The sequence below is a fragment of the Dermochelys coriacea genome, chromosome 3, assembly GCF_009764565.3.
Source record: "Dermochelys coriacea isolate rDerCor1 chromosome 3, rDerCor1.pri.v4, whole genome shotgun sequence".
Classification (NCBI taxonomy): Eukaryota; Metazoa; Chordata; order Testudines; family Dermochelyidae; genus Dermochelys; species Dermochelys coriacea.
In genome coordinates, this window is record NC_050070.1 from 210368830 (window position 1) to 210440530 (window position 71701).

At 45.0% G+C, this 71701-nt stretch overlaps 2 protein-coding genes and 1 long non-coding RNA gene across 5 annotated transcripts in view; 1 reads left to right on the forward strand and 2 right to left on the reverse strand.

The window, feature by feature from the left end:
• Positions 1-2289: 2289 nt before the first annotated feature.
• On the reverse strand, positions 2290-33755 carry LOC122459191. Its single transcript, XR_006279704.1, has 3 exons — positions 33610-33755; positions 32758-32843; positions 2290-2695 (listed from the first exon to the last, which is right to left on the reverse strand). It is a non-coding gene; the product is annotated as an uncharacterized LOC122459191 (long non-coding RNA).
• Positions 33756-40011: 6256 nt separating this feature from the next.
• On the forward strand, positions 40012-48647 carry CST7 (cystatin F). Its single transcript, XM_038396528.2, has 4 exons — positions 40012-40197; positions 45473-45645; positions 46436-46552; positions 47359-48647. The coding sequence occupies exons 1-4, from the start codon at positions 40128-40130 to the stop codon at positions 47434-47436; spliced, it is 438 nt and encodes a 145-aa protein (XP_038252456.1). The 5' UTR covers positions 40012-40127; the 3' UTR covers positions 47437-48647.
• Positions 48648-58476: 9829 nt separating this feature from the next.
• LOC119853471 (adipocyte plasma membrane associated protein) overlaps positions 58477-71701 on the reverse strand; it is a 21844-nt gene continuing 8619 nt past the window's right edge. For all 3 annotated transcript variants that reach the window (XM_038396570.2, XM_038396574.2, XM_043512194.1), the window contains 7 exons: positions 71580-71695; positions 69529-69621; positions 65630-65746; positions 63606-63780; positions 62953-63087; positions 60438-60630; positions 58477-59457 (listed from right to left, as the gene is read on the reverse strand). In XM_038396570.2, coding sequence (XP_038252498.1) covers positions 59248-59457; positions 60438-60630; positions 62953-63087; positions 63606-63780; positions 65630-65746; positions 69529-69621; positions 71580-71695 — 1039 coding nt within the window. In that variant the 3' untranslated portion in view covers positions 58477-59247. The remainder of the gene's footprint in view (positions 59458-60437; positions 60631-62952; positions 63088-63605; positions 63781-65629; positions 65747-69528; positions 69622-71579; positions 71696-71701) is intronic.

A 71701-nucleotide genomic window follows, 5' to 3' on the forward strand; every position in this document is an offset into this window, starting at 1 on the left:
GCTGACTCCTGCATCCCTGCTGCTCCCCTGGCCAGCCTTCTCCCTGATCTGCAGACCTCCCAGCGAAGAGAAAGGGGAACTGCAGCCTCCATCACTGCAACCTCCCCCGGGTGGCATTTCTGTTGCCAGGGGCCTCTGCAAAGGTCTGCACTAGACATTGCCAGCTTCAAAGCCAGGCTGCATTTGGCCTAGTGTCTTTTCCCAAATGCTAAATATTTAAATGGTGTTAGCCATTTGTCGTATATTTGTAGTGGGCCTGATCCTGAAGTCCTGACTCAGGCCATGCACAGTGAAAACTCACTCCTGAAGTCAAGGAGAGATTTGCCTAAGTAAGGATTGAGTAAGGAGAGCATGAGTAAGGCCAGAAACAACCTTAACTCTGCCCCTTTGTGCATGCAATGATAGGTTAATTGCAGTATTCAGCTCAATGCAGGAGCTCTGCCCTCTTACCCCATTTTGCTATAGTACACGTGTTATATAGTGCCTGGATTTGCATTACTCTGCACTTATCCTATCAATGGATTTCCACTCACTCTTTAGTGTTACACACAAACACCTACATGTGTCTCTCTCAGGTTGTGGGAAGAACTGTATTATACTGCTTGAGAAATGGGATGTGACCACCTAATTAAAGACTGTAGTGCAATACCCATGTATTGCCATGATATATGGAATCACCATCCTGTTTAAACAGGAGGCATCTGTTAAAGAAAACAGCTACCACCACACACAAACAAACATACATGTTTCCACACAGCTTGAGTTCCATCTTTGTCTCTCTTGTTTACCAGACACAACATTCAGTAATGGAGCCAGATTTTGTGCAGTGGTAGAGCTAGAGGAGAGCGGGGACATGGGTCATAGGTAATGCCACTGTCAATTATCTCTATTGTCTTGAAAAGTCACCCCCTCACCTCCAATTCCCCATTATCTCTGCCACTGACAACATCATGTCTGGACTTCTCTACAGAAGTCTATCTCTATCTCTGCCCCTGCACCCCCCCTTATCCACCAGCAGGAGGACAGCTGCCTGGACCTTTGGCCAGGGCTTTAAATCCTGGCTGAATTGTGGCTTGTGCATTTGGCCAATGAGTCAAACTGACCTGACCTTCCACCTATGCCTCTCATCCTGTTGACTTCTTGCCAAACATATTGCAAAGGAGACACTTTAGGCCAGACTCTGGAGTTCTTACTGATGCCGAGTAGCCCCTTACTCCTTGAGTGTTCCCACTGATTTCAATGGGAGCACCTAGGTAGTAATGCACTTCTCCCCAGGAGCATGGATGACCCCTTGCAGAACAAAGTACTACTCAATGGGTGACACCCTGGCCCTGTGGGAGTCAATGGGAATTTTGCCATGGACTTCAACAGAGCCAGGATTTCACCCAGTTTAAGGGTATCAGAATCTGGCCCTCTCCATAAAACGACATGTGTCTCCTGTATGGACTATGGCTGTATTTACCTTCCCAAATCTGCATCAGCAGGCATTTCCCTGTCTCCAGCATCATGCCTGCCAGCCAGACTCAAAACAGTTTTGCTGCTAATGGAAGCAATTTTTACTTCCCCAAGCCTCTTACATTCCACCCAGTGCAGTGGCCATGGAGATGTTTCTAGATTAAATCAGTTTCATTACTAGCACTCGCAGAAACACAGCCAGACACTTGGAAGCACCAGCTCACTTGGGTTTTGACCACCTCCTGGCCTGGCTTCCTAGCAAGGTGCAATTAATACAGTGCGGGAACTGGAACAACAAACAGGCGCGCAGGTGTGCTGTGGCACTAGGAATGCCTCTCTCCGTCTCCCTCTGGGTTAGTCTAGCCATCATAACAAACAGCAAAGATTTACGAAATTACACAGTTATTATTGGAGTCATTGGGAGGCTTTCTATTGGTTCAGCATGCGGAGCAGGTGTTAGCAACCCAGTGACATCATCTCCCAGAGAACGGCATATTTCTCATTCCCTCATTGTTGGAATCCTGTCACATCCCTCCATTTCCCACAAAGACAAAGGAATAATTCTTCACTTTTTAACCTTACCCTCTAACAGCAATTTCCATTTGGAACCTGCGCTCACCTTTGGGCCCCAATTCAGCAAGGTGCTTAAGCATATGCCCAATTGTAAAACACACGAGTAACACAGCAACATTTTCCCCAAAAATAGTTTGTTCACCAAAAATATATATATATATGCAATTTGGGGTCGACTGCAACAATTTGTGAATTTGGGTCAAATTCTGCAAATAATTGTAGCCCCAAAAATGATTTTTTTTTAAGTCAAAGCATTTTCAAAATGAAAGACTGAGTTTTGACTTCAAAATGCTAACTTCATTTAAAAAACAAAACAAAAATAAAACAATGAAAAAAGCCATCCAAAAATTCCTTCTGGGTCAAATGATATTCTTTGTTTTTTCATTTTGATGAGAAAAAAATCAAAACAAAACATTTCCATTTCCGATTGGCTCAAGTTTATTTTATTTTTTTCAGAATTTTTGTTTTGGCCACTGAACCAAAACATCACTTATTGGGTCACATCTTCAGGTGAGTATCATCAGTGACTTCAAGGGAACTAGTTATGTGCTTAAAGTTAGGCCCATGCTTAAGTACCTTGCTGTACTGAGTCTTATTTCTCCTCAGCCTTACCTCCATACCAGCCTCACTGGGAAAGCTGAGATGGCAGCAATAGGAACTTTTCAAGCTGTGATGAAGAAAGAGAAACATTATTCGATATTTTTAAAGTGTCTATTGTTGATACACAAAGGTACAGAGTTGTTTAAATACATTATGCCATCCATAGTTTAGTCTTTATACTAAGATGGTCCTTGCTTCAAAAAAAAATCTAGTCATACTGGAAGTCATTTGTGCTCAGAGACGTCTCTCAATCAATAGAGAGCATTTCCCTAGATTAATTCATTCTTAAGGCCAGAAGGGACCATTGTCATCATCTAGACTGACCTCCTGGATAATACAGACCCATTACATTTCACCTCTCTTGAGCCCAATAACTCAAGTTTGATTAAAGCAGGTCTTCCAGAAAGGCATCAGGTCATGATTTGAAGATTTCAAGATCCTTGGTAGTTTGTTTCAAAGGCTGATCACCCTCACTGTTAAAAACATGCACCTAATTTGAATTTGTCTGGCTTTAACTTCCAGTCACTGGTTGTTGTTCTGCCTCTCTCTGCTAGATTAAGGAGCCCTTTAGTAACCAGTATTTTCTCCCCGTGATGACACTTATTCTCTGTAATCACATCACCTCTTGATCTTCTTTTTGATGAGCTAAATAGATGAAGCTCTTTAAGCCTCTGTCTCTTGGTGAGACATGATTTCCAATGCTCCGATCATTTTTGAGGTTCTACTCTGCACCCTCTCCACTTTGTCAACATCCTTTTAAAAATGTGCACACCAGAACTGGACTCTGTATTCCAGTGCCACTTTCACTGAATAGTGTGTGAGCTGCACAGACCTGTATCTGGGGAGGTCTTTGTCAACCAGCACTCTCTCAGGGCTGTATGTGGTGTCACAGCAACTCTGCCTCAGTTTCCCCCACCAACAAGTATTTGACCCTGTGCCAGAAAGCTTCCTCTTAGGATTCCAGTGGGGTCATTTATAGGCTCTCCCCTTCCAGGGCAATAGAATCTAACAGATCAGGAGTCCAATGGCCCTAGCCCTATCTGGGATGGGAACATTTCTTGATCTCAAAAATTTCCATGAGACAGGAAAACTACTTTCTGTCCAACTCTAGCTATGATCTATGGATTCCTTTCACCCAGAAATCTAGTGAGCCTAGAATGAAAGTTTAGTGAATAAAAACAGTAGACTTCTCTCCATAGCACTACTGCAGTTTCACACTGGAGTAACTCCATGGAGTTAGACCAGCACAAAACTGGACAAGCACAGATGTGACTCAGGGCCAATATTTCCATTTAGATTGTGCACTACCAGACAAGAAAAAGACTGAGAAAAATCTTAGCTGCAAATAAACGTGTGCCTTCCCACAGTCCCAAACCGATAGCTAACAACTGACATTTTAAGCAGCCTTATATAACTAGTGAGTAAAAATTACTTCTTTCAAGGCTATTATCATGAAAAACGTGAAGGTATTTTATTGACTGATAATTAAAATCTCATCCCTTTTTGTAGCATATGGAAACTGAGGTAAAGCCATTTTGTTAAAGATACAGGTTCCGAACTGCATGAGCAATCAATATGTTTTATCTCCCTGGGAATGTACAATAAAAGATTCAGATCTTACATGTGAGCTGTACAAAGATACCAACAATCAAAAGTCAACATGGCATCTTATCAAACATCAATTTTAAAGATGCCAGTATTTAAAGGTCTGGTTTGGTCTTTGTTTTTATTCTGCACTGTTTCTCATCTCACAGTTGGATCATTAGATGAGAGAAGTAATTACCTTGTATCTCTCTTGAAGTTTGCTCCGTGGGACTATCAAAGGATGTTTTGTTTTGAATGATTTTGTTGTTTCCCCTCCCCGCAACCGAAGTAGATAAGAAGACTAAGGAGATTTCAAGAGGAATGGAAAAAAAAAATACCACCAATGTCCTTGTATACTGAAGGCAGGCAGCTGCAGTCTTGGTGCAATTCATTAAAGGTCTGATCCAAAACTCAGTGGGAAAGATTCCCATTGCTTCAATTGGCATTGGACTGGACCCTTAGAACTCACGATTTGTAAGAGCACCTGTTTAGTGACTAGATTGAAATAATTATGTTTGACCTGTTATGACCTAAGCGATCCTGTCCAGATCTGCCTGTGATTTTCAGTTAACTACGATCCTGATATATTATTTTCTGACAAAGGGAATTCAGAAATGTGTCTGCTGTGTGTTGCCACCTCATTCCACTTGTCAGCAGATACCCAGCCTGCTCTACCATTTGATCCCTATCCTGGCCTTTCTGGAAAGTGAATTCATTCATGTTTTGCACAGAGACAGGAGCAGTGAAGAGAAGTCATCTGCAGCAGGCTTGTCCAGATTTCCATAACACATCTTTTATTAAGCAGACATTCCCAAGAGTATTGCAGATAAAATTTGGTTCTTGCATTTGTAAAGTTAATACATCAAGCCAATAAAGAAAAATAGACTGCAATTACTAGGGAATTGCATTCTGTAAGAAAATGACTGAATTTATTACATTTCAAATGTGCGTGGTGTAAAACCATGTAATATACTGGTCAAGAGGGCTGAGGTAGAGAAAGAAACTTTTTAAAGTGATGGACATAGGAACAAACCAAGATCAAAAAATAAATGAGGTCTGGTAGCTACTGTGAATAAAGCTCCTAAATTCAATGCATGTATGCCAGTCAATATAGTATTGTACTGCATACAAGTATAGCAGACAATTCAAGTACAGTAGAACCTCAGAGTTACGAACACCTGAGTTATGAACTGACCAGTCAACTATACACTTCATTTGGAACCGGAGTACGCAATCAGGCTGCAGCAGAGACCAAAGAAACAAGGCAAATACAGTACAGTGCTGTGTTAAATGTAAACTACTAAACAAATAAAGGGAAAGTTAAAGATCTGACCAGATAAGGAAACTGTCTCTGTGCTTGTTTCGTTTCAATCAAGATGGTGAAAAGCAGCATTTTTCTTCTGCATAGTGAAGCTTCAAAGCTGTGTTAAGTCAATGTTCAGTTGTAAATGTTTGAAAGACCAACCTTAACCTTTTGTTCAGAGTTACAAACATTTCAGCGTTCCGAACAACCTCCATTCCCGAGGTGTTCCTAACTCTGAGGTTCTGCTGTAGGCTGACCAGACAGCAAGTGTGAAAATCAGAACGGGGCTGGGGGGTAATAGGAGCCTATATAAGAAAAAGACCCAAAAATCGGGACTGTCCCTATAAAATCAGGGCATCTGGTCACCCTATTCTGCTGTATACCAAACACTGAAACACTGTATAGCATACAAATATACCAGACAGTGAAATGCTGTATTACATACCAGACCATACAAGTGTACCATCTCTTTACTGTGCACCAGGCAAGCTTCTTGGGGAAGGGCTCACTTCGTTAAGCACAATCGCTTACAAACAGTGATAGGGCTTTATCCAAATTCCATTGAAGTCAATGGGAGTTTTTCCATGAACTTTGGTTAATAAGCCTTGTCTACATTAATCAGTTTTGCTGCTTTAATTACATTAGTATATTTAGAGCAGTACAACCTCTGGGTGTGGACACAGTTGAACTGTATAAAGTTGCCTTATACCATTATATCTTATTCCGGTTCTGGAACTGAAATAAGATATAGTGGTATAAGACATTTTTGTACTGCTATAACTGTATCTATATTAGGTTTTTTCCCCAGTCTAACTATGTTGGCAAAAAGTCACACCTGTAAGCTAAAACTTTCACGTCTAGACCAACCCAGGCTCACATTCGTCTGTCCCGAGGTGAGATAGCATTTGCTGGTATATTCAACTGATCACTTTAAAACAACATTAGTACAATATTGTAGTGATTTAAAAAAAAAAAAAAGACGTGCCATGAGATTTTGAGTTAAGGCTCCACAAGCTATTCTAGCTTTGAACTTGTGTCCCCGTCCCTAATCCCCATCTAACTAATAGGGAGCCGAGTATTTTACAAGCATTTGGATATGTATTGCAGTAAAATCGGAACTTTTTCAAATCACTGGCTCCATTACCGACCAGAAATAGAAATGCAATTCCTTTTAAAAATACCTTAAAAGAACATAAAGGTTGGAAACGCATGTCCCAAAAGTCAAGAAATGCTAACGTGAAGGTTGCCTGGAGAACACCTTGTGCATATGCACTGATCTTTAATTGCATGCTGTGACTTCCAGGGCACACCTGCCCATTCAGTGCCCAGGTTAAATGCTGAGGGCCTAGTCCAAACACCACTGAAGTCAAGGGAAATCTTTCATCAATTCATAGAGCTTAAGGCCAGAAGGGACCATTGGATCATCTCACCTGACCTCCTGTAGAGCAGAGGCCATTACATTTCACCCAGTTACCCCTGCACTGAGCCCAATAGCACGTGTCTGGCTGAAGCGGATCTTCCAGCAGGCAGTCTCAATTTGAAGATATGAGGAGACGGACAATCCACCCCTTCCTACACTAGGGTTTTCCACTCCACTCTCACTGTCAAACATTTGCGAATTATTTCCCCTTTGAGGCTGTCTGGTGTCAGCTTCCAGGCAGTGGTTCTTGTCATGGCTTGTTCTGCTGGGCTAAAGAGCTCTTCAGGGACTGGTATTTTCTCCCATGAAGGCACTTGCACATTGTAATCAAGTCATTTCAGTCTTCTTTCTGGAAGGCTACACTCTCTTCCCATTGACTCCATTGAACTATAGGGTCAGGCCCATGAATGAGACAGGGGAGCTGTCTGAATTTTTGTCCTTGTTCAATGAGTTAAACAGTCTGTCCAGACTGTTTGAGGGCCCAAAGCCACTCCCAGGTAAACAGGTGCAACTTCTAAGTACTGCCACTGGCTTCAGTGGACTAACCTTGTGGGAACAGCAAGAAGAATTTGTCCCAAAATGAAAAGAGAGATCCACAGGACTCCATTTTCATTCACTTTGCACCCTGCCTCATTCACCGCCTGCTGTCCATCCAGCACAGGGAGTGAGACGGGTTATAGATTTGAAGGCCAGAAAGGACGATTAGGAGCATCCCGTCTGACTTCCTGCATAACCCAAGCCGTCCTGATCGTTAACAATCTGCATCCAGTTTGAACTTTTTTTTAAAAAAAACTTTACCTGCCAGCCAATGGCTCTTGTTACACCTTTGCCGGCTAGATAAAGAGCACCTCTTCACCTGGGCAGGTATTGATCAAGTCCCCTCTTCACCTTCTCTTTCACCCACAAGAGAGATCAAGGTCCCTGTGGCAGTAGTATAGGGTTTGTCACTCTCGTTGTGGGAGGGCTGCAGGGGCTGTGTGAAGTCTGAATTCCCCACACATACACTTCGTATGGAGTCCAAAGCAAATAAGTCAACACAGCAACCAATCAATTCATGGGGGAGGGAGAGACTGGTTGGTGTGAACTACGTTCAGTCCAATCTAATGTACAATCCCCATCATTGCCATGGCAACCCTGATAATGGTTCTTTTCCTCTGTGACATTTCTAAAGGGATCCGTCCATACTCAAGCTAATGCACTGAGCACTGTGGCTGGCAACTCTAGCTCCTGCTGCTTTCTTATTATCCCCTGGCAGGACCAGTTGCCATTAACGAAGTGCGCTGAACAACTCCAGCAAGCAAATCCGACACAAAAGAAGCAATAAGGCCGTGACACTGCAAACAACAGCAGAACTATTAACTGCATGGCCCACCAGTCCTGTCACAGGAAGTGACTGGAGTGAAGAGGAGAGAGGGTGGACGGGAGCCTTTGCGAGGTATTGAACAGCCGGACATCACCTACAGCACAAAGCAGCATACAGCAAACGCTGTGAAAGACAACATAGCCTTAAAACTAATGGCTCTTCGTTGCCCGAGCACATGCAGGCTTCCAGATTCAGAGCGGAAAATGAGGCCCCATTGGAAACATGGCAACTCTCATGCCTGGAAGGCCACCTCTTTGACATGTCTTGCCTTGCACTAATCTCCTGCATCCATTCACTAAGTACACAGGTCTGGGGGCAGGAAAGTCACGGGAGGATTGAGTTGGGTTAGTGGGCTGGCAATCCGTTAAAAAGGCCTTGGTTCTCCACTGCAGAAGTGGCAACTCACAGGGGTCATATTCAGCCACAGACTATTGTCTCTTAGTCCAGAGGCCCTCACTTCCAAGAATTCTCCTGGGGTCCGTTTACCTTTGTAAATCTCCAGCCTGCATCTAATCCAGACAGTAAACGCAGATAGGTGTCCATCGTTCTCCCTGGGGACTGAGACAGAGGCCTCCCTTGCCTCAGGTGACAAGGTTAGTTCAAGAGTTTCGAAACCCAATATCCTACATGGTCCAGAACTCAGAGATTACTTCCCGTACAAACATCTCACAATAGCCAGGGTAATCAGCTCCTGCTTAGCCTTTGGCAGAACCCACGCACTGCCCCCTCCAGTGAAATATCAAGACGACGATGGTCCGACCAGGAGTAATATGTCTGCCTGGGTACACCTGGGCATACCCTCTGACACAGGTCTGGTCTGACACAGGTCTGGTCTGGGTACACCTGGGCATACCCTCTGACACAGGTCTGGTCTGGTCTGACACAGATCAGGTCTGACACATGGCCGATGGAAGTGCCTGCAGCATTTCAGGACATTTTTCATCTCCTCCCTGTTCAGCTAAACAAAGAAAGCAAGAGCAAGATATTGACACGTTTCTTGTCTATTCTGCAGGCAGAATCACCACACTGCAAATAACCAGGAATTATTGACACAGAGCTGGAGCCAGATTCTCTCTGTGGCTGAAGGGGGAATAGCAACATATTCTTCTTGTTTCTTTCTCCATTAGATTCCTGCTGATTCCTGCAAAATTATAGCTGGATCTCCTTGCCAGGAGCTCTCTATCTGACAGCAGGAAAGAGTCAAGGGTTATTTATTCACCAACCAGGAACTATAGTAACATAAGCAATTGCTATACTTCCCATCATACAAACATGGTGCTTCTGTCAGAGACCACTGCAACCGAACCCTCGAGACCAAAGGGAACAGGCGATTCAATGAGTTCAAGGAGATGTATTTCCACATGCAAAAATAACATTCTTGGGTTCCCGAGCTGCCTGGGTTCTAAACCGTTCAGGATCATTTTCCAAGTGTGTCTTATGGTATTTAAGGTTCCAGTTTGACACTTTCCAGATGAGCCGACCCAACCTCATGTTAGCTCGTTGGTGTGGCCATGCCCGAGTGCAGCTTTGACACCGAAAGTAATCACACATTTCATGCCTTCTGCCCTCAGCGATTTCTGCCACAAGAGCTCTAGCTCCCTGCACATGAAGGCTCTGAGAAATTCACATCCCCAGCCTTGGGAGAGTGATCACTTACAGACACGTTACCTGTGGCTTGGAGAGGGGTATGCTCCTAACACCGTCACTTCTAACTTGGCACAGCTCTGGGGCCCACTTCCTGTGCTGTGCGAGGGTACGACACACAGCAGCGTCTCAGCCGCTAACAATCATCACTCGCTCTTCTGCGGTGCCCAGCTTTGGCCACTCCAGCTAACTACATTTGGATCAGCCTTCAAGTTCCACTCCTGACGCAGTGCTAAGGGCATGCTGTGCTGACAGAGGCCCTGGCCCCCGGTGGTTAAAATCCCAGGGAATTTTTGTCCTGCCAGATCCTAGCCCCTTTCCACCTCCAGTCGCTTTGACTGTCTCAGTGCTGCAAAGCAGCCTTCTATAGGGAATCAGTGACACCGAGCCGGTGTTGACTGTATGGCACTTCCCCCGGTACAGAGATCATGTCAGGCTGGTAAGGGAAAAGGGATATGACCAGACCACATGGCGGTGCTATGTACAGCACTGGTGCAAATGAGGGTCCCTCCCCAGGTATTTATGTTCCACCTACTTAAAACCTGAAGTTTCAACTGGAGAAGTTATTCTTCACTTCCTAAAGTCTGCGTTGCTGTGTCCTGGGCAGCACAATGCTGCCACATTCCACTTCAGAGGGGGATGCATTTCTGTGATGAGCCTTTACAAAGTCCCTAGAAAGTACGCTGGGGTTCCTGAGCAAGAAAGGTGTTATGGAAATGTACGTTACTGTGATTCCTCCCTCCTCGTCTCTCTGCTCTGTCGGCCTGTTTCAGCCTCCTTTAGCTTTAAACCTCAGATGAGTACAAACTACACCCACAGAGGGCCAAACGCAGCCTTCTGACCCCGAAGCCCTTCTAGCAGCCATCAGCAACCTAGAAAGTCTCTCTGGACCCTGCAGCTGGGTCGCTCAGAGTGCACAAGGTTAAACACCCTCCTCACTAGTATTCCTGCTCTGTGCGTGCAGCCGCCCTTTCCTGGGGTACGTGAGCGAGCTAGCGGCGCAGGCTGCTGAACGACCGCTGTGCTGGTTGCAATGCCTGCTGCCAATGCATTGCGGTGGAGATTCCAGTTCCTGTGGCAACAGAGAGCACAGCACACTCAGCCACCTCACTGGCTCCAGCGAGCCAATTCGCTAGTTGTTCTGCAATCAGTATTTCTGGGGCAGCAGCATTACTGGTAATGCATGCACAGGGGAAACATTGGGTGGGCAGGGGAGGGAAGGCAGGTGGAGAGATCACTGTACACCAATGCGGGGCATGGCCCATTGGTACATGCCTGGATCCAACGTTCACAACCCTTGCATGGGAGGCATGGCCGCTGCTCCTGTCCAAGAGTTACTGCAGCGCCATATCCTGGCGTTAGGTGTGCCCCTACCACCTGCCTCCAGTCCGAGAGAGGATGGGCTCGCCTGCCAGTCTCACGCCGAGCCCTTTAACTCAGGCCTTGTGCAGGGAGCCTTGGTTAATTAAACCGCCTCCCTGCCCCAACCCTGGGAGAATGAAAAGTGAAGCCCCTGAAGGAGGTGTTACAGGCTGAGTTCCCCAGGCAGAGAACACCTTAAGCACTGAGTGACCACTGAACACCATGAGGGGGAGTCTGAACTACGCCCCCCCAGGGACCCCCCTAACAATTACAAAATTTCAATGTCCTCCAACAATGTAACCTTCCCTGTTGCCTTATCAGAGACATATCTGAAGCTGGGCATGCACAGAGACAAATGGGCAGATCCCCAGCTGGTCTAAATCCACATCGCTCCAGGAGTCAATGGGCCAGACGTTCTGCTGGCATAAATCAGCACGGGTCCATTGAAGTCAGTGGGCCAGAACCTCAAACTCTGTAAATCTGCATAGGTCCACGGAGTCAACGAGCCAGATCCACAGCAGGTGGAAATCGCCACAGCTCTGTTGGAGCTTTGCTGATTTACATCAGCTGAAAAATCTAGTCCAAAAACATATTCACTCCCTTTTCATCTTCATTAGTCCATCCAAAGGAGACAGAGCAAATCTTTCTTTTTACATAACAACAAAGATTAATAGTAAACAAAAAGGGAACGGTCAATAAACACCATAATCTATAAACACAGCCAGAGTGGAGCCTAGAAATTGGTGAGTGAGACCAAGAGTAAGAAAGATTGCCTAGAAATCCTCCTATTTCATTCTTAATGATGACAGAATTAGCCATGCCTCTTGCACAAAGATCATGCCTTTGCATAGAGCCCCAAAGAGAGGGGACACTGCAGCTTAGTCTGCACCAATGGTTCTCAAACGTTTTTTTCCACGGACCACTTGAAAATTGCTGAGGGTCTCAGTGGACCACTTAATGATCTTTCCAAATGTTGTTTGTACCGTTAGCTAACTATTGTAAAGAATATATAAAAAATAAAAAAAACTTAATAATAAACGTTTTTTTGTTTTACAAATAAAAGCACACAACTCATATTTTAATATCAGTAGTTTTACCTTTCTAATGCGATGGATGTGCCCTGTCTCCCCCGCCGTGGCAGCCCCCGAGCTGGGGCTGGGAAGGAGGGGGGTCTCTCCCCGGCAGCCACAGACCTGGAGCTGGGGAAAGTCGCCTCTTTCTCTCGCTACTGCAGCCGGCACATCCCAAATTCCCCCCACCCCCTCCTCTCACCCCACTGCTCCCTCCCAGCTACCCCCCTATTCCCCCCAAGGCCACCTTACATGTGCATCTTCTCTAGGGTCCAGGCACCTCAATAGTGGAGCCTCGTTCCCTCGTGTGCAGCTACCCAGGCCCACACCTTAGAGGGAACTATCTGCGGATCACTTGAATGGAGCTCGCAGACCACAGTTTGAGAACCTCTGGTCTACACTACAAAGTTTTGCCAATGTAGCTATGTCAGCTAGGAGCATGGGTGGGGGAAAAAAAATCACACACATCTCTACCCCACATAGCTATGCCAGCTAAAACCCTGGAGCAGATGCAGCCCTCCTGAAAGTAGAGTACTTTTGTTGGTTTAGCTAAAGTCATGCGAGGAGGTGCAGCTATGCCAGTAGAACTCCTGTCTCCACTAGGGGACTCCACCAGCAGAGCTATACCAGCCCAGGTTCCATAGTATAGACAAGGCCTCAAGGAAACCGAAGGTCAGCAAATTTCAAACTGATGAAAGAAAATGTTTTTCCACACAATGGACAATTAGCTTGTGGAACCCACTGCCACAAGATATAATTGAAGCCAAGCATGTTGTTCTCCTTAAGGCACAGACAGCTTTATCTAGCACTTCCATTACTTTCATTTAAACATTACATGACTCTGACAACAGCAATTAGTGCCTGGTGTTGACTGCAGCTTACAGGTCCCTGCTACTTCGCCCACATCCTTACACAACAGCAGCTACTCCACACACAGAGTTTAGCAGAGTTCCAAAGAGGCTTGGACATTTATATTTGTAACAAGAACATCTGGAGTTACAGCAGTAAGGATAAGTATAAAGCAAAGTTTGGAAGAGCTATAAACCCTAACGCTTCAGGGTTTGGGCCAATCTCTAGTGGAGGTCAGGAAGGAACTTTCCTTGTGGGCAAATTATCCCATCTTTGCATCCTGCAGGCTTTCTGCACCTTCTTCTGAAGCAGCTCATACTCACCACCATCACAGGCAGGATACTGGCCTGCTGCTCGGATCTGATCGGGAGGTGGAGGGGGTGTCTTATTTTTTCCCCCAAAACAAAACTTCATCAGAACTGACACTTCCGTGAAACATCTCTCTTTGACAAGCTGGCACTTCCCGATGGAACATTTTTCCATCGGGAAATTTCTGACCAGCTCCACTCTTTACCTACTCAGCGCTGTTTGGGAAGTGCTACATAAGTGCAGCGCTTAGCCATGGTTAGCCAGAGGTGAGATTAGAATTCAAGACCTCCTCTCCCAAGCTACAAGGCTACATGACAATCAGATTCTTCCTCTTACATTTTTTTCCCCAATTCTTAAGTGCAAATTTTACAACAAAAATGGCCTTTTATATCTTCCCATGACTTTTAATGCAGAATTTCCTAATCTCCCAAAAATTCAGGGTTATGAAATCCTGCAAAATGGACTAGCAAAATATTTGGCAAAAATTGCCATGAACGATTTTTCACTACTTTCACCCAGCTTTGTCTATGACCAGTGCTGGCACAAAGTCATCTGTGCTCTGAGCTTCCTACTCTCCAGTTCTTACTCAGTTTAGTGCACTAGGTTGTGTGTGTAACCCACTGACGAGTGTGTGACAGATCCCCTCTGTGCTGGTCCTCTGAGGACACAAGTTGTTACAGCCCATCGCCAAAGAGCCTAGGCTCTTTCGCTCAAGCTGTAGCTGCTCGTGTTTTTAGCTCTGGAGGTCCCACAAACAATCCCGAGTGTGTTGACCAAGAGGACAGCTCTTACCTGTGCTACTGACAGACACCCTGCTCACTTCAATCAGTGACCGCTTGGTTTTTGAAAGGCGGAGTCAGAAAAGCCCCTGGGATTGTACTGCCCATCTGCTCCCAAGACATCTACATTTCCTGATGGGTGGAAGACTGCCTCCATTATCTAAGTGATCTACTAAACCTGTGAAGCCACTGGCTACAACCTAGGAATAGCTACAGAAAGTAAAGTATCTTTCTCAGCCGGTCATCTTGATAGGAACTGCCAGACTGGACCGGCCAGGGTCCATCTAGCCTAGTGCCCTGTCTCTGGCCGGCACCAGATACTTCAGAAGAAGGTGTAAGAACCCCACAGAGATGGAGATGGGGATGGGATAATTTGCCCCCACATTAGGTTTCTTCCCGGTCTCTAATAGCTACAGACTGGTTTAAGCCTTGAAGCACGAGGTTGAACAACACTTCCAAACCCTGTCATTAATAATATTAATATCCATATAAACAAATATCCAGTCCCTTTTGGAATCTTATTAAGCTCTTGGCCTCAGTTACACCTGGATGTCTCCCTTAATGCCAGCATCACGCCTGGGCCCACCAGCTTTATGGGGCTGTCTGACAAGGCGTACACGTCTTTGCCAGACAGGCTGCGTGCTGACTAGTTTTCCAGTTCTGCACCAGGATCCAGCACTGGCCCCCGCGCCCTGGCCCATGGGTCTGTCGTTCGATGTATTCCTGCCGCCCCTGACGACGCCCCACACGCCACAGCACGTGTGTCCTCACAGCCCTTCTGCGAGCAGAACGCAGCCAACGTTTTTGAACAAAATAAGTTTCCCAAATTGGGCTGAATCGAAAGTGACTTTTTTGGTGGGACAATGTTGCTTCTCTTCACATTGTTTGATGGGGGGATTTCAAATCAAACAGGAGATTCCATTTTGAACTGAACTTTTTATTTCATTTTGGTTTTGACAATTGTTCAAAAGTTTCAGATTTGGGGGTTATTTTTCTTTGTTTTGTTTCCTATTTCTCCCTCTTTTTTTGCCATTGACTGCAATCAAATGAGTGATGTTTGAGGGGGCTATTTTTCTTCCCCCCCCATGTAACTTTTCCAAACTTCCCCTACCTTGGAGGAGTGACGGGTTGGCGAAAGGCTCAATGAAGTTCTGTAACACTGCCGTTCTGGCGCTTTTCTGAAGGTAAGGTTTGAAAAGTCAGAGAGTGGGAAAAAAAAGAAACAGGAACAGGGGGGAAAGACCCCAACACCTTTGGATTTTAATCACTTTACTGCACCCAGTGACCAGGAAAGGGGGAAAATGAAATTTCAAAACCTCAACAATTCAAAATTGTTTGAAAAAAAATCATTTTTTTTTAAATTAAAAATTGTTTTTCTTCAAACCCCACAAAATGGAAAGTGTTTCCGTTTGTTTCGATGTAGCTCTACCTGTGAGGTAGCGGAGTATTTCATCCCCGTTTTCCAGAGGGGGAAGCTGATATGCACCTGGCTCAAGGTCACACAGCAAGATTGTGGTAGACCTGGGAGTTGAACCCAGCTACCCTGAATCCCTGTCTAGTGCTTTAATGACAAGACCAGGAGCTGCCGTCCGGCTGGGGTGTCAGAGGAATTACTGACCATTGAGCCTGACAGAGGCCTGCTGGGCGAGGGGCTCGGTCAGCAAAAGCCCACATCGTTCTTACAAAGCAGTTTTCTGCTCACTGCTCTCCCTGTATCCCCACACCATGTGTTCGGTGCGCTCTGCATCCCGATCATGCTGCACCAGTGGGGCTGAATGCCAATGAGATCAGTGCTTGTCCCACCTCCAGGGATGTGCTCTTTGGAAAACCCTGCCATTGCCATTACCCAGCTATGCACCGTCCTCTATGATACCTATCACACAGCCACCTGCGCAGAGCTAGATACTTCAGTACCCCTCCCTCTGCTCTCAAACTAACCCGCAGGGTGTTTAACAAGAGCTGGAGCCCTCCCTGGAATATTAAGTGCAGAAAGTACAAGCTACTCTACAGTTATTCTACCCGCTGTTCAATCTTCTCTGCTCTAAAGATCTCAGATCTGTTGGCTGCTATAAATCATTGTTCAGAATGCTCAGTCATTATTATCATTTACTCCATCTGGTTCTGCAAGGCTTTCATTTTTTTTCCCCCTACTGTGTGGTTTGATTGTGAGCAGTTCAGAAATATTTAGTGTTCACCACCCGCTTTCCTTTCTGAGAAACCCCTGCCTGGGTGAGCGTAGCACTGAGAACCAGGGAGGGAAGGGCGACAGGAAGCCAATGGGGCTTTGAATCACTCAGGGAGAGATTTCGCGAGGGAATAAGGAAGATCAGAGACGCTAAGAAAACGTTCATCCTTGTCTGCCCCTGGTCAAGGCGCTGTGCCCAGACACATGGGGCTCCTGGAAGATCTATTGGCTGGTGCAGAGTTCACATTGAATTTTCTCTTGTCAGATGCAGCACAAAGTCATCGCTTGCCTGGTCCCAGTCACAAAGGATGCGACTGGATTCTTACCTGGCTCATTCACTCACATGTGGCTGTCAGATGGGGGGACCTAGCCTCCCCCTGCTTTACCCAGTAGCAAATACACCATGGCCAAGTTTGACATTCACTTCTCACAACAGCTCATGTGGGCAGCTTAATCTGTCTTTCCGCCAGCACTTGCGCAGGGAAATAAACCAGAATATGAAGACCCCCTCCCCTCTTCATCCCTGCACAGTCTGTTTGGGCCATGGGTGCAAGGCAGGGCAGTAAGGAAAGGGTTGCCCTCTCACTCATTATCTCCAGTCCATGAGGGCAGGGAACGGCTCACTCCTCACTCACTCCCAGCACAGCTGAGTTACTGCATGGGGTGTGGCAATTTCCAGCTGGTGCAGGCCTGGAGCAAATTCCTACCCCTCTACCAGGGAGAGGCGGGCAAGCAAGGGAGACAGTGTGACACAGAGGGATGTCTCTGCAGCACAATGCCTCCTGGGTTGGTGTAACTTATACACCTCCCATTGCTGAGGGCTGGGTCTAAGGGCATCATCTCTCCCCAGATGCAAACTGATACTAGTCAAAATGTTTATGCAGCTTGAAACTGAGTAAATCCCTCAAGACAGGGCTTCCTGTGGGAAACACCACATTACTTTGATTGCCAGCTCTTAAACTCTGCCTTTCATTCACTGGCTCCCATCAGCATTATCCGAGCCTTCCCCAGAAATGTTCGCCATTCAAAGAACCCTTCACAAACCAGCCCTCCCGCACTCAGACTGCGCTCCATTTAAATTCACCAGAAGATGATAGAACAGAATGAAACAGACATTGGCTTACATGTGCCAGAGAAAATCCTCGGGGTTACCGACATCGGCTTCCCTGTGGGTCTCCAGTGTTGCAGTCCCACAGCATCCTTGCCACTCAGACACATGGCACTACTGATGGGGATTTACAGTCTGGCGCTAATTTGCTATCATGGCAGCTTTGCAATAAAACCTGCAGTTATGTTAATAGGAGAGTCACAATTTGCTCAGAATCAAGTGGCTTAGGACAAGGCCGTTCTCCTTCACTGCTGGGATTCCAAAGCAAGCTGCCATCCCCAGGAAAAGGAGCCAGGGGCCCTCAGGTCAATTAGCGACAGATGGCAGCATGCTTCTATCACCAGACCCACCTCAGCACCATGAAATGGGATCTAATGTTTGACGAGTATTTACCGTCTTCCAGTTCTGCAGAGAGACCCCCGCTTGTGGGTCCATCCAAGCTACAATTTCAACCATTGGCACTGGAGATGGAGGGGCCAAATAGCCTCCCCCCCATTTTTAAACAGGGGGGCCAGGCCCCCCCTTTTGAGAACCTGAATTCAGAAGGGGCACAATGTATGGGGAAGGTGGGTCTTACAGAGACGGAAGAGGATACAAGGAGAAGAAAATATATTGAGGAGAATGGCAGGCAAAGGGAGGGTAGATAGAGTGCACTTGGAAGAAATTAGTGGGGAGATGAATTTGGGACTCTCAGTGATAGATCGGCTGGAGCGCACACGTGGACAGGTGGTAAGAATGGGAGAAGGTGACTAGCACAGAAAGCTTGGGAGGAAAAGGACAGCAAGAAAGGAGATGGAAGACCAAGGACATAATGGAAAAACCATCAAGAGAAGTTTGAAGAGAAAAGAACCGGAACGCCAAGACCTTTGAGCCTGTGCCATGGGCTGGAAGGAGTGGGGAAGAAATGTGGGCACCTCTAACCCCATCTAAATGGGAAAAGGAATTGAGAAGTGAAGTGAAGTGTTCCATTTTGAATGGTTTTTAAACTTTTCACAGAATATAGTCAAAACCGTCACGTTCCTGTGAAACATTCGCTTTCAGTGGCACCGCTGTTTGTGAGGGAAAGCTGTTACACTGAAAATCTTTGAACCAGTTCTACTGAGAATCAATCGGTGGAGGAAGCAAACCCACCACAGGGAAAGCTTTTTAATCTCCAGCAGTTTCTTCATTAACTCAATAGGATTAAGGGCTGTCCATATGGCTTCCCCCTGCCTGGCACTTTCCATCTGGCTTGGGGAGGAAATTTTTGGATTATGCAACATTATTTCACTTTCTCCTGAGCTCCCACAGTGCATCAGGGGAGTCTGACTGCAATGCATCATGGGAAATGGGGTCCAGCCCATAGTGGAGAATGGCTGCATGAGGTACCTAACTTACAGTTCCCATTAGTCACCGTGGCAGCTCAGGGATGCAGAGATTAGGGTTGAATCTATTCTATTCTATATAGTTTTTATACCACACTCATCACCACAGCATCTGAGAACAAAAAAGTTTTGTTTATTTTCCCAAAGGAAAACTGAATTTTTTTTTTGCAAAATTGGAGAATTCTGATCTTGCATAAATCACATTTTCCAACAAAAAAAAATAAATCCAACAGTAAATTTCCAACTAATTCTAGAACACAGGAGCAGTCAGACTGGCTCAGACTCCTGGTCCAGCTAGTCCAGGATTCTGTCTCCAGCAGTGTCCATCACCAGTTGCTTCAGAGGAAGGTGTAGAAATCCTGCAAGAAGCCATGATGGGGTAAACTACCCCGAGAGAAAATTTCTTCCTGACCTGAAGTAGCTAGAGGTTAGTTTAGGCCCTGAAGGATGTGAGTTTATATAATAATACCTAGCTCTTATAAAGTGTTTTCTATCAGTAGATCTCAAAGCACTCCCCAATCTATAATGTATTTATCCTCACAACACCCTTCAAAGGCAGGGCATTATTCCCATTTTACTAATAGGAAGCAGAGGCACAGAGAGGCTAAGTGACATGCCCAAGGTCACTCAAGAAGTCTGTGGTTCAGCCGGAAATTGAATTCAAGTCTTTCAAGTCCTAGGCAAGTGCCCTAGCTACTGGACTAGCCTTCTAGAACTTCTGAATTATTTTTTAATTCTTATTATTATAACTCTTGATGATCCTCTTATCAATATAAATACCCAGTCCCTTCTGGAGGATTTTCCTGCTCTTGCTAAAACGTTTTATTTACCAGACAGACATTTTAAAAAGCAGGTTCCTTCTGCAGCTGACCTGATGTGAGTAGCTACATGTTTTGAGGGATGGTGTCTCTTGTTTCTAAAAGCTCTTCTTGAAAGGAACCTACCTCATCATCATCGTCTCTTCCTTGGGTAGACACTGGATCTTAAAGGCTGGTTTCAGCAATGTCACAACAGGGTTGTTTTTTGTTTGTTTGTTTTTTCCAGTGAAAAGCTATTAATATCCCCGGCTAGCTGCAGAACAGAACAGCCACAAGCACAGAGCTGGCAGGTATACCAGTGAAATATACAAGTGGTATATAAGTGAAATACAAGTGAAATTTTTTTATTTAATCTCCATGCAGAATTGCCCCTATTATGGCCGTGCAAAGTTCTGAGGCAATATATTTATTCCTTGTTATGCTGATCAATTGTTGCTGAAGGAAAAAGACCAAATGCAGTTAGAAGATTCATCCACTCCCTGCAAAGGGAAACTAGTATTGACAATCACATGGAAGACAATTAAGAACAAATTGGTTCTTTAAACTCTTCTCTATAGAATGCATTTAATGAAATTTCTTTGGTGATGTATTTCAGCAGCTAGCATTTTGCTTTATGAACTTGGGGCTGGGCTGTGGCCACAGCCTGAATTGTTGACAGTGCAGAGGGACTATGCAGCAGCTGGTGCCCTGGGTTTGGGGTGCATATACTGGCGTGGCACCAGCAATACCCTTTAAAGAAGAGCAACCTGCCATTAGCACACCCAGGGCCCCAGCTGTGTGGATGCTACTGGCAGTACATCATGAGGCCACGAGGTGTCTCTGTGGGAGGCTGCTATACATCATTCTAAATTAAACCTGTTTCCTGACTGTGTGCAACTGGAGGGCATATGCATGGGATCGAAAACTGTCATGTTTAGGGTGTTTGGAGCCCTAATTTCCAGACCCTCTCTGTTTGTTAGATCCCAGTTACTCTCCTCCAGTGGAACACACACCTAGGCCTGGCTCAGTTGTTTACTGTCTCGCTGATGATGCTCCGGGAAGTCCAAAGAAGGCATAGGGAAAGGGAACCCATGAGGTGACTGTCTGTTTTATGCAGCCCCTGCGGCGATAGTATCCAAACAACTCACCATCTCTAATGTACAGCCCTTCACAACACCCTGGGAGGTGGGACAGAGCTATGATCCCCATTGTACAGATGGGGAAACTGAGGCACAGAGCAGCTAAGTGACTTGCCAACAGTCATACGGGAAATCCGTGGCAGAGCAGGGAGTTGAACCCCACTCTCTAGTGCCATGTTAGCACCCTAACCACTGGACCCTCCTGCCTCTCTCTAATAGGAATATAAAACCAAACATGACCCTGGCCTGGCAAAGCAGTGAGACATGAGAGTCACTGCTCCGATCCCAGGCCATCAGAAAGATGTTTCACATGGTGCCCCACAACACTAATAAACACGGGGGGAGGTGTGGCAGGCTGGCTCCTGGAATGCATGCATGCGGCATGAATTCCCTATAACCATCCTAGCTATGCAGTCTCCAGAGCTCTTGATGGGGTGGCCGGGGTACCCTGCCAGTGTAACCTAGTTCTAAGCCAGCCTGGGGAGGACAGCGTGAGGCTGATCCTACAGGAGAATAGAGCTGACGTAGCGCCTGTCTACGTAGCCCCCCCCAGCAGGGGGACGAGGCAGTGGCTGGGGGGAAAGGAGACATGACAGGACACTGATCTCCACTTGCACTTTTGACTCCCTGTGGCGGTTGCAGCCCAATTGAAACTAGAGCAGCCCTTGGGCTACTCTAGCATAGCACAGGGCAATTGACCCCACCCCTCCTCCCCCCAGACAGGGCAACAGGGGCGTGCAAAGGTGCTGTGCTAAGTTTCCTTTGTGCAGCCCCCACCCCCACGTTCATCCCCAAGCCCAAAACGGAAGGGGAGATGGAGGCTACTGGGATGAGTTTTGCCACCATGGCTGCCATCCTCCCCATCTCCTGGGTCCCCAGACCTTCTCCGTACTAACTCTGAGGGATGGCCTGACCAGAATGGGCCAAAAAGCAGACCCAGATGACATTGCTGCTCTGCCCAGCTCCTTCTAAATCCCAACCACCACCTGAAATAAAACAGGATCCGACTTTAGCAGCAGTAGCAACAGATCCAGCCCAACTCAACTCACGTCTGCTCTTTTCCCCCAGAGGACCGTTATGACCGTCTTTGATACCACCTAAGACACTGTCAGACGAGGGTTTTTTCCCCTCCTAAAAATGCTCTCCAGCTAAAGGGAAAGGGAGCCAGGGACACTGTTCAAATGACGCACACGGCACATTTCAAAGGCTTGAACTGGTTTTGTCGAAGATGCAGGAACGGAGGGAAAAGTTCAAAGGCTGCTGAATGGTGTTTGTGCCAAGCACTGAGCAGGCAGACGTCTCCGGATACCAACACCCCGGCCTTTGCGCTGTTTAACGCTGGACAGTGACTGGATTACGTTAACCCCTTCGGCCTGTGTAACCGATCTCAATGAACAGGACAGGTCTCAGCCCAGCTTGTGACATGGCCAACTCTCCACCACGGGCCCCAGCCAGGCCTCTGGGATAGATAATGGAGGCACCGGAGCAGGAAGCTCCTGCAGAAGCTGCCGAGAGGCTTGAGGAGACAGCGCAGGAGAAAGGACTGAAGCCATGTCCTGGGGAGGGAGGCTGGGAGACTGCACTGCCGCAGAGACCTGGGAGCAAGGGCGATGGCAAGGAAGGTTTTGTTCACTTCTTGAAAGACTTGATTGCCAGCCTGAGTGGAACTGCGGGAGGGAAACGGAAGGGACCAGGGAGTAGCAGCACCAAAGCAGTTAGGAGGGCTGTGGGATCCCTGATCCAAGAGGGAAGAGCCACTGGAATTGGTGCATAAAGACTCAGTACATTAGACCTAGACAGGAAATCTTATTTTAAATACTTCGCACTGTGGGAAGTTACAGGGAGACCCAGGGAACCGAGGGTGAGATGGCCACGTCTGGAGATGGCATCCCAGTCACACCGACACAGACTGCTTCTGAAAATCCCACCTGCAGACGACCTTTATTTTCAGAGAGATGAAGGGACGGTCTCTGGAACTAGAACAGCTCTCTGACATCTGATCCCTTCCTCTCCAGAGCCACCTGCTTCTCCACACGCCGTCTGATGCGTTCGGTTGTGTATATCTTCTTTAAAGGAGTTGGTGTTTCCCAGCCACGTACGGTACTGAAGGTACCAGTGAACTGACATCGCAGCTCTCCAGACTCATGCTCCCTGATTTACACTAAACCCTATTTCTATGTCCCAGCCAGAAGATCCCTCCATCTCCACCCCGTCAACAACAGCTCCAAATAATCCCAACTGTCAACTGGGCTCGACAGCTGGTCGTTTCAAGCAATACGCCCATCAGACCACAGCCCTGCCCTTCCCACTCACATGGCGTTATCTTGGCCTCATCTCTCGAGCACCGAGCGAGGTACGCACGGTGAATGCGTGGAGTGGAAGGAACGTGGCTGGGATGAACACAGCAATGTCTAGGTGTCAGCAATGCCGGCTAACAGCTAGGCCAGCCAGCGTGCTGACCACCCCGCTGAAGAGCATGTAATAATGGGGCTGCCCACCTCATCTATCTAAAGGCTGAGGGGTGAGGCTTTCAGGGCAGGCTGTTCCCATGGGGGTGGCCATAGGCACTGAGAAGAGAGCACTAAGCAGCTGCCACAGGGTTAGTGCCATCCAGAGATGCCAGGGGACTGGGATGTCCAGAGAATGGTCTGTGGGGACTGGGACTTCATTCACCTAAGGCAATGCTTCCTAAATCACTCCACATCCCCTCCCCATGGAACAGGTGCTGGTCCAAGCCACATCCGGCCCGACCTGTGGGGCCAGCCAGCCTAAGGCACAGCATGCTGACAAAGCCACATTGGGCTGATGATCCCCTTTATAACTGAGCAAGCAAATCACAAGACCTAGCATCTAATTCCCATGGACCTATTTAGCTTTCACTTCCGTCCTTCCACCCTTTATGTGCATCTGCCACCTTGTAGGGACAGGCCTTACACCTTCCTCTGAAGGATGCGCGGCTGGTCTTGGTCAGAGATGGGATACTAGGTGTGGTGGACGTCAGGTCTGATCCAGTCTAGCAAACCCTATGCTCTTGTGTCTTGTCCAGAAGCTGAACTGGGGGCCTAGGAGATTTCAAAGGCACAAATGGAAGTCAGCTGCTGCCTTTGAAAATCTCCCCATAACTGTAACCATCCATCTGTCTGCATTGGACCTGGGCTCACCTTCCAAACTGAGTTCCTCATTCTTCAGGATGAGCAGTGACCCTGGGTTTGGGAGTAGCTCAGAAGCACGGTGCCGCTCAAAAGTGGACCCCTGCTGGATGTCCCCCAGGCTCTAAAGTCAGCAGCACCTTTCAGTCTTCCAGTCAGAGGCATGCAGGACTATCTGGGGGGAACGGCTGAAAAGAGGTGAAAACAGAAGGGGGCAAATCTTTGGTTCTGAAACCATCTCTCTGCTTTCGTCTGTACTCATCTGGAACTGGAACTTCCAGAGCACTGCTTGGCCACAGAGATGTGGCACTTGATGTACAGTTATTGGTTAGTCTCTTATTTTTACACGGTCACTTCTGAGATTGTAACTATGGCACTAGGCTGGGACTTGGGAGGTCTGGCTTCTATTGCAGTTCTTCCTCAGAGTCCCTGCATCACCTTGGCCAATTAATTTAATCCCTCTGTGCCACTGTCGTTTCTATGTAGATTGTAACCTCTCTGGGGCAGGTACTGTCTCTTACATTTTCTCTGTGTGTGTGTGTGTGTGCGGCTGGTGCTCATTAGATGGAAACCCAGGGCTGTTGTGTGTCCCCCATGCCATTAAAATGTACAGCTATTAACTACTTGCACTCTATTAATTTGCATTCATGATAATGGATTTGCATTGATTTGCTCATATTTACATTTTGCCTAATTAAATCCAGCATGGAGTCCTTCAATTGCAATGCCCATGTTGGACATGTACTGGATTGGCTAATTGGATGGAATGTGAAGTCACTGAAGTGTGGGATGTTTATTCAAATGAACAGGAACTTGAGCTATGGCTCTTAATGGAAACCTCTTTGCAGATTCAGAGAAACCCCTTAAATGATGGAAGCCTGGTAAAAGTAACTAAACCCAGTAGCTAGAATTCACGTACACAAGAAATGATCAGCTAAGAATATACCTGATGTAGAAACACAGTCCCTCATTAGACCTGGGTGAACTATGGTTTTAAATTGAGTTGATCTATGAGCATGAGCAATAGGCCCAAAGCACATGTCCAAAAAGAATGAGCTCATAGGAAAGAGGAGCTGTTGTGTTAAACTTGTAGTGATCCTTCAAAATACTGGTACTTTCTTATCTACAGTTTGGGCTGAAGTAGTGGAAACAAAACATGGTTAACTGGACACCAGGCAGGGTAAATAACTGGTTATGTAAGTTTGTTTCATGTATTATAAAAAGTTACTTCATCCAACTTAGCTAAGGTCTGATAATTGGCAATGACATCACGTGTTTGTTAAAGGGTATAAAAACTAAACTCTGAAAAGGTTCATTGCTAACATCTGCCTGATCATGCTGGAGCTGACCAGTTGGCTCTAAGCACTCCTAGGGTTAGCCTGTTTGTAAGTATCTTGATCAAATGCTTATAAATGTTTTATCAATATTTGGATGTACTAAATTCTTTTTTTATTTAGGCCTTTTCATCTTGTTTATAGCAATTGTATAAATATCATTGGGCCTTTGGATTTAATAAAAGAATTCATGGTTAAATTAGTGTCATGGCAATACACAAATACTACTAATTCCAGCACTTGAATTAGTTACAACTAAAAGCTACATCACATAATTCAACTGCAGTTGAAGTCAATGGAAAGGCTCCTGCTGATTGCAATGGGAGTTTGACTGGACTGGTTGAGCACGCAGGGCGCCCATATGCTACAGCATTAATAACGTACTGTACTGAGTCTTGCAGGAAAGCTAGTTTGGAAATGTAGTCACAGATTCATAGCAACGTGGGGCTGGAAGGACCTTGAGACATAGGTGCCAACTCCATGGGTGCTCTGGGGCTGGAGCACCCACAGGGAAAAATTGGTGGGTGCTGCACCCACCGGCAGCTCCCCACCCTCCCTGACCCCTCCGACCCAGCACACCTCTGCCTCCGCTCCACCTCCTTCCCTGAGCGCACCGCTGGGTCCTGCTTCTCCCCCCTCCCTCCCAGCGCTTGCGCTGTGAAACAGCTGTTTCCCACAGCAAGCCTGGGAGGGAGGGGGAAGGATGGGGAATGCGGTGCACTTGAGGCAGGAGGTGGGGCCAGGGCGGGGGTTTGGGGAGGGATCCAATATGGGCAGGGAGGGGCAGAGTTGCGGCAGGGCTGGGGGGGTGTGAGCACCCACCGGCGCTGACAAAAGTTGACACCTGTGCCTCGAGAGGTCACCAAGTCCAGCCCCCTGTGCTGAGGCAGGGCCAAGTAGCCTAAACCATCCCTGACAGGGGTTTGTCGAGCCTGTTCTTAAAAACTTCCACAGCCGCCCTTGGAAGCCTGTTCCAGAGATTAACTGCCCTGAATACTCAGGGAGTTTTTCCTAACAGCTAACTTAAATCTCCTTTGCTGCAATTTAAGTCCATTTCTTCTTGTCCTTCCTCGGTAGCCATGGAGAACAATTGATCTCTGTTCTCTTTAGAATAGCCCTTCACATATCTGAAGGCTGGAATCAGGTCCCCCCTCACGCTTCTTTTCTCAAAACTAAACGTGCCCAGTGTTTTTAACCTTCCCTCACAGCTCAGGTTTTCTAAACCTTTGATCATTTTTGTCACACTGCCCTGGACTCTCTCTCTCCAGTTGGACTTTTCCTGGAGTGTGGTGCCTAGAACTGCACACAATGCTCCAGCTGAGTAGAACGGATCAGTTACCTCCTGTGTCCTACTTATGACACCCCTGTTAATACATCCCAAAATATTAGCCTTTTTTGCAGCTGAATCACATTGTCGACTCATTCATTCACTAGACCCCTCAGATCCTGTTCATCAGTACGACTGCCTGGCCACTTAGCCCTCATTTCGTAGCTGTGCATTTGATTTTTGCTTCCCGAATACTTTGCACTTGTCTTTATTGAATTTCATCTTGTTGATTTCAGACCAATTCTCCAATTTGTCAAAGTTGTTTTGAGTTTTAATCCTGTCCTGCAAAGTGCCTGCCACCCCTCCCAGCTGGGCGCCACCCAGAAATTTTATAAGCGTACTCTCCACTCCATCATTCAAGCTATTAATGAAAATGTGGATAGTATTCATAGATATTAAGGTCAGAAGGGACCATTATGATCATCTAGTCTGACCTCCTGCACAACGCAGGCCACAGAATCTCACCCACCCACTCCTGCGAAAAACTTCTCACCTATGTCTGAGCTACTGAAGTCCTCAAATCGTGGTTTAAAGACTTCAAGGAGCAGAGAATTCTCCAGCAAGTGACCTGTGCCCCATGCTACAGAGGAAGGCAAAAAACCTCCAGGGCCTCTCCAATCTGCCCTGGAGGAAAATTCCTTCCTAACCCCAAATATGGCGATCAGCTAAACCCTGAGCATATGGGCAAGATTCACCAGCCAGATACCCAGGAAAGAATTTTCTGTAGTAATTCAGATCCCATCCCATCTAACATCCCATCACAGGCCATTGGGCCTACTTACCATAAATATTTAAAGATCAATTAATTACCAAAATCATGTTATCCCATCATACCATCTCCTCCATAAACTTATCGAGTTTAATCTTATAGCCAGATAGGTTTTTTGCCCCCACTGCTTCCCTTGGAAGGCTATTCCAAAAGTTCACTCCTCTGATGGTTAGAAACCTTCGTCTATTGTATTGTATTGTTGGATCGTGCACAGGAAATACCATTCCTTGGTATTTCACACTAACCCACTGATCCTGCAGACACTTGCCCTCATGAGTTTGGGGCAGGTCTCATGTATAAAGTTACTTATGTGAATAAGCATTTGCAGGACCAGGACCTTAACGAGTCTCACTCAGAGATCTATTCTGAATTCCCAGTAAAATTCCCAATCTTCACATTCTGAGTAGAGAGACTGGGTATGGCAGTAAACAGAGCACTGGACTAGGAGTCAGGAAACATTCTGTATTCTGGTTTCTGCCCCACACTCGAACTGTATCCTTGGGTAAGTCACTTCACCCGTCCGTGTCCCCTCTAAAAGAAGTATAATGAAACTTACCCACATTGTGTGGGAATAGCACTGAAAGGCTCCAGGAGAGGTCAGGAATCCATGGTGCTAGGCACCACACTGACGCATTGTAAAAATGGTCTCTGCCCCCAAAGAGTTTACAATGCAAACAGCCAAGAGAAAGGGTGGGAGTGGAAACAGAGGCTCAGAGAGAGGAAGTGACTTATCCAAGGCCACCCAGCACGTCAGTGGCAGAGTTGGGAATAAAAATCCAAGTCTCCTGAGTGCACTATTCACTGTTCAGTGACCTCTGATCTAGTCTAATCCCCCTAATTAAAAAGGAATCCACAGATGGAATTCAATACAAATTGCTAATTTACATTTAAAATATCCTTCGGGAGGGAGCAGTTGGCTCTGAGGGTTATTAATGGGCTGAGAAGTTTCCTAAAAGTGGAATGCTTCATCTCACCGAGCGGCTAAAAGTGAACATCAGGATGAAATGAGCAATAAGTGAACCCAGGTGCTATTGTAAAACCAAAAATAACACCTCAATAAAATAAATGTTTCCTTTTTAATGCCACCACTGTGGCTGGAGACAAGCTGGCAGTCACTGCCGTATACAGTTAAAATGTCTGGGCCAGGGAGTGTAGGAGATGTGCAGTCATATAAAAAAAAGAGAAGGGGGCAGGCCGGGGTGAACAATCTGCGTATCCTACAGCCCCGCAGAGAGGAAAGAGCAACACGGTAACAAACAGTGAAGGAACCATGCTTCCCACTATCCCCCCCGCCCACACACACACACACACACAGACACAGAGGCTATGACTTCACTGCAGAAAAGTTGTGGGGGCGTTACTTGAAGGCAGATGCGGGGACAAGGCTGACCTGGATGTCATTACATCCGTGACCCGTGCCTGGGCTCCAGGAGGATTCACGGGTGTGTCTGCAGAGCCACCCGAGAGCAATTGCACCCACTCCCAGGGGACTCAGGCAGCTAGTCGGGGCTGCAGCTGGTGCCCCACAGCCACCCTGCTATCCCCACAACAGGACTCGCACTGCCCAGTGCTACGCAGACACACCCCGAGATCGAGACCTGAAGGGAAAGAGCTCCACGCCAGGCAGCAAAGACAGAGCCCAAGTGTTTGCTCTTGCAGGGCACCATGCTGCTGCTGAGGGAGACAGGGAACAAGGTCTCCTATGGGGCTGGCACGTCTCCACTACAGTCGCTCCAGCTCCGGCTCCAGCTTCCAGGGCTGAGGGATAGAGTGAGGGCAGGAGGAAGCAGTTCTAAGCAGACAGGGCTAGTGGTAGGCGAGAGGCACGGGAAAGTGGGGACAATCATCTCCTGACTCAGTTCCTTCTCCCAGCGGCCCTGGACTTTCCTTCCCCCCCAACTCAGAGCACGCAGGTGGCCCCACCAAACTCCCGAGTCTTAGCCAGTCTTACGGTGAAAGGCGTCCACCAGGGAACACAGCAGCCGAGCTAGTTCTTCTCTAAAGCCGTGTCTACATTCTGCACCTTACGGCAGCACAGCTGTACTGATGCAGCGGTGCCACTGTAAGGTCTCCCATGTAGCCGCTCTACGCCGGCTGGAGAGAGCTCTCCTGTCAGCATAATTAAACCACCCCCAACAAATGGCAGTAGCTATGTTATCAGGAGAGTGTCTCCCGCCAACAGAGCACTGTCCACACCGATGCTATTGCCAGTGAAACTTTTGTCAGTCAGGGGTGTGTTTTTTTCACACCCCTGCCCAACACAAGTTTTACCAACAAAAGTGCTAGCGTAGACAAAGCCTAAGGGCCACAAAAATGCTTAGGGGTATGGAACAGCTTCCCCATGAGGAGAGATTAACAAGACTGGGATTTATCATCTTGTAAAGTGACAGCTAAGGGAGGATAGGATTGAGGTCTATACAATCATGACTATTGTGGAGAAAGTAGATGAGGAAGTATTATTTACTCCTTCTCATAACACAAGAACTAGGGGTCACCAAATGAAATTAATAAACAGCAGGTTTAAAACAAACAAAAGGAAGTATTTTTTCACACAACGCACAGTCAACCTGTGGAACTCTTTGCCAGGGGATGTTGTGAAGGCCAAGACTATAACAGGGTTCAAAAAAGAACTAGATAAATTCATGGAGGACAGGTCCATCAATGGCTATTAGCCAGCATGGGCAGGGAGGGTGTCCCTCACCTCTGTTTGCCAGAAGCTGGGAATGTGCAACAGGGGATGGATCACTTGAGGATTCCCTGTTCTGTTCATTCCCTCTGGGGCACCTGGCACTGGCCACTGTCGGCAGACAGGATACTGGGCTAGATGGATCTTTGGTCTGACCCAGCGTGGTTGCTCTAATGTTCTAAGGGTGTGTTTACACTGCAATCAGAGGTGTGATTGCAGTAGGTGTAGACACACCCCAGCTAACTTTGACCTAGTTAGTGTATGTACCCTGAGCCCAGGGCGAGTGGGCCTAGTCCATGCTGCTGCAGCTTCACTGCCATTGTTACTTGAGCTACATGTCTACACCAGCTGCCATCAGCCCTCTGACTGCAGTGTAGACGTACCCTGGGTGAGAACTTATCCCTTCCTAGCACTCTGCTGAAAGAATACATGCTTTTTAAGGAATAAGTCTGCCAAACACTGAAATTCAGTGACCTCTAAATTAAACCTGGTACCCTAATCCTCTGCACCGCCCAGATCCTTCATTAAAACAAACCCATCTAAAGTCGTCACCCTGGGGACCCCGGCGAAGGCTTGGTAATGTGAAAAAGATTAAAAACAAAACAAAAAAAACCACTATTGACACTGGCAAATGTGTCTTAATTAAAACTTTTCTAAGAATACAAGTGCATCCACTAGCTCCTTTCACTCTCCAAATACATGCAAAAGTTAATGAAATGTATTATTCTTGAAGTCACTATTGTTCCATTAATGCAGTCGGAACATCTAACACTACAAATGAAAAATGAGTTAACTGTATATATGGGGCCAAACTCTGGTCTCATTTACACCAGTGTAAATGTGGAATAACTCCACTGATGTCAACAGACATCAATCTAGATTTACTTTGGCAGCTGAGAATTCGAGCTGGGCTGATTTACATCATCTGAAAATCTGATTCATTTCTTCGAAGTCAAATCCTAGCTGCATGCAGAATGGCATGAAAAATCAGATTTATGTACTGCACGCTTTGCTTCTTCAACAGAAAAACAAGATGAAGATAAGTGCATCATTAGCTCAGTCCTGCATAGATAATAAGGAGAGTGGTTGTTTTTCTTAAATTATCAGGTGCTTCTGTGAATCCTCCCATCTAAAAATCCATATCAGTAGAGACAATCGCAAAGGGCTTGTGATAAATATCAGTTGCTCAAAGGAAAGTAAACAAGATGATTCTGTAGTGCAAGTAATTCACCTCTATTTAATCTAGCCCAATGCAGAAGACTCACAAGTTAGATTTAGAGTAGGTCAGAGAGAACAGTTTGTTTATACCAGATACATTTGTCTATGGATAATAGGTTCACCTTTCTTTTTCAGTTAATATTCAGCTCTGAAAGAGCTGTCTCTCTTACAGATGGATAGAAATCTTTTGAAAAACTATTTACTCCACTCAAAAATGCCCATTTGTGGAAACCAAAACTGCCCATAAAAAAAGGTCAGTTTTGACAAATCTCCCGACTTGAAATATTTCTGGGGGGAAAAAACATTTTGAAATTGACAGAACATCCTCTTTTGACATTTTCAAAATAAAAAAGCTTTGTTTTTCAAGTCAAAGTGATTTTTCCTTTTGAAATTTTAGCTAAGCTAGACAACAACAACAAAAACAGTTGTAAAGAAAAAAAAAAGAAAAAAGGTCAGAATTGAAACAAAACATTTTGATTGACTCAAAACCGAAAACTTTTCTGAAGCAACAACAACACAATTCAATTTCTTGTCCTGATTTGAGACAGGAAAAATATTTGAACTCTTGAAAATTCTCACAGGGCAGGAAGATGATTTCCCACCCAGCCCCGGTCTCATGCAAAGGGTCCCTGCACCTAAAGAAACTCTTACCGAATGTAAGATTATGGAGCAGAAAACACCCCTTGGGGCACCCTGTGTGCCTCATAGAAACCACAGAACCATAGAAATGTCAGGCTGGAAGGGTCCTTGAGAGATTATCTAGTGCCTCCCTCTGCAATGAGACAGGACCAAGTAAACCTAGACCATCCCTGACAGGTGTTTGTCCAACCTGTTCTTCAAAACCTCCAGTGATGGGAATCATGTTTATCTGCAGGAGACATTCTGCACTGGTTTCAACAGTTAATATTTCCAGATAAGGTGGGCAGATCAATGTTAATGGTGCCAGGGGGTTGAAATAAGAAGACTCACTATTTGAAACTGGCCTTATCTGACATGTACGCTCAGATCAGGAACAATACTGTTGCACTTTGCATTGCAAAATGAGAATGCCACGTGAAAACAGTTGGAGTATTTCCTTAGAATGCTACAGGCCAAATTCCATCCTTGGATACATGCTTGTTACTCCCAGTGGAACAAGAATGAGCTGCAAAATGCCTTGGAGAGGAAAATATGGGTCCAGTTGTGATCAAATACATTAATTGTTGTTGTTATGCTGTGCATCAGTCAGTCACACTGCCTCATTGAGTCTGTTGAGCATGGTGGCTGTCATCCATTCAGGCTAAATGAAGGAACAATTAAATGTCTCTATGGTTAGTACTAGCGGATACAATAGGAAACTACTGCCCAGGGATCAGACCATATATACAAACCTGGACAGTGGCAGGGCTATGAAGTCCAAGGGATTTCCTGCGATTCTGATAACAAGCACAGGGGCAGGAGATTCATTGGACTGCACCTGTGTGAGAAAAAGCCGGGAAAGAGAGTTTTGGGCAAAGTGCTAGCTGGAGAGGCTTGGAACTGTGAGCAAAAAAACTAGCTCTTGTTGTTTGCTATAATCCTGGTCATTTACAAAGAACAAACAAAGTCCTTTTCCCTTAACACGGTAGGCACCAAGGAAATACCCAAATTCTTATCAATTTTGCCTACTAACAGAAAAAAAACCCCTAAGGCCTTGAATATGGGTAATGCTTAGGCCCAAATACTATGATTATGAGGATTACTATAACTCTTCTACCAGGTTTTGTCAGCTGCAAAAACAGCCAGATTCAACTTTCTAGGAGCTCCTTTTCAAAAACCTTAAACAACACTACCTCACACCCCCATCTAGAAACCTGGGACACTACACAGGCCTGCATGCCCTTGAGGGGCAAAACTTCCCCACTCACAATCACTGAGTCCAGGGGTTTAAAACAAACAATGTTATTGGGAGGTTTCAGAGTAGCAGCCGTGTTAATCTGTATTCGCAAAAAGAAAAGGAGGACTTGTGGCACCTTAGAGACTAACAAATTTATTTGAGCATAAGCTTTTGTGAGGAAAGGAAAAGGGGGGACAACAGACTAAATTTGGGAAAACCAGCAGCAATTAATAAATTAACACTATTAGGCAAGACTCTACCCTGCCCCAGGCTGTCTTAACACTAGCCCCAACCTCAGTTGTCTTCTGGCACTTGTGAGTGGCTGGTGCATTACAGCCATGTCCCTCCTCCCCAGTCCCCCACTCACAGTTTGTACTCTTGGGTTGGTGGAGTCCAAAGACGCTAGAAGGTCAGGGCTGCTCTGGGGGCTCTACCTAGCCGGGGTGACTTCAGCTTTCATTGCTACTACTCTACAGCTCACCTGGAAGCTGCCTCAGACCTCCTGTTTCTAGCAGTCTCAGCTCAGCGAAGACTGATGGCAATATCTCAGGTTTCAGAGTAGCAGCCGTGTTAGTCTGTATTCGCAAAAAGAAAAGGAGTACTCGTGGCACCTTAGAGACTAACAAATTTATTAGAGCATAAGCTTTCGTGAACTACAGCTCACTTCATCGGATGCATTTGGTGGAAAAAACAGAGGAGAGATTTATATACACACACACAGAGAACATGAAACAATGGGTTTATCACACACACTGTAAGGAGAGTGATCACTTAAGATAAGCCATCACCAGCAGCAGGGGGGGGAAAGGAGGAAAACCTTCCATGGTGACAAGCAAGGTAGGCTAATTCCAGCAGTTAACAAGAATATCAGACAGGTTTCAGAGTAGCAGCCGTGTTAGTCTGTATTCGCAAAAAGAAAAGGAGTACTTGCATGCATCCGATGAAGTGAGCTGTAGCTCACGAAAGCTTATGCTCTAATAAATTTGTTAGTCTCTAAGGTGCCACAAGTACTCCTTTTCTTTTTAAGAATATCAGAGGAACAGTGGGGGGGGGGGGGGAGGGAGAAATACCATGGGGAAATAGTTTTACTTTGTGTAATGACTCATCCATTCCCAGTCTCTATTCAAGCCTAAGTTAATTGTATCCAGTTTGCAAAAAAATTCCAATTCAGCAGTCTCTCGTTGGAGTCTGTTTTTGAAGCTTTTTTGTTGAAGGATAGCCACTCTTAGGTCTGTGATCGAGTGACCAGAGAGATTGAAGTGTTCTCCAACTGGTTTTTGAATGTTATAATTCTTGACGTCTGATTTGTGTCCATTCATTCTTTTACGTAGAGACTGTCCGGTTTGGCCAATGTACATGGCAGAGGGGCATTGCTGGCACATGATGGCATATATCACATTGGTAGATGCGCAGGTGAACGAGCCTCTGATAGTGTGGCTGATGTGATTAGGCCCTATGATGGTATCCCCTGAATAGATATGTGGACAGAGTTGGCAACGGGCTTTGTTGCAAGGATAGGTTCCTGGGTTAGTGGTTCTGTTGTGTGGTGTGTGGTTGCTGGTGAGTATTTGCTTCAGGTTGTGGGACTGTCTGTAAGCAAGGACTGGCCTGTCTCCCAAGATCTGTGAGAGTGATGGGTCATCCTTCAGGATAGGTTGTAGATCCCTGATGATGCGTTGGAGAGGTTTTAGTTGGGGGCTGAAGGTGATGGCTAGTGACGTTCTGTTATTTTCTTTGTTGGGTCTGTCCTGTAGTAGGTGACTTCTGGGTACTCTTCTGGCTCTGTCAATCTGTTTCTTCACTTCAGCAGGTGGGTATTGTAGTTGTAGGAATGCATGATAGAGATCTTGTAGGTGTTTGTCTCTGTCTGAGGGGTTGGAGCAAATGCGGTTGTATCATAGAGCTTGGCTGTAGACAATGGATCGAGTGGTATGATCTGGATGAAAGCTAGAGGCATGTAGGTAGGAATAGCGGTCAGTAGGTTTCCGATATAGAGTGGTGTTTATGTGACCATCGCTTATTAGCACCGTAGTGTCCAGGAAGTGGATCTCTTGTGTGGACTGGTCCAGGCTGAGGTTGATGGTGGGATGGAAATTGTTGAAATCATGGTGGAATTCCTCAAGAGCTTCTTTTCCATGGGTCCAGATGATGAAGATGTCATCAATGTAGCGCAAGTAGAGTAGGGGCATTTGGGGACGAGAGCTGAGGAAGCGTTGTTCTAAGTCAGCCATAAAAATGTTGGCATACTGTGGGGCCATGCGGGTACCCATCGCAGTGCCGCTGACTTGAAGGTATACATTGTCACCAAATGTGAAATAGTTATGGGTCAGGACAAAGTCACAAAGTTCAGCCACCAGGTTAGCCGTGACAGTATCGGGGATACTGTTCCTGACGGCTTGTAGCCCATCTTTGTGTGGAATGTTGGTGTCGAGGCTTCTACATCCATAGTGGCCAGGATGGTGTTTTTAGGAAGATCACCAATGGACTGTAGTTTCCTCAGGAAGTCAGTGGTGTCTCGAAGATAGCTGGGAGTGCTGGTAACGAAGGGCCTGAGGAGGGAGTCTACATAGCCAGACAATCCTGCTGTCAGGGTGCCAATGCCTGAGATGATGGGGCGTCCAGGATTTCCAGGTTTATGGATCTCGGGTAGCAGATAGAATACCCCAGGTCGGGGCTCCAGGGGTGTGTCTGTGCGGATTTGTTCTTGTGCTTTTTCAGGGAGTTTCTTGTGCAAATGCTGTAGTTTCTTTTGGTAACTCTCAGTGGGATCAGAGGGTAATGGCTTGTAGAAAGTGGTGTTGGAGAGCTGCCTAGTAGCCTCTTGTTCATACTCTGACCTATTCATGATGACGACAGCACCTCCTTTGTCAGCCTTTTTGATTATGATGTCAGAGTTGTTTCTGAGGCTGTGGATGGCACTGTGTTCTGCATGGCTGAGGTTATGGGGTAAGTGATGCTGCTTTTCCACAATTTCAGCTCGTGCACGTCGGCGGAAGCACTCTATGTAGAAGTCCAGTCTGCTGTTTCGACCTTCAGGAGGAGTCCACCCAGAATCCTTCTTTTTGTAGTGTTGGCAGGAAGGTCTCTGTGGGTTAATATGTTGGTCAGAGGTGTGTTGGAAATATTCCTTGAGTCTGAGACGTCGAAAATAGGATTCTAGGTCACCACAGAACTGTATCATGTTCGTGGGGGTGGAGGGGCAAAAGGAGAGGCCCCGAGATAGGACAGATTCTTCTGCTGGGCTAAGAGTATAGTTGGATAGATTAACAATATTGCTGGGTGGGTTACGGGAACCATTGTTGTGGCCCCTTGTGGCATATAGTAGTTTAGATAGCTTAGTGTCCTTTTTCTTTTGTAGAGAAGCAAAGTGTGTGTTGTAAATGGCTTGTCTAGTTTTTGTAAAGTCCAGCCACGAGGAAGTTTGTGTGGAAGGTTGGTTCTTTATGAGAGTATCCAGTTTTGAGAGCTCATTCTTAATCTTTCCCTGTTTGCTGTAGAGGATGTTGATCAGGTGGTTCCACAGTTTCTTTGAGAGTGTGTGGCACAAGCTGTCAGCATAGTCTGTGTGGTATGTAGATTGTAATGGATTTTTTACCTTCAGTCCTTTCGGTATGATGTCCATCTGTTTGCATTTGGAGAGGAAGATGATGTCTGTCTGTATGTAAAACTATTTCCCCATGGTATTTCTCCCTCCCACCCCACCCCCCACTGTTCCTCTGATATTCTTGTTAACTGCTGGAATTAGCCTACCTTGCTTGTCACCATGAAAGGTTTTCCTCCTTTCCCCCCCCACCCCACCCCCCCCCCCCCCGCTGCTGGTGATGGCTTATCTTAAGTGATCACTCTCCTTACAGCGTGTATGATAAACCCATTGTTTCATGTTCTCTGTGCGTGTATATAAATCTCTCCTCTGTTTTTTCCACCAAATGCATCCGATGAAGTGAGCTGTAGCTCACGAAAGCTTATGCTCTAATAAATTTGTTAGTCTCTAAGGTGCCACAAGTACTCCTTTTTTTTTTTAGCAATATCTCAGACGCTGACTATAACCCCTACCATGAGGCAGGGACCTCCAGTCAAAAAGAACCCACCTACTCTTTTTTTTCTTCTCCCGCTCCTTTTCTTAGCCTTACCCTGACTCCCTTACCCAGACCTTCCTGACGTTAGTCTCGGTCAAGGTGACCCTGGCACATGTGGTGTGCACCTCTTGTCCCTTCACTTCCCACTGGGGTCAGTAATGGTTTATAAGCCCCAAACTCAAAACTTCCCTGGATTTTAACCAAAATGCCCCAAACTGTTCCATAACTGAAATGCTAATGAGGCCTGGCCCACACAGTCACCTCCCCTTGTTCTCCAGCTGAGAGCTCCCCTTTGGAGTCCCAGCCCATCTGCAATTCTCACATAGCTTTGGGCCACTTTTCTTCCTGTTCACCAGCAATGTGAACAGAGCTCCCTGTTCTCCAGGGCTTCAGGCCTATGGCTTACATGACAGCAGCACCTAGAGGCCCCGTTGTGCTAAGCACTGTACCTACATAGCATACAAGACAGTGCCTGCTAGGAAGAGCTTGCAGTCTAAACAGCCAAGACAAACAGAGAGTGTGAGACACAAAGTATTGCCTCCGTTTCACAGGTGAGGAACTGACGCACAGAGGAATGAAGTGACTTGTTCAAGGGACACAGGGAGTCCAGGAAAAGAAGGAACCCAGGAGTTCTGGATCCAATGCCAGAGTCCCAACCACAGACCCATCCTTCTTGTGTCACTTAAGCAAAAGCTGCCCAATAAAAGAGAAAGAACACATGGAGGGAGTATGGGGGTGAGATTAACACAATATTACCTGCAAAATTAATGCTAGCACTGGTTGATTTAGCTGTTGCTTCCTGGGGAAAAGAACTGGAGAAACTTATTCAGTGCAGTAATAAACAGGTCACTTAGATGAGATTATTATCATCATAAACTGTAAATTAGCAATCTTTATGTAAAAAGAAGAAAAGCGATGTGTCAGGGGGCATAAATCAACTCTTCGTAAGCACACCAACTCTGCTTCTTTATATCCTATCGTAAGAGATTCCTTATAAGGAATGATGGATACCTCACTCCACAGTGTAAGGGTAGAGAGGAGTTCCGGTGCCATACCAGACCAAGAACGCAGACCAAGAAGTTGGTTCATTTCACCAGCCCTTGGGTATGGCCAGCATGGACGGCAGGGTCTTCCATAGACAACCAGCCCAACCTGCCAGTAGAGTGAAACAGTTCAAAATCTCTGCTCCACTCAAAGTTTGCTCTTGATTCTACATGGAAGGTGAACGGAGGCTACAGTGAGGAGTGTCAGTGTAAAATTCTAAAGAGAGGGACTCAAAGCCTGGAGCATGGCAGGTTTACCACCTCACAAGGCACCCTCTCTAAACACAAACCTCCCAATTAAATCCAGCTGACTGCAGTAAATTGCCCTCTACCTCCCTCAAGTGGGTCAGTACTAGAGACAGTTTATTTCCAGCTCTATTACAAAGAGAAATCAAAAGGAAAAAGGTCTGGTTGCTTCAAACTTCCTGCTCCTTCTCTGGACCCAAACCAGACCTGTTTCAGCTTCACTGTTCTGTAGTTACGTTCTCCCCCAGCAAAAGCCTGAGAAAAAAGATGAGCTATGAACTGTGCCCTAGAAGAAACAGACTCAGGCTCTCCGCCGAGAATGCCTGGCCCCCGGTTCCCTAATATTGATTTAAACCAAAGGTCTGTCCAGTCCTGTACAGCAGCTGATCTTAGCTCATGGTGTCTCACAGGGTACATCTACACTGCAAGAAAATTAAAACCCGGCAGCATGTTTCAGAGCCCAGGTCAACTGTCTCAGGCTCACGAGACTGGTGCTATGGGGCTAAAAGCAGCAGGATAGATGCCCCCACTTGGGCTGGAGTCCGGGCTCTGACACCCAGCCGGAGGGTGGGTGTCAGAGCCCAGGCTTAGATCCGAGTGGGAACGTCTACACTGCTCTTTTAGCCCCGTAGCACAAGCCCCGTGAGCCTAAATTAGCTGACCTGGGCTCTGAGACTCTGCGTCAGGGGATGGGAGCTATATTATGCACTGACTTTGGAGACAACCCCCAGAACCTCTACTGGCTCTCTGCTGAGAATTGCCCCGTTACCTCATTTCCCATCCCATCCCCCCACCCCAGCTAGCATGCTGCCTCCTTCCTTTGTCCCTGGGCGGGTCCCATGAGTAGTACCTGCGTGGCACTAAATAGGCTGCTGCATAGCCGCACAGTTTACAAGGAATTTAGGTCCTGGGGTCAGTTTTGTTCAACATCTTCATTAATAATCTGGATGATGGGATGGATTATACCCTCAGCAAGTTTGCGGCCAACACTAAGCTGCGGGGAGGCAGGTACTACTACCTGCCTCCTTCCTTTGGGCCTCACACCCCTTCCAGCTCCCCAGGCACCCCCATGAATGTGGGGAATTCCATATCCCCCATCAGCTGCAAATCTCCTCTCCCGCTACGGGCTAGAGACACTCTGTCAGTTCCTGCCCCGCCTGCTCTTCACATCCAGTGAGAGGCAGAGAGCTGTTTTCCTTTTTCCATATGCTCACATGGACGTAGGGTTTATACCCCGTGTGCATTTGTACCAGGTGAAGGTTCAAAGTAACTACCCCTCATCCCCTGGATGTAGCCATGTTGCCCAGGAGTCACTGATACAGTTGCTATTCAAAGTGTCAAGTCATCAACAGAAGACAAAGTTAATGATAGACCTGTGGTCAATTTGTGTATGTATGTATGTGCGTGTTCCTCCAGCAGCCAATGGGAGCTCTCAGATAGGCAGATCTTCCTCCTTGTGGGGAGCAGCCTGTTCTCTGACTGAAATACTCTTCACTTGCATCTCTGCTGAGCTGGTAGCGATGAGTTTTGGCTGGGACTTGGCTCTGCTTTGCTATTTAAGTCTATGGGACTTAGCCAGGACCTCTAATGGTAAGATCAGAAAATAACTTCAATCTTCTTTAAGCTTAAGGTTTGCTGACCTTGTATGTGCATATACATATATGTGATGTTTGTGTGAATAATATCTGAGAGCCAAGTCTTTCTCTTTCTGAACTCCAGTGTGTCGCAGCTATTGTCTGAATGCAGGTGAGTTATGTTTCCATACGTAACTTCAACTGCTCCATAGCATTTCCCTACCTATATCAAAGTGTGATCTGAGGAGACTTGTCTAATAATTCTAAAGTCAACTTGTGTTTTTAATTTATATCAGAGTCTAACCTCTCCACAACCTTGATTATTAACTGTAAAGACAGCATGTCACAATTACAGGCTGGCAGTGGAGTGATTAGCAGACTCTAATGAAGCATTCTTTTGGCTCCTTGCGTACTCTGCTGATCCAGGAAACTCTCTTGATTACCGCTAGCCTTAAATCTTTAGAGTGGTAACTTCAAAGGAGCTTTGTTTTTTAAGACTTGTATTTTTATTTTGATACTGATGCAGAGAAAAGGTGATTGGGGCTCCTATGGTTTCTGGTAACACATTGCTAGATGAATTGATGGCTCTCTGCTTCAGCTGTGGTTTCCTTCTGGGTTTGAAGAGGGCTGCAAAGGTCTGCTTCTTTTTAAGCGTCTGAATAAAAAGTGGCCTTGTTCCTCAAAGTAAGAGAGGAAAATTGTCCTCTTCTTACAAATCTACATCTACCCAGATCTTCCCCAGCAAGGAACGCATTTAATGTCTATCTGAGTTTGCACCTCTATTCTTTTCACCAATGCACAAAGCTTAGTAAGGTTAGCTTCATATACCAGCCTCATTCCTCCAAATAAGAAATCACATCTGGGCCTCAGCTGCAGAATTTGGATCTGAATTTTATGAGGCCCAACATTTAGGGTGCAAGCATCTAACGGCCTGATTCTCAGTCTGTGGAAACTGCCTCTAAGGATGATCTCTGTGTAGAGAGGCACCCCTGCTGATGCAAGGGCTTTGTGATGGCTTTGCTCCAGGGGTATGAGGAGTGGGGCTGCAGAGCACTGGACCCCTTTTCTATACTTCTCAGGACCTGTGAGGAGGAGAGCACAAGTCAGGGTAGCCCCAGAGCTGCTCTAACTTACCATGGAGGACAAGGCCCACACCATCCCTGAATATGGAGAGTACTTAAGGCCATTTCAATGCACCCAGTCAGGCCCTGAGCACTTAGCGCATCTCTATAAGAATGGACACCTGTGGCTCAGTTTGGGGTGGTTGTGTTTAACTCCGCCTAAGGAAAGGTGGCAACCTTACAGCTGGTACCCTCTAGCTTTTGGGCCTCTCGTTGTCTTTGAACAATAGGTCCTTAAGGGGTAGGGACTGAGCAAGTCAAGATACAGTCACTCTCTTCCTGCTCTCCCATCTGGGAAGTAAAAGCTGACGTGGATAGAAGATGGGGAGATGGAAATACAAGCATTTGATTGCCCCGGTAGGGTGACCACCCGTCTGTTCTAGCCTACAAAGGTTGTTATACCATGCTTATCACTGCAGTATCTGAGTGCTTTCCGGTCGTGCATTAAGCACCCTGATTAACATCTGCCTTGTGACTGTTCTCTGTTCCTCTCCCCAGGGCGAGAAGTGGGGCTAGAGCCTAGAACAGTTAACTAGCTCCGGCCAGAGTGTCGTGTGTCTCGCTAACACCTAGGAACAGAGGTGTCATTTGCTTTGGGGGAAGAGGGACAGTTGCCCTGCCCCAGACCTCGGTTTGTGTCCCCTCCCCACAACTCCTCATAGGTCTGTGTGTCTTCCACTTTCCCCCTGCCCCCACCCCAGCTGTGCAGGCTGTAACAGAATCACATTGCATGTTCTATATGCTAACTCCACTTTATCCCCCTGAATCTTTCTGAAATGACTCCCCTGCCCAGGACAGGCTGGAATGGGATTGCCTTTTCCCCCTGCAGCCATCAGTGAGGCTATAACCTTTCCATTAAAACTGCCATGGGGCCTGGCACAGCTAGTCAGCAGCCACAGGGCTACACACGAAAGACGTGGTTACGTGTATAGAACCTATCAAGGTGTCTTTAGCCTATTGGCTAAAATCCAACTGGGCTGCAATCCACTCCAGTACACGGCCCTGTTACGTGTATGACCCTTGTTACTGTAGTATGTCAGCAGCACCTCACAATACTTCTGGGAGCTGGGGGAGCTGCTTATTTCCCTTTCACAGGTGGGAGACTGAGGCTCAGAGAGCCTGATCATGTGGACTGAGCTCCAGGTCTCCCAGAGAGTCTGTGGTACAGCAGAGACTGGAAGTAGGGTCTCGTGAGCCCCACCCTAGTGCCCTACCAATGATCCATCCTGCCTCTGACCTGTGGCTTGGTATTTTAGGGAATGCAGCTTCAGTTGTGCATCGATGAACAATCCAGGCCAGCAGGAGGACCTCCCCAATCCCGCATACCCCCTCTGCACAAAGGAGAGGCAACTCAGGTCCTATATTCAGGGTCGGGACTGACCTTGCCAGGAAGGTTGTGGTGTTGGAGTCGTAGCTATGGCTACATCACTTGATGTGAATTATGGGCTTCGGGCTGGGCAAACTGGTTCCGATGGAATAACTGGCCTGCTGGGAGACCTTGGGCAAGTCACTTCACCATCCTCTGCCTCAGCTTCCACATCTGTAAAGTGGGGATAATGATGCTGACCTCCTTCATGACATGCTTTGAAATCTATGGATGAAAAGTGCTATATCAGAGCTACGGATGATGAGGACTATTATTATTAGTGCAATTAACTCTGCAGTGCCCTGTGCCTGTGGTTGAGATATATGACACACACACCAGCCTGTAATATTTCTGTTGCAGCCTGTTCTAGTGAGACTCCCAAGAGATGAGATCAGACTCAGTCAGCTTGAGGTTTGCCCACCATCACTTGCAAACCATAAACTTTTTGTACAAATCACTTTTGAATCATACAAAGATACCATCTCTCTGTGTCCGTCTCCCCATGCACCAAGGTTACTTATGTGTTTCTAATGTGCCCACTGCTTGGGGTATCCGGGCAGCCTTCCTTCATCTGAAAGGAAACTTAATCTGTCCAATATGATCAGTTAGAAGCTGGAGTCATAGTTTAGAGACTTCTTTTGACACTGGCCTCCCCTTTTTTCAAGGCAGGACATTTAAAGCTTTTCATGTGCCTTTTATGTGATTCCCTAGCCAGGCAGAGAGCTCTTTCACCACTCTTAAAAGAGGCTGTGACTCAATAGCTGTCAGTGAGCGTTAAGCCACAATGGGGTCGCTAGCTGTGAACAAGAGGAAGAGGTTACCAGGTTCCTCCTACAGACACAGGGCTAATATCTACACCAGCCCTGAACACCATCAGTTTTTCCATGCAGAACTAATCAAATAACTGTATCAACCACCCAGGGCCAGTAAAGTTTTACCAAAACAGATCAGAGCTTCGCCCCGGCATCCTGCCTTGGGCAGTGGCCTAGAAATGATGCTGCCAGGGACAGTTAATTCACATATTCCATTGGTGGCGCTAGTTAACTCTGCAATGCTGAGTCAGGGAGGGGCATTGCTGCCTTAATATCCTGAAGGGGAGGAAGAGTAGCCCAGTGGTTAGGGTACAAGCCAAGTCTTGGCAGACCTGGGTTCAAGACCCTGCTCTGCCCTGGATTTCCTGTGTCACTTTGCCTCCCTGTGCCTCAGCTCTCCATCTGTAAAAACGGGGATAATGCACTGTCTGAGCTCACAGGGGTGACATGAGGTACAATAAAAACAGAGGTGTTCAGATACCATTATAGTGAGGGGCTATTAAGTACCTTGGATAGATCCTTCTACTCCTTGAAGGTGAGATTACCCTTATTTTAACATGTATTATGGAGTTGCAGCAGCAGCTTTATAGTTAAGAGCTTAATGCTGCAAATACTTATTATGTAATAATAAGTTTACTCATACAAATAAAAGTTAGTCACATAAGATGTTTCCAAGGCTGGGGCCTCAGATTGTAAATCAGTTTCCATTTGAATCTGGATTTCTTCCCCTTCTACACCCTTCACTTGTTCAGTTCTTTCCAAATTTGAAACAGCTGCCTACAGACCAAGTACTTGTGGCTGGTGGCAGATGAGAAATATCCTCATGAGGGGGCACGGGCAGTTAATTTGACAAACCATCTAGAAGTTATGAGGTGTAGCAAAAAGATGGAGTTTTTCATCCTTTTTAATAAAAGTTTGATCTGCTCATAACTCAGATGACTGCAAGCTTGTTTCACATCTTGATCCCCAGCAAAATATATATATATATATATATATGTATTTGGCATCTCTCAATTCTTTTGTTATGTCCCCATCAGCAGCATAAATTCATGCTTGATTGGAAGAAGGGGAAGGTAAATTGTGCAAAGAATCTTAAAGAGCTGGGTAGGCAGATAAAGGAGAATTTGGTGTTCTCTTTCATATGCATTGTAACGAGTGCATGTTCACTTCACATGCATTGTCTAATGCTTCACAGCAATGTGATCTAATTGTGTTCTCAGTGTAAACTGTTTTAATAACACTTATTTTTCTCTGTGGCTTGGTGCTGATGAGAGACTTAGGTGTGAAAGACAAGTTGGAGGAGACCCAGACTTAATTTTTACAGTAAATCAGCACAAGCTGTGTGTGAGAGCAACTTTCAGAGCCAGATCCTCAGCTGGGATAAATCAACATAATCAACAGAACTGTGGTGATTTACACCAATTAAGGATCTGGCCCTTAATTTCTTTCTCTGGCCCTTGCTCATGCTACAAAACTCTCAGGAGCCTCGGCACACAACTGGAAATGTTGCATTTTCCCATATTTTAGAAATAAGTGTTAGTTTTGCAGATACATTATCATAAAGGACTCTTCTGCAGTGAATTGAGTTAATTTGTACCATAACCTCTCACTCACATGCATCCATCTGTCTGTTTTGAACAGTGAATGCTATCAAGTGTAAATGCCTCTAAAATTGCTCCAAAAAGAGAACCCTCCCATTGAATCCACAATGAGACAACAGTCCTGGGATCTTAGATAAGTGTTTTGAACATGGAGCTAAGTAGGATATTTCATAAGCTTCTAGAAACCAATTATGATGAAACCGCACCTTTCAGCCAGCAGCTGCAAAATAGCAGCCCCGGTACAAGAAACATGCCCCCTCTGAGAAGGTAGTTTAATCTAAGGGGGCAGATGTCACACTGGAGTGGTGGCAGAGTGGGGTTAATCTGGAGACATACTGTGTTCTCTGACCCTGCACAGTGTTTATAATGGAGCATGTTTCTGGCATTCTAGTTCTCTACCTGGAGAAACCGAATTCAACCACCAGACCTGGATTTCCCAGACCCATGAACCCCAATGACCCTGGAGTTCGCAGAGCCACTCGCTTTGGGGTTTATCGCTATAACAACAGCTCAAATGACATTTTTCTATTCAAAGAGTCTCGTATAACCAAAGCAATGGTGCAGGTAAGCACACAGCTTGGTCACATAGAAAATGTTTCTGACTCAGCCTAAATAAGTTAAGAGTAGTGAGGTCTTCTTCTGCTCTTGCCAATACAAGCAGGAGTATTCATATTCCTCACTCAGCAGCTGTAACTCGGTGCTGTCCCTGTCGCTCTACTGCCTTCAGTCAGGCATCTGGCCCCTGGGGCTTGCAGTGAAATAGCTCATTCTCATATCAACAGTTAGAAGTATTTTGACTCTTTTTAAAAAAAGATTTCCCCCCCGCCCTGGGGAAGATAACAAAGCAAAGATTATTAGCCAGGATTGCTGCACTGAGCTTCCTCGAAGGCAATCAGTAAAAGACGCCACAGGATTCAGGTGCTGGTCTGTAATTCAGCCTAGATCCCACAGAATTGACAAATGAAATCTTGTTTTCCGCCTCGTTCCCAGCAGACACTTCCCCAGTCCCACTGCAGTGATCAGGTTGTCCTAAGCACCTGCTTTTCAATGCTGTATTTGGACAGTGTAAGCTCTTTGGGAGAGGGCCTTAGACATATGTACAGCACCTAGCACCATAGGCTCTGACCCCAGGTTCCCCCTTAACCCCAAAGCCTCCGAGTAATAGCTTATTCTCCCAAGGGGCATTGTTTGGCACACCTAGAACATACACTGTGTAGTTGGTTTAGACCAAGTACCCAGTTCTTGTTCCATAGTCCAGTGCTCTGACTCCTTTTGGATACATCTGATCTCTTCTCCCTACTCTGCCCCACCCCTTCTCCTCTCTATTAACTAACCTGGAAACTGCTTCCTCTAGGTTGTCAGAGGGCTGAAATACATGCTAAATGTGGAAATTGGACGGACAGTGTGTGACAAGAGGGAACACTCCAACTTGGACAGCTGCAACTTTCAGAAGAAGAAAAATCTGCAACAAGTAGAACAAGTTTCATTTTCTCTTTCCCCTGGGATTGCTTTGTAACTACATTTTTAAGTTCATGGGAGTACAGGTCCTGAAGTCAAGGGGAGTCTTTTGACTAGATTCAACAGGCATTGGATCACAGTCAATAAGGCCCCAATCCTGCAAACATGCCTGTGCGTCACACTTGATTTGCAGTGGGATGACTCTCACCAGTTCATATATACACACAATAGCAATTTCTGTTTCACACCCTTCACAAGACTCAAGTCTACAGGGCTTCGATGAGAGGGTTTTATCAGTTCTGAGTGGGATTTTTCATTGCCTTCAATGGGAGCAGAGCTGGGCCATTGTGGAGCACTCTGGAAAGTTCCACCCAAGATCTGTAGGGAGAAGATTTCCTGGAGGACAGATGCAACTTTATTATGCACGCATCCTTCCCCAGCCCTCCTGGAGAGCCATTCATGGTATAGACTTCACCAGCAGCAGGGGAAAGAACTGCTACATGCTTAACCTACAAGCAAGGATTCTTTACCCCCTCATATACTCCTGCTAGGATACTGGTTAAATGGCCTGCTGAAAGGCTAATGACCATTTTGTAAGGCCAGGAACCTGGCTTAGCAGATGCTTTAACCATCACTTAGGGCACAGATCCTCAACCTGGGGCCCGGGGGTCATGTCCACCTTCCCTTTCCTTATGGCTAGAGGGGAGGAAAGTCTCCAAACTTTTCTGCTGTAACATGGGGCCACAGTCTGGAAAAGGCTGAGAATTAGTGACACATGGGTTGAATTTGGAAGCCTTACGTGTTGTTTTCTGCTTGCAGATGTTCAGATGCTATTTTGAGGTCTGGACTATCCCCTGGCTACAGCAAGTCCAAGTGCTGCTTGCTCTCTGTCACTGATCCAACTTCCCCGGCCACACTGTCCTCAATGCACTCGCAGCGAGGATTTTGATACTGTTTTCTGTTAGCAGCAGAGACCAGTGAAGAATTGCTGCAAAGAGATCATTCCAATGAATGGCTGATTTTCAAGTACGACTCTTTGGGAAGATAGTTGAAAAAGTCTACACCGCAAAACCCACCAAGTGACATGATCTTAATGAATCAAGTTATTATTTACTGCTGTCCAGCTAAGGCATTTTGACAAATTAACTGACCTGTAGATGACAGCTTTATTTCTCCAATTGACACTGGCCCACCAGTCAGATGGAAAGTAAACTAGATTCTGGCTGCATTAGCTGAAACATTCACATACAGTCTAAATGGACCACAGTGATCAGCTATCTATAACTTCAGCTGCTGTATGGCAGAAATGACACAAACTAGGCAGCACTTACACATTATCAACAATAACCTATCCATGCACATGATGAGAGATCGTAGGGTAAATGCTGTTTGCAATTCTAAGAGGAATAAAATGTCAATCATTCTATATAAAGACATGCACAGTTCTATTTTACTGAACTTGGATACTTGATTTTTTTTAATTCCTCTGGGAATTAAGCTACAGTCTGTTCAATGTCCAGTTATTCACCTTTTCCACTTTAAATGTGGGTTGGCAAGAACTCAAGTCTAAGAGGATGAATCAGCTCCTAATGGCACTTGATAGCCCTTCATCGCTCACTCTTCTCATCGGAGCTTCACTAGGAATGGCCAGACCCATTGGGCCATCAGCCAGGGCCAGACCCCATACCACATACTCTGAAACCATGAGTCTCTGATGCCTGAAGTAATGGACTAAGGCAGAGATGGTCAAAGTATTTAGGTGCCTAACTCTCCTTGAACTCAATATGAGATAAGTGTCTAAACACCTTTGGAGGAGCTCAGCCCTATGTCCTCTAGCCGTAGCAGCCTCCAATCTTATCTAGACCAGCCACAAGAGGGGGACAAGGACCCACCCTCCCATATTCTGAAGTTCCTCCTTCTTTCAAACACCTCCCTGCATCCCTAGAGCAGCCTGTGGCACTCAATCCTCTTTCACGCTGCAGCAGGAGCGCCCGTCTTGGCAAACAGCTTCACTTTGACATGGGCTTCTGCCTCCAGCCACCACTTAGACTTGGCAGACCCCACAAAGCCAGTGGAGACTGAGTAGGGGCAGGATGGAACCCACATCATGGCAGCCTGCCCCTAGCGTAGTTCAAAGGCCTCTGTTCCCATTGAGCCCTCGTGAGCCCTGTGGCAGGATGCCCACCCTAAGCTGGTCACAAGTGACCACCAGACGTGTCTCAATAGGTGCATGGTACAGCCCCAGATACTAGCCAGTCAGAGCTGCAGGTCACCAGCTGCCAACATCCCTGGTCTCTTGTAGTTGGAAAGGAGCCTCATGCTTATTCCCCGTTAGCTGGTACTTTGCATGGAGGTAGGACCCAGGCTATGGTGTTCCATGCCTGGCTGCTATCCTGGGAGGAGGTAGCTAGAGTGGTCTGGCACTCACCCAGATGTCTAGCTTCCTTATCCAGCTTATGGGCTAGGTGACATAATAGATTGGTGTTTAAGTTAATTGGATGCAATCAGCACTGTGTGATATTGTTCCTAGAAGGAACATGTGGAAACTGGCCATGGCTGGGACACAGATGCAAGTGTGCCACTAGCATGTCAGTAGAACAAGATTTCTCAGTTGTCAGCTTTCTACAGCCTGTAATCTGAGTTTAAAGGCTTCGGTTCTCAGCCTTGTCAGGATGAGTTAGTACCTCATTTGTTAGAGAAATAGCTGTTTGAGTCTAGATACATGCAATGGCCCGTGCAATTGCCAGAGACTTCTGATTCAAATCTAATACACATTTGGTGTGTCTTTGTTCTCTCTACATACAAGGAATACACAGCACAGTCAGGTTCCAAATAATCAGGGTTTCTGACAATATACACACACTCTGCTTCTCTGGCAGGGGGCTGGTGGCTTCTGCAGCAGAAGACACGGCCCACTACTAGAGGGCTCCTAAGCTATTTAAAGGGATATCACCCTATTCCTATACACCACAGCATTCTACCATGCCAGGTTATGCCTGCAACTATTGTCTGGTGTAGGTATCAGTATAGACACGGAGACAAGTCTCCCACTCAGACAACAGGGAAATCCTCTCTCTTTTACAAAAAACATTAAGATCGGTTGTAACCCTGAGGAACCAACTGTTTGCCATTATTCACTTACAGTGATGTAATGTGAAATAGGCAGCATGCGTCTTCTTTGTTCCCAGGAACAAAGCAGAAATGAGCAGCCCCTAAGGTAGCTAACACCAAGTGGCAAAGCAGAGGTCATCTTTCCAAGCAAGGGGAGGGGTGGGTTAGTGTAATTAAAAGCCTTGCAGCGAGAGGAGATGTACAAATGTTGGCCCTAATAAATGCTAAATGCAGTTTCCTTAACATTTGAGTCCTGGAGTGTCCCTAACACTACTCCACCTATATCTCTGCTTCAGGGATGGGATAGACACCACCCCCGGCAGGGGGGTGTATGTGTGCCCAAGAGGTGTTAGCTCAAGTTTAATGCTTGCCAGTTCACTCTGGCTAGTTACTATCTTTGTGCAGCTGGTCCAGACACTCCCCAGAAGTCTGTTCCATGCTACAATTGTGTGTAGTTTACCCTAGGGATCAAACAATTAACTTGAGAAAAACCTTTAATGATAAAGCACAGGACCGGAGGCAAAGTGGCCTTGCAACAGCTCCAAGTCACAAAGACAGCCACGAAAGATCAAACATTCCACTGCACAGCAAAAGTTTCTGGGTCAATCAGAGCTGCTGTTTCCCTCACTTCACCTCCCAGGGGCAGGAACCAGTAGGTGGAGGAAGGTTCAGAGCAGCAGATATTTTTCTTTGCTGATTTTCAATGTCCCCCTTGTTTCCCAACTGGAACGTGTCAGGCAGCCGTGGTGCACGCAGCCCCTGCGCACAGCCCACTCCCCATTCGGCCAGCCTCGGGCATGACTTAGCCAAATGCAGCCTGCCGTGCCGGGAACTTCTGAACTGGCAGAGGCTGGGAGAACTGAAGCTGGGAGGTGGTGGAGTGCCTTGTGCTGGAGGTACCTGAAAAGGCAGAGGGGAGAGGCAGCCTCTGCCTGTTTCACAACAATAATGGTGTCCAAATATCCCTCAGCCTGGGCGCCTACAAACCCAGCCCCCCACAGTACAAAGAGCAATTAGAAAGCCACACACGTGGTGCCCCTTGTCTCCCAGTACTGCCTCCCCCTGAACCGGCTCAGCTGATGTCCTCTCCAGGGCTTGGGACCCTCTGAAGAGGGCCTGTCCTATGATCTCGGGTATCTCTGGCATCCTTGTCTGAGCTGGAGCCCGTGTCTGGGTTTCCCCCTCCGGATGCTCCAGGGCCATGACGCTGAACACCTGTTCTGTTGAGCAGCATTGTGGCTTGTACTGAAGTGCAAGGGCTGGGAATTGGGTCTGGTTCACCGCAGAATGGGCAGATTCTTCTCCCTCTCCTAAGCTGGCTGTGAGCAATGTGGGCCTTGTTACATTACACCTTGAGATCTTTAACCTTTCCCCAGCGCTCACCGGGGGACCAAGTGATGCTCTGCAGGCACCTGCCTGGATCTCCTCAGCAGCCCAGATGCCAATGCCATCACATCTGCCCTGACCACTCCTAGGAAGCCACCTTCTGAGATACGCACTCACTCAGCTATGCACCAATCAGCGGCCACTAGGGAATAGGTAGGCCAGGCTGCAGCAAGGGCAGGAGAGCAGCAGCAGAACCCAGTGCAAGTGACTCAAGCTCTGAACAGGGTGAGACCACGCAGTGGTAGAAACACCTGCACCCTGTGTACTTTAGCACTTCTACCACTGCTGGAACGTACCTGCCCTCTGCTGGGAGACATCCTGGGGATGCTCTATGAGGATAAATGAGCCACACCTCTGGGGAAAAATCAAGTGCGATAAGACAACAGGAAAGAGCTGCCCCAGGATCTACACCTGCATCCAAAGGCCATTGAAAACAATGGGATTTCAGTGGGCTTCAGATTATAGGCCCCCAAGCATACTGTGGGAGTGACTGTGTTTCAGCACAGAAAAGCCATGAGGAAAATGAAGCAACTGTATGATACAAACTAGCCTTCAGTCACAGCTGAGAAAGAGACCTTGGAGGTCTGAAAAAAGCATGAACAGCAGCAGTGCAACTAGCAAAGGCTGCGCATACTCTGTGCTGGCTTCAGAAAGATTCATGAGGGACCCCTGCCCTCATCAGATCAAGCCACCTGTTTTAATGGACATTATGTTTCTGTGCAAGGTCCTGCCATTCAATCTCGATCCCAATCCCACCCACGCTGAGCAAATGCACTAGGGGACACACAGGTCCTGATTCTCCACTGTGCAGTCATTTAACAGTGCAAAAATGGGTGCAGAAACCCCATCAACCCACTTTGCATGGCAGTAAATGACCGCACAATAAAGACTCAAGGCCACACAGCACCCGACCAGTCAAGAACTAACAGATGCTTAGAAGCAGTCATTTTCTCATGATGATCTACAAACTCTTACATGTGTAGCATTAAGGTCAGGATGTGTGTTTGCCCCCTGTAGTGGTGTGCTGTACATTTCTCGAATAGAAGCAGCTCATACTGTAGTAACTGAACCCCATCCAAAATGAATAACGACAGTTATGACATCAGATAGCAAAGCTATTTCCTGACTGTGTATGCCCCAAGGTTCCCATTTGCACAGGAGTCAATATAGATGCAATACAAACAACTGTGCACTTTTGCTCTACTTCATGACAGCATCACCACCTAGTGTTTAATGCCCTTACATGGCCATCCCAGCACTTAGTTCCTTAACTGCAGCCCCACAAAGCTCCCTGGTGCTCACTCGCAACTTCTGAATAAGTTTTTGCTCATGCACTGTGTTTCCATTTTAAAGAATATCCAAACTCCTGAGGCTTTGACCTAGACACTTCTCTTGCCAGAGGGGCCAGCTGGGTTAACGCTTTGCTAAGCAAAGAAGGGGACAGTGTCTGTAAGATGAGCACTTATTAAAGGCATTGTGCCTTTAGTAAGTATCTTTTAGCTCACAGCAATAAGATGCACACGCGGCATAAAATAAAAGATACTTAAAGGCACATATCAAATTTTGATGTGTATGAACAGTCTTTAAAAAATTAATCTGTATTATACCTGCTCTCACAACCTGGACAGGCAGTTTTAACACAATCTAAGTAAATTGTGCAAGATTATGCACTCATGATTTTAGTTTCCCTTGCCAAGCTAAAGCAGAAAGGCTTGATATCTATATCTGAAGAACTGTGTAGTTCAAAAGCTTGTCCCCTCCATCAACAGAAGTTGGTCCAATACAAGATATTACTTCACCTACCCCGTTTCTCTCAGTATAGAGAAGGATCACCGTAGTCCATTAGCTCCACTGCATGAATAGCCATTTCTCTGGGACGGAGCCCAGACACACTACCTCCACAAGTCTGATCTGACATGGCAATTCTGTTTCTAGTCCTGCTATATTTAATCTCTCCTTCCCCTCTACGCTTCTCTACATTCCAATCCCTTGCCCAAAAGACAGCAGAGGAGATGGGGTAAGTGTTAACTTTGAAACTACTGTGTTTCATACACAGCTCAGAGAACACCAAGATGTTGCCAGGAAATGCAAATCACTTCCATTGGAACCAAGAACTCTAGGGAGATTTTTGCAGCTATCATTCTGCCCCATCCCTGCCCCTTCTGAACATACCAGGAGGCAAGGAGAGAACAAAGTAAAGAATCACAGCTCATAACTACAGAGCACGGCTCCTAGACCCATTCCCCTGGTAGCCAATCAGGATATGTCCTAGTCTTTGAGCTGGAGGTGTACCTCTGAGCTGAAGGAGACACAGCATGCTAGCTTGATCAGAGCTAGTATGGGTAAAAGTAATGGCAATTTCAGAGTAGCAGCCGTGTTAGTCTGTATTCGCAAAAAGAAAAGGAGGACTTGTGGCACCTTAGAGACTAACAAATTTATTAGAGCATAAGCTTTCGTGAGCTACAGCTCACTTCATCGGATGCATTTGGTGGAAAAAGCAGAGGAGAGATTTATATACACACACACACAGAGAACATGAAACAATGGGTTTATCACACACACTGTAAGGAGAGTGAAAAGAAAAGGAGTACCGGTGGCACCTTAGAGACTAACAAATTTATTAGAGCATAAGGAGAGTGATCACTTAAGATAAGCCATCACCAGCAGCGGGGGGGGGGGGGGGGGGAAGGAGGAAAACCTTTCATGGTGACAAGCAAGGTAGGCTAATTCCAGCAGTTAACAAGAATATCAGAGGAACAGTGGGGGGTGGGGTGGGAGGGAGAAATACCATGGGGAAATAGGGGAAAGTAGGGGAATACCATGGGGAAAGTTTTTTCCACCAAATGCATCCGATGAATTCAGCTTTAGCTCACGAAAGCTTATGCTCTAATAAATTTGTTAGTCTCTAAGGTACCACAAGTACTCCTTTTCTTCATGGGGAAATAGTTTTACTTTGTGTAATGATTCATCCATTCCCAGTCTCTATTCAAGCCTAAGTTAATTGTATCCAGTTTGCAAATTAATTCCAATTCAGCAGTCTCTCGTTGGAGTCTGTTTTTGAAGCTTTTTTGTTGAAGTATAGCCACTCTTAGGTCTCAGAGTAGCAGCCGTGTTAGTCTGTATTCGCAAAAAGAAAAGGAGTACTTGTGGCACCTTAGAGACTAAAATTTATTTGAGCATAAGCTTTCGTGAGCTACAGCTCACTTCATCGGATGCATTTCTTAGGTCTGTGATCGAGTGACCAGAGAGATTGAAGTGTTCTCCAACTGGTTTTTGAATGTTATAATTCTTGACGTCTGATTTGTGTCCATTTATTCTTTTACGTAGAGACTGTCCGGTTTTAGATCGCATGCCCTGATTCTCTAGATCGCATGCCCTGATTCTCTAGATCGCATGCCCTGATTCTCATGGGTGACTTTAATTTTCCTGATATCTGCTGGGAGAGCAATACAGCGGTGCATAGACAATCCAGGAAGTTTTTGGAAAGCGTAGGGGACAATTTCCTGGTGCAAGTGCTAGGGGAGCCAACTAGGGGGAGCGCTTTTCTTGACCTGCTGCTCACAAACCGGGTAGAATTAGTGGGGGAAGCAAAAGTGGATGGGAATCTGGGAGGCAGTGACCATGAGTTGGTTGAGTTCAGGATCCTGACGCAGGGAAGAAAGGTAAGCAGCAGGATACGGACCCTGGACTTCAGAAAAGCAGACTTTGACTCCCTCAGGGAACAGATGGCCAGGATCCCCTGGGGGACTAACATGAAAGGGAAGGGAGTCCAGGAGAGCTGGCTGTATTTCAAGGAATCCCTGTTGAGGTTACAGGGACAAACCATCCCGATGAGTCGAAAGAATAGTAAATATGGCAGGCGACCAGCTTGGCTTAATGGTGAAATCCTAGCGGATCTTAAACATAAAAAAGAAGCTTACAAGAAGTGGAAGCTTGGACATATGACCAGGGAAGAGTATAAAAATATTGCTCGGGCATGTAGGAAAGATATCAGGAGGGCCAAATCGCACCTGGAGCTGCAGCTAGCAAGAGATGTCAAGAGTAACAAGAAGGGTTTCTTCAGGTATGTTGGCAACAAGAAGAAAGCCAAGGAAAGTGTGGGCCCCTTACTGAATGAGGGAGGCAAGCTAGTGACAGAGGATGTGGAAAAAGCTAATGTACTCAATGCTTTTTTTGCCTCTGTTTTCACTAACAAGGTCAGCTCCCAGACTGCTGTGCTGGGCAACACAAAATGGGGAAGAGATGGCCAGCCCTCTGTAGAGATAGAGGTGGTTAGGGACTATTTAGAAAAGCTGGACGTGCACAAGTCCATGGGGCCGGACGAATTGCATCCGAGAGTGCTGAAGGAATTGGCGGCTGTGATTGCAGAGCCCTTGGCCATTATCTTTGAAAACTCGTGGCGAACGGGGGAAGTCCCGGATGACTGGAAAAAGGCTAATGTAGTGCCCATCTTTAAAAAAGGGAAGAAGGAGGATCCTGGGAACTACAGGCCGGTCAGCCTCACCTCAGTCCCTGGAAAAATCATGGAGCAGGTCCTCAAAGAATCAATCCTGAAGCACTTAGAGGAGAGGAAAGTGATCAGGAACAGTCAGCATGGATTCACCAAGGGAAGGTCATGCCTGACTAATCTAATCGCCTTTTATGATGAGATTACTGGTTCTGTGGATGAAGGGAAAGCAGTGGATGTATTGTTTCTTGACTTTAGCAAAGCTTTTGACACGGTCTCCCACAGCATTCTTGTCAGCAAGTTAAGGAAGTATGGGCTGGATGAATGCACTATAAGGTGGGTAGAAAGCTGGCTAGATTGTCGGGCTCAACAGGTAGTGATCAATGGCTCCATGTCTAGTTGGCAGCCGGTGTCAAGTGGAGTGCCCCAGGGGTCGGTCCTGGGGCCCGTTTTGTTCAATATCTTCATAAATGATCTGGAGGATGGTGTGGATTGCACTCTCAGCAAATTTGCGGATGATACTAAACTGGGAGGAGTGGTAGATACGCTGGAGGGGAGGGATAGGATACAGAAGGACCTAGACAAATTGGAGGATTGGGCCAAAAGAAATCTAATGAGGTTCAATAAGGATAAGTGCAGGGTCCTGCACTTAGGATGGAAGAATCCAATGCACCGCTACAGACTAGGGACCGAATGGCTCGGCAGCAGTTCCGCGGAAAAGGACCTAGGGGTGACAGTGGACGAGAAGCTGGATATGAGTCAGCAGTGTGCCCTTGTTGCCAAGAAGGCCAATGGCATTTTGGGTTGTATAAGTAGGGGCATAGCGAGCAGATCGAGGGACGTGATCGTTCCCCTCTATTCGACACTGGTGAGGCCTCATCTGGAGTACTGTGTCCAGTTTTGGGCCCCACACTACAGGAAGGATGTGGATAAATTGGAAAGAGTACAACGAAGGGCAACGAAAATGATTAGGGGTCTAGAGCACATGACTTATGAGGAGAGGCTGAGGGAGCTGGGATTGTTTAGTCTGCAGAAGAGAAGAATGAGGGGGGATTTGATAGCTGCTTTCAACTACCTGAAAGGGGGTTTCAAAGAGGATGGCTCTAGACTGTTCTCAATGGTAGCAGATGACAGAACGAGGAGTAATGGTCTCAAGTTGCAATGGGGGAGGTTTAGATTGGATATTAGGAAAAACTTTTTCACTAAGAGGGTGGTGAAACACTGGAATGCGTTACCTAGGGAGGTGGTAGAATCTCCTTCCTTAGAGGTTTTTAAGGTCAGGCTTGACAAAGCCCTAGCTGGGATGATTTAACTGGGACTTGGTCCTGCTTTGAGCAGGGGGTTGGACTAGATGACCTTCTGGGGTCCCTTCCAACCCTGATATTCTATGATTCGGCCAATGTACATGGCAGAGGGGCATTGCTGGCACATGATGGCATATATCACATTGGTAGATGCGCAGGTGAACGAGCCTCTGATAGTGCGGCTGATGTGATTAGGCCCTATGATGGTATCCCCTGAATAGATATGATAGATATTCAGACCTCAAGAATTATAACATTCAAAAACCAGTTGGAGAACACTTCAATCTCTCTGGTCACTCGATCACAGATCTTAGAGTGGCTATCCTTCAACAAAAAAGCTTCAAAAACAGACTCCAACGAGAGACTGCTGAATTGGAATTAATTTGCAAACTGGATACAATTAACTTAGACTTGAATAGAGACTGGGAATGGATGAGTCATTACACAAAGTAAAACTATTTCCCCATGTTATTTCTCCCTCCCACCCCCCCCCACTGTTCCTCAGATATTCTTGTTAACTGCTGGAATTAGCCTACCTTGCTTGTCACCATGAAAGGTTTTCCTCCCTCCCCCCCTTGCTGCTGGTGATGGCTTATCTTAAGTGATCACTCTCCTTACAGTGTGTATGATAAACCCATTGTTTCATGTTCTCTCTCTCTCTCTGGGTGGGTGTGTGTGTGTGTAAATCTCTCCTCTGTTTTTTCCACCAAATGCATCCGATGAAGTGAGCTGTAGCTCACGAAAGCTTATGCTCTAATAAATTTGTTAGTCTCTAAGGTGCCACAAGTACTCCTTTTCTTTTTAGTAATGGCAATGTGAGCTGCTTGTCACCCCAACTACACGTCCATGGTTTTCAATGGGTCTGTCCTTGGAGTGGCTAGCCCCTCCCACTGCTTCTCTATTGTTAGCATGCTAGCTTGACCAGAGCTTGCACAGGTATGTCTGCTTGAGCTGGGAGTCGCACTTCCAGCTCTAGACGTAGACATACTCTGGGTCTGCACCGCATGCTTGAGTGGCTAGGAGTCAAGCTCAGCACATACAACAATCCAGTGTTTTGCTCTATAAAGCCAAACGGAAACTTTCGTTTTTTGATTTTAGGCTTTGATCTTGGTGCCAGACACAACCACCCTGCAGGGATACCCCTGTGATCCACATTTCACGTGGATCCTCCCTTCCACCACCAATCCCCCATTTGCACAAGCAATTGTTGAGAATTTTGGAGTTTCAAGAAACAGGTCTTTCTCTGGGGAGATACCTCTCAGGAAACCCTTGAGTAAATGACCTCATGAATTTGCACCAACCTGTACCCTGAGCCATGAACTGGAATACTAGTGTTCAAGCTAATCAGAATATACATGTGAATTTGTGGGATAGACTGAAAATTTGACTTTAAACAAAAACTCTGGGCTTGTCTACACTGTTCCATCATGTGGACCACGTGGTGTAAATTCCAAAATGTTGCACTCTAACTGCCCCATGTGCATCTTATTGGCGTGAGCTAAAAGATACTTATTTTTTGTTAACACAGCCCTGTCAAACCAGAGTGAAAGGCAAGCACAATGAAATAATTTGCAATATATGCCTGTAATTTTGTACCTGTCAATATAACAATCAAGTAAATACACTATTTCATCTTCTGTTTGGGAAGTGCAGCAGAGCTAAGTAATGAACAGTAATTTAAATACACTATTTAAAACCTAGTTGAACCAATCTTCTGTTTAATAGTGTATAAAACGTAACTACCAGTCATTGTCAAGTAACTACAATATTATAAGGAAGAGCATTCAGGGACAAATCATCACAGGTAGAATATTTTATGTCATTTAACAGCCAAGTAGAGTTTCATATTCTCATTTATAGATTGAACTGAAGAAATCTAACTGATGTGACTAGAAATCTAGTCACGTTCTGGCAAGTACTGCATCTGCCACTGAAGTATGGTATGACATGTGAACATGCATAATTTTTTTTAAACTATGCCTACAGAGTAGGCTCTAAATTGGACGTAAACACATGCAAAACATTCTCTCTTCAATACGGTTAGTACTTCACTAAAACCATTTACCTATTTCCAGTGTAATATTTTTGAACTCAATACCTATTAAAGTTGACAGATTAAGACAGCTCAAAAAGAAGAGAAGCAGCTCAGTAGATTATAAAGAGTGCAACAGGTTATGCCTAATGAAAGCGTTTGGTTGTATTTACCTGTCTCTTTACTCCTTAAAGACGTTAATTTTATGCATGCCATTTTAAAGACATGAAGTAGTTAAACCAAGAAAGAGAACAAATACAGCAAACCATACACATTTTCCTCTAGCAACACAGTAGCATAGAATTTCCCTGCTGCACATAATGGATGCATTTCCATCTCTCTTCCTTGGGCAAACATTGCCACAGGTGTTCTTTTTACAATTCTAGAATGTTTCAGGATAACAATGGCATTTCATTTTGTATGGACAGTTAAACATGCTCAAGGTTAAGTCTGCAAATAAACGGAGATCGGAAGGAGCCCAGGTAAAGATATCCATCGTGTTCATGTGCCTCACTAACGTAAGCTACCACCATTCCATTGGGATCATGGAAGCTTCTTTTGTAGGATCCAGTTTCGCCAAGTTCTATGACAAGGCTATACTTGGGCACAAACTTCATCACAGTTTCTTGACTTAGCAACTAAAGAAAGAAAAACAGCAAGAGTAAGTTGTTACATACAGTTATTTAACCATGAATTACATAAACTAATCATATATTTAAAAGCAATCAAGGATCATGCCAAACCTTGGCAATAATTAGTGAACAAAATAAGTCTTCAGATTTCAGGTGAAAGTTAACTGCATAGATTTAACGTCTTAAGAGCACTGAAAAGTCAACTTTAAAAGCATGATTGATAGAAAATTCACTCCAACGTGGAGCTCTGGGATTTACTCAGCGTGACTGATCCACAAGGCAGGAGTGTTCTCACACAGTTTCATGATGTGGTTGATGCCAGTGGCCAAAAATCAAACAGATTTTGTATAGCTCTCAACCATGCTGCTTATTTGTGACTTGGTCCCCAAACCTGTCTTCCTCTGTTAATATTCTTTTACCACGCCCAGAAAGTTAAAAAAAAAAAGTTGTAACGCAGCATGGCAACAGAGAAATTAACTGAGCTGGCATTTCCATCTTAAATGCCTATTGTTAGTCAAGATTGATTTTTTTGAGAGAAATTTTGGGCTAAATTTCTTTTTAAAAAAATCTGTTAATGTCTGAGGATAAAGAATTCAAAAAGTCACATTGACAAAATGTTTTGTTCTTCCTTTTAATTGGATTTTAATAAAAGGCAATCAAATGCCAACACCTTATGTTGATGCACCAGTGAGGATAAGAATTTGATAATACAAAAGAAAATACATGTACAGGTAAGAGACACCACTGATTGGAAAGACTGCCTTTCCATTTTATAATGATGTACTCACTATTGGTAATAGCAAGCCTTAGGTTTGCTAACTATAAAAAAAAAATGTGGATGATGCCTCCAACTAGCATCATGTGGCTTGACTGCAGCTTTAATCAGAGTACCATGATATCTTCCCATGAAAGAGCTAAAACAAAGTATTTTCTTCACCTTAAATAAAGTAGTAAACTGGTTTTCTCCTTATCTTAAATACATTTACCTTAAATATTATTCTTTTAATCCATGGTTTTTCAGATATGAAATCTACCATAGAAAATCCAGGATTGGGTCGAACAGCTGACATGGCTACCCAATATCCCCCAGAACTGCTTAACCGAATATTATCTGGAAAGCCGGGCATGTTTTCTACAAATATATCTGCTCCACCTTTCATTAATCCAGAGACATAGTATCTGTAAAATCACAATAGGATAATCAGGACATCCTCTTAACCTAAACAAAGTTCATACAATAAACATAAGTTCAATGCATTTTCTACTAAACACAGCTTTTCTTACTGCTAGCAGAGTGAAGTACAGTATGACCACATTTTTCTGTCTGATATGCGTCTAGCAATGACTACAGCTTGTGCCACCATGCACAAGGATCCAGCTGATGAAAGGAAGAGATTGTAAGCCAGATATCTCCAGTGAAGGAAAAAACTGGGTAGAATAGGAGTTTTTCGCCTTGTTACTGAAAACAGCAGAGAGGAAGATTTAATCTCTCTGAAAGAGGTTAGCTAACCTGTATGGTGTAGACTGAGATGAAAGTAAAGCCATAAGTGTATTATGAGTCTGGTTTGGGAAGCTATGCAATGATTTAGCTGAAATACCAAGATTTCAGATTCTCAGTATAGAACACCTGCAATATCACTGACATTGTAAGAGTTAGTGGGACATATCCTGATGGCTAATATAAAACCAGAGTAACTCCATTGCCTTCTATGGAGTTATTGCTGATTTCAGGTATAGAAACAGAATTTTCCCCACATCATTTATATAAATTGTGGGATTGAGCAATTCAACTCAGTTTACCCATAAAAATCAAGATAAAGATATGGTGCTACAGTCTGTCACATCTACCCTATGAACTACGGTAGAGGAAAAGATGTGGTGAGAGCACCGGTAGAGTGAAGAATTAATTGACTCATGTTTTATGTCAGTCTCCCTTAACTTGTATGAGCCTTGCCTCCCAACTGGAGTCAACTAAGTTATAATCTCTAAAGAAATAAAGATAGATCAGAAATAATGCCTATTTGAATTTCAGCTGCTTGTGTAAGTAAAGCAGAGATGCTCAGAGGCTAACTGGAAGTCTGGTTAAATATTCTGAAGCCTGAAAAACCTCTACCAAGCACACTTTTTGAACCCTGCAATCCCTTTTTCCACTAGCGTCACAATAGTTTTGACTTTGGCTCACACTTTACTGTGACCAGAAGGCAAGAATATTAATCTTTTCTTCTTAATGTTGAAAAAAAATCACCCAAAACAAGAGACCAGTCCCTGCTGACTAGAGGGCAAAGACATACAAGGATATTGTTGTGTGTCCATTTTGCAGTGGCAGAGATGTTCTGGTTTCAGAGTAGCAGCCGTGTTAGTCTGTATTCGCAAAAAGAAAAGGAGTACTTGTGGCACCTTAGAGACTAACAAATTTATTAGAGCATAAGCTTTCGTGAGCTACAGCTCACTTCATCGGACTTCATCATGAGCTGTAGCTCACGAAAGCTTATGCTCTAATAAATTTGTTAGTCTCTAAGGTGCCACAAGTCCTCCTTTTCTTTTTAGAGATGTTCTGCTGAATCACACTGTTAACAGGTATTCAGACTCTGCAGTGAGCTACTGAAATCCTACCAGCCCCTACCATATCCACACTAGGGAGATTTTAAAGGTCCCCACCCTTCCTGTTTATCCCACCAGTGTTAACAGCCTTAATGGAGATGGACCACGAGCTGCAGGCACTGTTTTAAGCACCACACTGATTAGATTTGCTCTGAGCAGGCCAAATTAATTGATATGGTGCATAGAACAGTGTCAGCAGCTGTTGACCCATTTCCACTGACTTCCCTCCAGAACCCCAGTGGACCTGAACCAGAGAAAGCTGCACCAGGGTTAACAACTGCAGGAAATTTTTCAAAAATGTCTCTAATATAGGCAGAGCCATTGCACCACAGTTTGTTAACTCCAGCTGGATTAAAAGCTAAGTGGGGGTGGCTGCCTAAAGAGAAACAAGGACTAAGAACAGGAGAGGCTCTGGATGGAAACCCTAATGACAGCCAGACACAGGGAGAAGGGCTACGGCTAACATTTGCATTGGGTTATTATGCTTTGAGTTACCAATACAGCTAAATTGGGGTGAATATGGATACTATTGCAGTGTTTGTGCACTTTGAGATCAGGGTAGGGATTTGGTCTACTCCCTTAGTGACTGAGAGGCACCCCTATGCCACGGCGATGGGAATCAAATACCTAGATCGATCCATGCACAAGACTAAAATCTGCCTTGATTACACCCTGTGGAGACCTACTTAAAATCAATAGGGTTGCATGAGTTGTAAGTCAGGGAAGTATTTGGCCCAAGATTTTCTTTTATGCCGTGTAGTCACATTGCTTAATGCACTACTGAAAAGGGCTCAGATAGTGATGAGGATGGTATAAAAACCTATATAAAATAGAACAGAAATCAATTTAAATATAAAGTGATTTGATAAAGTAACGTATCCCCAAAGTAATCTCACTCACCTTCTTATTCTAGCTAAGGTCGTTTCTGCTACCAACACAAAATCTTCAGCAGGAGAGAGTTGGACTCCATTCGGAAACCTCAGTCCTACCATTAAGACTTTAACTTCTTTTGTCACAGTGTCATATTCAAGCAGGCTAAAGACAGAACATTACATGTGTACTTAAGTGAAGTGGGATAAGACAGTTTGTTCAAGTGCATTTTGCTTTGCCAGGCATTTCCCTTCCTCTTATTCCTCCAGGTTTTATACGCAAAGAATATGAGAAGCAGAGCAGGCAGGGCGTATATAAGTTTATTTATTTATGACCCGGAGAGTGGGGCAGAAGTACACCAGCTTTTTAAGGTTGCTAGACAATTGTCCATGAGAGAATTTGGGTAAAAAAATGTTAATTTCTTTAATTTTAAAAAGCACATTCCACTAGAGAAGATTTACACAAAATAGGCTTTTTGAAAGAGGAGGAAATCTCTTACATCTGTTTCATTTCTGCACATGCCAGCTTCTTCCACACATTCCCCCATTGCCCTTTTCAGAGCAGTGTTATTTACACAGTCTATAAAGACTCAAAGGGTTTTTAAACATAACTGAGTTGTCCTGGCTATTCCTATTGGTTTGATCTGCTGTAGGGTAAATGGAATGCTGTACATAGATACTTGCCATCCATCATCTGTGCCTTCCATAACCAAGAATGAATAATCCCTCCTATGCCATTTACTGCTGGAGTCTGTGAAGAAGATTTTCCTCCCATCCCGAGTCAATGTGAGGTCATTCACAAAGGACATTTTGTGACCCTCCACTGGTTCATTGGTTGATAATAGCATTTTCACGTCACCTGATTACAAAATAAATAAAATCTGCCCATCTTTTATGCTGCCATTCCAATAATCTAAATCCTAATACATTCAGATAGGTGTTAAATTGGCCCAATATCTTTTTTATCCTCAGAAGAGCAGCTGTCAGTGTTATACACCATTTTGAATGTGTAAAATTTTAAGGTATCAGCATCTGACATTTTATCAATCCACATCCACGGCGTGCATAGAAATGGTAATGATGAAAAGTGTTAATGACTGTGTTTGCCTTTTTAAAAATTAGTTTATGTATGAGATTTTGTTTAGCTCTAAATGTATTTAAAATTAAGCCATTTTTACATTGAAGGGATCAGATACCACTAACCAAGTTTCACAAAGGAGTAGGTTTTCAAATCCATTGAACCCCTAATCTACTCAATACATTTACTTGTAAATTTCCAAAATGAATAGGATAAATTTGGCTTGATCAACATTTCTGGTGGAGTGTAACAAAGGGAATATAAATCTTACCTTGACTAAAAAGCTGAAAACACAACCTTAACTTTAAAATCACTGCTGATACACCTAAAATATGCTCTTATTTTGCAAGAGATCTATATACACCTCTACCCCGATATAATGCTGTCCTCGGGAGCCAAAAGAATCTTACCTCATTATAGGTGAAACCACCTTATATCGAACTTGCTTTGACCCACCGGAGCGTGCAGCCCCGCTCTTCTGGAGGGCTGCTTTACCCCATTATATCCAAATTCATGTTATATTGGGTTGCGCTATATCATGGTAGAGGTGTATTTCATATATGTCAATCAAATAACAAAAAGTCTCAACTGAAGGAAGATTGAAATCTGTTTCTTCCAGAAATTCCCTCCCCCTCTCCACCAAAAATGTAGAGATGTGTTACTGCAGATCACATATTGGGTTTTGGAAGCTTTTCCTGTATAACATTCACAGCTCTTACTTTAAAAAAAGGTTTCAGGTTTTGGATAGGATACATAAGGGAGTTTATTTTAGTACTTGTGCTATTCAGAGACCGGACAGTTTATTCAGAGTGGAATAACTGTACTGAGGCTGAGGCACCCTGTGCAGAATTTCAGCCCAGAACAAAAACTTGGTAAGAGTTTTGTCTCCCCAAGGGGGGGAGGAGGAGGAGGAGGTTTTTTGTTTTGTGTTTTTTGGGAGGGGGTGGGGGGGCACAATATTGACTGAAATACAGCTTAAAACTAGTATCACTGCAAAACTTTTACACAAGAGAAGCTTCATATTGTAGAGAGCCATACACTGTAAAAGCTTTTAAAATGTATTTTCATTTAAAGTATAAACTCAGGCCCTGATCCTGCAATTTGATCCATGCAAGCAGACCACTGCACCATCCTGCAGTTGGCTCTATGGGGGAGAAGGACTGTCTAATACTTAGGGCACTAGCCTGGGACTTGGGAGACCTAGGTTCAAGACCCTGCTCTGCCACAGACTCCCACTGTGACCTTGGGCAAGTTACTTAACCTCTCTGCTTCAGGCCCCCATCTGTAAAATGTGAATAATAGCACTTCCCTATCTCATGTTGGGGGTAAGGGAAATGCAAGGATAAATGCATTAAGGATTGTGAAATGCTCAGGTAATGGGGAGGTATAGAAGTACTTCAGCTACATATGCTTTTGTTTAACTTCTACCCAGTGCTTTTTATCCATAGATCTAAGTGCTTTCCAAAAGGTAAGCATCGGTAGCCCTCTTTATGGCAATGGAAACACAGAGGCACGCAATTGCAAAGTGACTGGGCCAAAGCCACAAAAGTCAAGCAGAGCCAGGAACAGAACCCAAGCTGCCTAACTCACAACTCAGTGCCCAAACCCAGGGAGGGGAAAAAAAACATACCTGTGACAGGATCAATTTCATATATTCCGTAATAGGCATCTGCCACAAACAGGGTATTATTTGGCCCAGCTCTGATGCCAAGGGGTCTCCCACAGGTGCGCTCATCTTCCCTGGTTCCTTTTGAGACAATTTAACAGCTGTTTTATAGGCAGAGCAGTTTGTATATAAAGGCATTGAAGCCACTCCAGACAAGAAAGCTCAAATATAAGAAGATTATATTGCCAGCCCCCCCACCACCACACTTATAAATATATCATGCTTTCATTTTTCCAACAGGAAATGAATTTTAATGATCAATGCATCAGAGCTGCTGGAAGGTTAGCATTAACACTGCTCTCTACCGACTGGCTTAGCAAAAAACATACCTACCCTAGTTAGGGGTGGTTGAATATTTTCCGAATTTTTTCTTTTGACAAAAGTTTGAAATTTTGATTAAACAAATATTGACCAGAAAGTGGCTGTCGTCCTCAAAAAAGTTTGACTTTTTTTTGGTCAGAAAACCCCAAACCAAAAGTATTCTGGTTTTCTGATAAAAAGTCAAAAATTTCTGCTGAAAGCAAAACACAAAAGACTTTCCCCCAACCAGCCCTAACCTCAATACTTCTGACAGCTACCAGAAATTCTCCTTTAGAACAGGCAGTAAAGATCTGTGTTTTCAAAGCAGATATTTAACACTACTGCCTTTACTGTATATACATGGCTTAGCCATTGACTATAGTGATTTCATATGCATATACAGTTGAAATCACTGCAGTTACCATTATAAATTCTACTAACTCAACTACTATATTAGCTGACAAATAACAGACAAGTGTGGCACTAGCACTGTGTTAGCAATAACTGGTATTTACTTAGTCACCTTCAAACAACACTGAAAAGGTTGTGGACAACAAAGAAGGAGTGTGCAAGAGGATACTTGGCACATGCCTCAAGTTTCCCTTTTAATAAAAGATGGAGGACAACTATTACAAACAAGTCACTATATATTTTATGAAACTTGTTTCTCAAAAATGTCCACAAGGTGGTTGCTGCTGTTAAACGTTTACCCTGGGACCTCTTCTACTTATTTACTCTAACATCAATGCTACCTGGAAATATCTCAATCACTGTTTGCATCATCTTTCCATCTACTGCAGAAGTAACAAAATTTGTTTGCTAAAACTCCATAGATAACGTCAACTAGATAGCTGCGAAACAGTAGTAGTCAAGGATCTATGCAGAGATTCCATTAGGATTGCCAGTGGGTATTAAGCTTTGGGAGAGTTTAAATGCACTTCGAAACATCCCCCAAACTTCCTGGCACAGGCTGGAAAACAGCTGCCTGACTATTCTTTGGGGTGAGTTTTTAGTCCTTAGTTTTATTATGAAAGGAAATTACATATTAGGCCAGATCCTTATGTGGTATAAACTGGCAGCTCTATTGATGTATATCGACATAGCTCCATTGACAGCAATGGAGCTGTGTCATTTACACCAGCTGAGGATCTGGCCTGATGCATGACAAAGTGATGTAGAAAGGCTAAAACAAACAAAAGGAAGGGTATGCAGCAAAAGGGCTGTATTGTCATCCTTCGCCACATTGCGCCCAGGCACTGCAGAGAATTCCCACCTGTCTTTTGTATGGGTATATCTACGTTGCAGTCAGGATAACACATATAGACATCAATCAAATCCATCTTTGATGGAGCTAGCTCACTAAAAGTAACAATGTAACCATGGCAGAATAGGCTAGCTGCCCAGATACAATCCTGCCTTGGATTCCAGCCTGTACCACTGCTATTTTTTAGCAAGCTAGCTCAATCAAAGCTAGTCTGAAAATACATATGCAAGCTGCTTTAAGACTGGACGTTTAACTCAGACTCTCAGAGCCCTGCTTACAAATTAAGCCCTTTAAAATAGGCACTACAGTACCTTTAGGTAACATGCAACTAATCCAATTACAAAAACTTAATATATAGCAATTCTAATTTATGCAAATCTTTCCACATTCCTCCTTCAAACAATGAGTCTTATCCACCCAGAAGGGAAAATAAAAGATGAAAGTTTGTTTAACTGATGGAGACAAGATATCTTAGCTATACCTAAATATTTTAATGTCTCCAAATCTCAAACTCTTCAGAGATTACAAAAATAAAATAAAAAAATCACATCTATAAAACTCTGAAGTAGTTAACATTCACATTATAAAGCTCCTTTAATCCTGCAGACTATCTAAATTCTTCACAAACTGTATGCAGCATTACTGAGATTCAAACACATTTGGGGAGGATGACAGCAAGCAGATGGATAACGAGCAAAGCATAGCCTTCATAACCGAGTAGAGGAGAAATTTTGGCCAAGGGAGCGAGGGCAAGCTGTTATTTGTTTTTACACAAACAGCCTTTATAAAAGAATTAAGCCATGTAATCTTTAATGGTAAAAAATGCTGAGCAGGACCTGCGTCTTTCACATAGCTTCTGAAATAGCCACAAATTAAGTTGTATGGAACTCCCACTTGTCTTCTTTGAATGATAGAAGAACTTAACCTTTTGCCTATAGGTCCAAGACATTTTCTCTCTTCTCAAGTTTCTATAAATTGAGAGCTAGATCATGCCATTTTGGTTTATTCCAGAGTAAGGGGAGGAGCTCCAATGCCCCAAGAGAAGACAGTGAGGCATCTCCCCCGGAAAATCACAGGTATACAGGTGAGCATGGTCACTAGTACACCTTCACTAATACACCTCCCAAATGGGACAGAGGGTTTAAGAGCATGGTAAATCCTCCTCGCTGCCTCTTTTGCTGCCATGCACCCCAGAGAGATGGAACAGTGCAATCCTTCCGTTTCCAAACCACAAAGAATGCAGTACTGCCTGGGCTATATACAGGCTGCATGAAGTTGAGCAGATGAGCAGGGAAGAGGGATAATACACAATATTCCCCCAGCCCACACCCCTACTTAAGAGCCACATACAATCTTGTCTTGTATTAAAGAAGGACAAATCTAATTTGTCATCATCATCAAGGCTCTCTCACCAGGTATTATAGAAGCATTTGAATGCTCTTAAATAAGTCTTACTGTAACTATGCAAGCAGCACCATGTGGACATGAAATCTGACAGCCAAACCATCAATGCATATGGAAACAGGAAAGCATAGCTCCAAGCTTGCCTAGGAAAGCTGTGCTCTCTTTGGCTGTCTATACAGGCAAAAATCAGAAGCAAAATATACTACTGATGCAGGGCTACAGCAATATTATACTAGTGCTTCCACTATGCTGTGGCTGCATTACTGTTGTAAGCAAGTATCCACAGGTGCAAGGGATGTTAACCAAGACTTTCAGACCTAGAAACCTAAAGTTAGGCTTCTGAACCGAAGAGGCCTCACTAACGAAGGTTATAAATATATGCAGCTTCCACTGACTTTGTGAAAGATCACGAGAGAGGCATATTGTCATGCACATATTGTTAATATTCTCATGAACATTAGTTTAACATGTTGGAGTACATGACGTTCAATGAGAACTCATCAGCTTTGCATAAGTACAATGTAGCATATGAAATCAAGGAAATATTGAGAATACATGTCAACTAAGCATGGACGTGTTTCAGAGTAGCAGCCGTGTTAGTCTGTATTCGCAAAAAAGAAAAGGAGTACTTGTGGCACCTTAGAGACTAAAATTTTTTTGAGCATAAGCTTTCGTGAGCTCATATAAATTTGTTAGTCTCTAAGATGCCACAAGCATGGACATGTTACTGTCGTCTAAAATCCAGCTACTGCACACATGCATTATGCTGTGAAATTTGTGAAGATGTGCACCTGCAAAAGAGAGCAAGATTGAAAGCTGATTTATTAATCATTACAAAATTATCCCATGGTTTTTCAACTGAATGATAAAAGTGTAATGGTCATTATTTACTTACTGCAGGGACCATGGCCAAGTCTGGCTAACGTTTTTATTTCCCCATCTTCAATTTTTAGAATCTTTCCATCAGCTGTGCCAGTAAACAGCACATCTGCATAAACAAATAGTATGATTAGCTTTGCTACAAAACTGCTGTAATATACAAAATCTTTTTATAATAATGTAGCACAAATGTCAGCATTGAGCCCACATTCCTCCCACACAAAACTTATGCACTTCAAACACATTTAGTTAAAGATAAATTCTTCCCTATTTATTCTTGTACTTCAACTGAAGTGAGTGGAGAGAGAGTCCAAGCAATTAAAATCACTCAACTAGCTAAATTGGATTCATTCAGATAAAAAGGAGGAGTTGAGTCTCAGACTAAGTCGCTGGTTTGAATCTGACCATAGACATTAGTGATGGTTCTGTGGCCTCATGTCAGTGAACAGATTTCCACATCATCAAAAAAAGAATCAGACACCACCATATAAATCACCCTTGTTACTAGTTTCAACAGGGATGCCACCAACTGAATTATCCTCTCATGCTAGAAATGGTTCCTTGAGGCCTGAAACACACAAGCAGGTATTTATACTGATACTACTTAGGCTGTACCTGCTCTGTGAAAAGTTTTCAGCTCAAGGGATGAATCCAGCACTTAGTCATCCAAAACCAAAAATGTTGCTCAGTCACCATTTTGATGCCAAGTCACATGACAGCAATGGGACAAATTCGTTCTTAATATGCCATAATGAGCTCAAGCCCCTCTCTGAACTTTGCCATGGTTCTTTTACCAAAAAAAAAAAAAAAAAAACATAGATGATGGGTTAGGAGAATTGCTAAACTGTTGGGCTTTTAAACCTCCAGTTTAACTGCTTGGAAGTGCAATGGTTTACTCCAAACCTGTCAGAGGAAAAACTATTTTGATCTTCAAGAAAGGAACAGCTTCTACTTCCTAGAAAAGTTCTAAACCTCCAGCCAGGTCAGAGGTTAGGGCCATCTGAAGGCCAGTAATTTGCCTGCAACCACCACCTAGAGAATAGAATCTGAAAGACTGACTATTTGGGAAGCAGCAGACAGCATCCATATTTTGACTAAACACCTCAACACATGTTTGTGGAGCCAGGCAGTAATAGCAGAAATTAGAGAATGAAAGACTTTGGTAATGATTTACTGAGCACTTTCCTCATAAGGTTAAAGATAACCAGGGCTTTAATATAGCTTTCTAGTTAACTAGGAAACATGGCAGCAAGAAATGAGGTAAACATACTGTACTAATCAATTCCTACCTTTAAAGGAAACTGCAGAGAGACTGTCTCAGAGAGAAAACTGAAGCTCCAGCTCTTTGTTTACTGTTAGCATTGAAACACTCAAATACCTGATTCTATGGCTAGGCCTGAATCTCACCACTTTCAGGGCACACTGCAAAATCCACCTTTCACAAAGACACTTTCCTAAGAAATGGGCACAGTGCCCCCAACTCCACTTGAGTCTGGCGCTTCTGATAAGAAGCTGCTCAGTAGGACACAGTGTGGAGCTAGTAGGGGCTTTCTATGTAATGGGACAAATTTATTTAAAAGCACCTCCACTAGATGTATACAGCAGTAATAAAATTTAATGTTTAGGGATCTGATTTATCATTAAATACAATTTATTGACAGTACATTTTATCTTATTGAAATAAAGCTTAATACTCTGAGAAACTCAATTACATAATCATAAGGGTGGATATTTAAAAAAAAATCTCTATAACCACTGCGACCTAGTTAAAAAGTTACCCAAGTGAATATCGGAACAAAAAGTTAGGACCTTGATGTCATTAAAGGCCATGTTCCAGAAGGGTAAGGATTTCTTGTGATATCTAAATTACTTACTCCTGGGAAAGGGGGTTACATGGAGATATGTGGCTCTGAGCTGGTGGTTGCTGACCCAAGACAATGCTAAATTGCAGACACATGAAAGCCTGCACAATTTGGTATCCAAGAGATATGTGGCTGAATCAAACTCTTAGCAAAGAAGCTACAGTGAAAAAGCCACCCTAAATCCCTAAAGTTTTCCAGTGCTTACCACCAATACTGGCAATGGATTCTGGTCCAACAAGTTGGTTTTCAAATATCCTCTCTGCTTGTCGCAACTTAATATTTGGCTCTAATGCACCAGTCAGGAGTGGGGGTTCTTTAAAGCTGTAA

Bases quoted from the DNA above. Each gene is read 5' to 3' on its own strand.
- CST7 (XM_038396528.2), top strand. From the start codon at position 40,128: ATGAGTTTTGGCTGGGACTTGGCTCTGCTTTGCTATTTAAGTCTATGG. The intron at 40,198-45,472 runs GTAAGATCAGAA...CTGGCATTCTAG, and splicing joins CTTAGCCAGGACCTCTAATG to TTCTCTACCTGGAGAAACCG. The intron at 46,553-47,358 runs GTAGAACAAGTT...TTCTGCTTGCAG, and splicing joins AGAAGAAAAATCTGCAACAA to ATGTTCAGATGCTATTTTGA.